This window comes from Humulus lupulus, chromosome 5 (assembly GCF_963169125.1).
Source record: "Humulus lupulus chromosome 5, drHumLupu1.1, whole genome shotgun sequence".
In the NCBI taxonomy this organism is placed as follows: Eukaryota; Viridiplantae; Streptophyta; class Magnoliopsida; order Rosales; family Cannabaceae; genus Humulus; species Humulus lupulus.
In genome coordinates, this window is record NC_084797.1 from 201186550 (window position 1) to 201258638 (window position 72089).

At 37.6% G+C, this 72089-nt stretch overlaps 3 protein-coding genes across 5 annotated transcripts; 2 read left to right on the forward strand and 1 right to left on the reverse strand.

Moving 5' to 3' along the window:
- The first annotated feature begins 6101 nt into the window (after positions 1 to 6101).
- On the forward strand, positions 6102 to 9859 carry LOC133778053 (uncharacterized). Its single transcript, XM_062217874.1, has 5 exons — positions 6102 to 6780; positions 7109 to 7207; positions 7992 to 8036; positions 8756 to 8893; positions 9340 to 9859. The coding sequence occupies exons 1-5, from the start codon at positions 6376 to 6378 to the stop codon at positions 9700 to 9702; spliced, it is 1050 nt and encodes a 349-aa protein (XP_062073858.1). The 5' UTR covers positions 6102 to 6375; the 3' UTR covers positions 9703 to 9859.
- A 6744-nt stretch (positions 9860 to 16603) lies between these two features.
- On the reverse strand, positions 16604 to 17693 carry LOC133779852 (uncharacterized). Its single transcript, XM_062219754.1, has 2 exons — positions 17187 to 17693; positions 16604 to 17071 (listed from the first exon to the last, which is right to left on the reverse strand). Exons 1-2 carry the CDS (start codon positions 17691 to 17693, stop codon positions 16604 to 16606), a joined length of 975 nt encoding a protein of 324 aa, XP_062075738.1.
- A 3618-nt stretch (positions 17694 to 21311) lies between these two features.
- Positions 21312 to 26371, forward strand: LOC133778054 (DNA repair endonuclease UVH1). Of its 3 annotated transcripts, none has more exons than XM_062217877.1 (9): positions 21312 to 22260; positions 22578 to 22804; positions 22913 to 23001; positions 23182 to 23343; positions 23868 to 24674; positions 24958 to 25068; positions 25147 to 25341; positions 25493 to 25716; positions 25983 to 26371. In XM_062217877.1, exons 1-9 carry the CDS (start codon positions 21401 to 21403, stop codon positions 26191 to 26193), a joined length of 2886 nt encoding a protein of 961 aa, XP_062073861.1. In that variant the 5' UTR covers positions 21312 to 21400; the 3' UTR covers positions 26194 to 26371. The 3 variants fall into 3 exon arrangements, with proteins under 3 accessions (XP_062073861.1, XP_062073859.1, XP_062073860.1); XM_062217875.1 differs by having other exon boundaries at positions 21313 to 22260; positions 25147 to 25407; XM_062217876.1 differs by having other exon boundaries at positions 21313 to 22260; positions 22916 to 23001; positions 25147 to 25407.
- The last annotated feature ends 45718 nt before the right edge of the window (positions 26372 to 72089 follow it).

Below are 72089 nucleotides of genomic sequence, written 5' to 3' on the forward strand. Positions count from 1 at the left end.
TAATTATGTGTGTTATGCTTGAGGCCACAATATTGTGGAGATTTATTTGAGATGTGTGGTCCAAGGCAGTCCTAGGGAGCGGGTTAACGGAATAGTCACAACGGGGTCAAATACTCAGCTCGGGGTGGACCTAGGGGTATTTTGGGAACGCAGCGTGTGTTCGGGATTTATCGGGTGACGAGCAGATATTTAGTGGTTATTTGGGTATACCAGGATTAATTGGGGATTCATAGGACTATTCAAGGAATTAGCGGGAACGTGGCTAATGACCATTTTGCCCTTGGGGCGTTAAAGAACAAGAGTTGGCCTAGGGGTACTTTGGTCATTTTGGTATTAATGGATAAACTTGGATAGACTATCAGGAAGTAACCATAACACAAAACTCATACACCCTCCCCTCTCCCACGTTCTCTCTCTCTCTCTCTCTCTCTCTCTCTCTCTCTCTCTCTCTCTCTCTCTCTCTCTCTCTCTCTCTCTCTCTCTCTCATTCTGCCATCATGAGCCTTGGGGAAGCACTTGAAGTTTTGGGACTTAGCTTGGGAATCCATGAGTATTTGAGGGTGGGAAATTGGGGAAAACAAGCTAGGAGAAAGTCTGAGGCAGCTGAGGGTTGAATTCTCGGATTGAGGTAAGGGATCTACTTTGATTCTTGGTAGCTTTCTATTGTAATTTTGGGGTTTTTCTTGAGGTATAAACCTTAAGTCTGATTTTGGGTTTTGGTGAGATTAAGGGGTGGTTTTGGGGATGATTAAGATGCCTATGTTGTGTTGATAGAAGTCTTAGGCGTAATTCTGGGTTTGGATACAGATTAGAGTGAATTTTAGTGGTTTTGGCTCGAGAAAACGCAGGGAAATTCTAGGTTCTGGAGCTCAAGTCGTGACCATGTTCTTCAGGCGTCGCAGCCCGCATGAACCTAGAAGGCCTTTGGGGTCTCTGAAACCATCCAGGTGCCGCGACGCAGATTGAGGCGCATCGCGACCCATAGCTCTCTGACTTTAGGAGGGTCATGACTCAAATGGAAAATAGTGGCCAATTAGGGGTTTTGGGCTCGGGAACTCAAACTTAGAGGCTGGGGAAGGATCCTACTACCCGGTTTAGTAAAATTCGAGGTCCCGGAGGCTAATATTTTATCCTGGAGGTTTTTAATCGATTTATATTGTGATGATTAATTATTATTGCGTTGTGACTAGGTTTTACCGCTAAGGCTCGGGATTAGGGATTGTGCTCGAGATCGCCTGGTATTGTCAGCTCAAGACTCAGGTAAGAAAAAAAATTTTGCCCGTAGAGCAGGGCATGGCTCAATTATCTGTGTTTAATGTTATGTATGAATGTTTATGACTGATCGGCGAAGGCCAGGATCGGCAAAGGCGGGGAACGACAATAAGCATGTGTAATACAAGCTGCCATGGCATGGCCATCCAGGATGTTGTACTCACCCGTTCGGTGAAGACCGTGAACCTAGTGCCTGGTAAAGCACCTTGATTGGCATAGTCTGTTGTACCTGTTTAAAGTTATGCATATACTGGAATGAATTGTTATATGCTATGTGTGTGGAGTTTTCTTGTTGGGCCTTAGCTCATGGGTGCTAAATGGTGTAGGTAAGGGCAAGGGAAATGCCAAACAAGTATGAGTTGGAGGGCATGGAGCGGCGCATACATGTTTGGCCTATCTGGCCGCCACGACTGAGGTTGTTTTAGGGAACGCGTTATAAACGTTCAATTTTTTTGTCGCCTAGGTCGACTATACATTAACTTTTGGGTTGTAAACACTTTTTAAACAATATTTTGGGATCCCAATGTAACACTTTTATGATTTAAATGAATGTCCAACTTTTTCTATTAAAATTTCTTTAAACGAGTCTTCACTTTGATTTAATCACACTTTTTGATCTAACACCTCGATTAACGAGCTAATGGCACATTTTATAATCACATGGTAATGACTCTAAGGTAGTAGGGCGTTACAATTATGAATAAATAGTAAAATTTTCCTTTGGCTATTGTCGAGCCTAGCTCTCTGTTATGGGTATTTTGAGTTAAGTTTGAATATATGTTCTGTATTAAAATGATAAGTTCAAGTAAGGCCAAAGCTTACTTTTGTCTATATAAACACACATATATGAATGTCAGGAGACTAAAAGCATAGTAGACAAAAGAAGGGTCTTAATTCTAAACCTGTTAAGGCCAAAGTCTATCGAAAAAGAAAAGCATAACTAGTTTAAAGTAAGTGTTCAAGCTAAGTTAAACTCAAAGAGTGTTGTTATTTGGCACCTTAAGGTGTCTAACACCATATGAGGTGGCACCCTATGGTTGATTAGCGATACCCTATAATATTTATTAAATTCAAATATGTGAGATCATATATTGGATTGTACCAATATCAGTATGTTATCTCGTTGTGGTGTTGAGCACCAGTAGTCCCTCTTATCAATTCTCAAACTCAAATGACCCAACATTGAATATCATAAATAAAGTTCAAGCATATTTCAGTCATGTTCTTTGTTCTAGTCCCAATGCACAAACCTACATGTATACATATATATAGGAGAATTCTTCTATAGGAGCTTCACTTTAAACCCTACCGGTGAGACTCTTCACTGTTCTTGACTCGTGAATAGTTTTCGGCACGATTTTTTTGTATGACCGTGTATATTGTAGTTGTTTAGAGCATCCTGCAAATTTTCAGAAAATTCTGAAAAGTTTACAGTACCGAAAACTAGGTCCAAACATGTTGTTTTCCACGCACATAAAAAAAATTAGTCACACGTGCAACAAAATGTTCAAACCTAGTTTTCGGTACTGTAAACTATTCAAAATTTTCTAAAAATCGTGTCGATGCTCTAAATAGCTACAATATACACGGTCATAAAAATAAATCGCGCCGAAAACTATTCACTTTATATATATATGACAATTCTCCTATAGGGGCTTCACTTTAAGCCCTACCGGTGGGGCTCTCAGTGTTCTTGACCTTTGAACAATTTTCGACACGATTTCTTTTTATGACCGTGTATATTGTAGCTATTAAAAGCATCCTACAAATTTTCAGAAAATTCTGAATAGTTTACAGTACTGAAAACTAGATTTTAACATGTTGTTTTCTACGTCCATAAAAAAATTAGTCACGCGTGCAACATGTTTGAACTTAGTTTTCGGTACTGTAAACTATTGCAAATTTTCTGAAAATTTGCAGAATATTCTAAGTAGCTACAATATACATGGTCATAAAAAAAATCGCGTCAAAAACTGTTCACGGGTCGAGAACATTGAGAGCCCCACCAGTAGAGCTTAAAATGAAGACCATATAGGAGAATTCTCCTATATATATTAATCATATAACAAAAGAAAAAGCCATGAAGGCTTTGTGCAAATATTAAAAAAAATATCATGTTCATATTCAATGAAAGCCCAAGTCCGAAAGATCAAGGAGAATTAATCTTGCTCTCACTCTCTTTTTCTCTCTCGCATAAAAATAAAATGGATGAGACAAAGATTTTGGATATTCTAAAGTTACGTATAAAATCTTTGACAAATTTGCTTTAACATTACACAAACAATTTAGATAAGATATTTATAAAACTTTGCTTTAAAAAAATTCTCAAAATCAATTTATTGAAAGAAAATTGGAATGTAAAACAATAAAAAAATTATTCCAATTAAAGTCAAGTGTGACAAAATATAAAAATAACTAAAATACAAGTCATCATATCTTTGTCAAAAAAAATATTTCTTTCAAATATTATTAGATTCAATTTCAAATTATAAGATTTAAATTACTTTCACAAAAACACAAAATCTAAAGTAAATTTGAATTTTATTTCACAATTCTTATCAAAATAGAATTGTAAGTCCAATATCTCCAAACTTATTCAAGTAAGGTTAAAATTGAGTTTCAATTCAAAACAAACTCAAAATCTCCAAAGAATACAAATTTACAAAAAATATTATAAACTATGTTCTACTTGATTCCTCTAAAGGATATGTGGGCAACTTAATTGCTAAGTTTAGGTACAGTCACAAGCTCCCCAAGTTTCTCAATGTGGTCATTCACCTCAAATTTCCCAAATAAGGTCATTCACCTCAAAAATTGCAAGTGAGGTCATTCACCTCAAATCCCTACCTTAAATGGTGAGAATTTCCAAGTGAGTTAATTATTCACAAAATTCTCAAAGATACAAAAATTCATGAGCTACGCTCGACTTGATTCCTCCAAATGATTCGCAGGCAACCTAATTTCTAAGGTTAGGTACATTTACAAGCTCCCAGGTTTCTCAATGAGTTCATTCACCTCAAACCCCCACCTCAAATGGTAGGAATTTCCAAGTGAGTTAATTCTTTACAAAATTTTCAAAGATACAAAAATCTATGAATTGCATTTGACTTGATTCATTTGAAGGATATGTAGGCAACTTAGCTGCTAAAGCTAAGTGAAGTAACAAATACCACAAATTCTCAAAGTTCTCAAATATCAAACACAATTCTCAAAATTCTATAAAAGGTCATTCACCTCGAAATTTTTCCTAACTTCCAAAACATCAAATAATTTCATAATATGGTCATCTACCGTAATTTCGTAAATTTCTAAAATTACTATGGATTCCTAAATGGTCATTCATCGGAATTCTTCCACTCATTTTCTAAAATATCACATCCAGAACTACAAGTGGCTTGATCCCTTAACCAGAGTATGTAGGCAGCTTAGTCAACCAAATCTACTGAGTTCAGCCACAATTCCAAATTCACACAAATATTTCCAAAAATTAGAGAAATATTTAATCTAATCATAATTGGAATTAAAAGGTTTTCCTTTAAATAAAATGATTGTAATTAAGAGATTATTCTTATAATCTTGGATAGGTCGAGGAAAATTATGTTTTGCATTAATTTAATATTTAAATTTTAAAATTTTTGCCTAACATTCTCTAAGTTAGGATCCACCTCATCTAGGCTCATACATTAACACTAACATGTAATAAAAATAAGTAAATAAAATGATGCATTTTCGTTTGACTTCTTTTAATTTTTCAAACGTGAATCAAATTTACTTGTCAATTTTTTTTCCTTAATCAAAGTCTTTATGTTAATTTGAGGTTGTTTTAAGAATAATGGTAATGTTTGGCCAAAAAGTAGGCAGTATTTTGAAAATATTGAGATAAAATTGAACATAGCAATAGACCATCTCCAATGCAAGATGTAAATATTATGCTAATTTTAGCACAAAAAATGAGTTAATGTTAAATTTGGCTAAATATTTGCAATTGTGCTCCAATGCACAAGATACAAATTAACACACAAAAAAATTAATAATTCATTTAATATTTATTAAGAACATACAAAAATTAATATTTATTATCCAAATTATGTACCTCAAAAAATTTATCATTAAAAAAGATAAATAAAAAATAATATAGGGTTGGTCATTAATTGTCAACTACTCAGTTATAATAAGGGAAAATTACATAAAATACTAATTTTTGCTAAAAAATTACATTTTCACGGTCAAATATTTTTTTTTCAATTTTACAATTTTAAGAAATTTTTTACATTTTTACGGTTTTGTCTCTTTTTTTTTAGGTTTTTTTTGTGTTTTCACGTTGTTTTTAGTTTTTTTTTTTTTATGTTTAGTTGGTCTAGTTAGTTGTTTTCAAGTTTTTTCGTAGTTGTTTTTTCTAAAAACCGTATTTTCGTAATTATGAAACTTTGAAAATCGTATTTTTAAAAACTTAGTGCGTATTTTTGAAGAAAAAAAATAAGAACCGTAATTTTTTTTTTTAAAATGTGTATTTAAGAAAAAATATCTTATAATAATTAGTAGCAATATGTAAATAAAAAAATAACATTTATTGATGTGTCGAATTTAACTCATTTTATTTATATTTTGTGCCATTTGATACATTTTTTTAAGAATACTATTAGAGTTTTACTTTTTATAAGAAGTATTAAATATGACATAACCAAATTTTTTACACTCCATTAAATGCTTAGCAATAAATAAATTGGCATACAACTAGTTTACTACAACATTTGGCATGACAATATGGGGTTGCGTACGACGTCGTTTGACAATGTACAAGCTTTGAGACATTGTCGTGTCGTGGGAGACCGTTGAAAGTGAAACACATCTGCGAAAGATATCATTGATTGGACTTCGTTCAAGTCTCCCTCAGCTGGCTGCTCTGCTACCCTCTTCTTCTCTTTCGTCGGAATCTATAAAAACACTCTGCTTTGCTCTACTTTCTCTGTTTTATTTCTTCTCAGTCAACGCCCACCAAAACAACAAAAATGTCCAAAAGTGTCTGATTTCTTCCTCCTCAAAATCTGAAACCAGAACAAAATCCACTTCTGGGTATTGCTCATCTCCCTCAAATTCATCAAAATGCCTCGAAGAAACACGGACCCAGAAGCCACCAATGGCTCCATTTTTGCCCTCCTATGTTCGGCTCTGATCTCCTGCGTTCTGGTCTACGGTTTCTTATCCGTGGTCCTCAGACCCAGCGACTTTTACACCACCTCGTCAACACTTGAATTGGTTCAAGGGGATGCCGGTGGCAGCGGTGCGGATGGAGATTCGAGGGATGAGAATGGAGAGTGTTGTAGGGGAGTCGAGAATCTGGAGCTCTGGGGAGCTGCGGTTAAGTGGGGATCCGAGTTTAAGTTCAACACTTCTGACGAGTGTTGTAAGGCTTGTAAAGCCATGTGTACTGGCAATGATGGCCCTTGTTTATGTGACACTTGGGTCTTCTGCGGGAATCAGAAGACTTGTGGCTCCAAATTTGGTGAGGTGGGTTGAGTTGAGTTCAGTTTCGAAGCCTTTGTATACATGGTCAACGGTTAAATTTTTCTTCTGTGATTTTGGTCTTTCTTGCTTTAAATGGTTAAAATAGGCCAAATTATTGAAACTTTCTGAGTTAAGTATTGTGGGGTTTCGTTTATATTGGCGTTAGCTATAAGCTAATTTGTGTTACTTTATAGAAATTAAAAAAAAAAAAAGATTTATTCTTTATGCTGTCTGCGTTTGATGCACAAACTGTGAAAGCTTTTCCCTTTTTCTAAGGCTATTTTATTAGCACGTGATTTTGAGTTTCTCTGGATTCACTTTGTGAATGTAGTGCTGGTTAAAGAAGCAGAAGGACACCTATGTTCCAGATCGGCAAGAAGCAGGTCATTCAGTTAGTTGGACGTCTGGAATCATCTTTGGAAAAGGAGAGGTATATAATTATATATATATATATATGTATATATATTTATAAATCTACTGAACATTGTGTTATTGAACTAGCATTTATTGTTCTATTCTTGCACTTATTGGAAAATGTTGTAATTGTCTGATGTAAGTTTGGTGGTTAGTATTGATTTTATTGCTGAGTAGATCTGCATTCCATGAACATAACTGTCAATAGTTAACTAGTCCGTGAACAGTTCTCAATCATGCAAAGGCTGTTTTCCTCTTTGCTTTTAGGCTACAAGACATGTTTGGTTATAGTTATAGGTGGGAGTTTCATTTGTAACTGTTGTGTTCAAATTAAAAAGTAACCAAAATAATAGGCCACCATGGTTTAATTAAATAGCTGCTGAGTAAGTTCCCCGGCCGTGGAATGGCTCACTGTGAAGTTATTCCCCTCATTTGGAAGACTAATCAAGCTTGGTTTGGGTTCTAGGATCATTGTAAGTAACAAAGTGTAGCTTCAGCTAACCAAAGAATCTAGTGCAGATAATGAATAAACTTCTATTACTTGGAAATAGGATTGGATTTTATCAAACATTGTAGCTTTCGGAATATAGTTGTTAGAGTTCGCACAGTTATTTTGATTTGATTGAGAAGAAGAGACCCTAGAATTCTTTTCTTAATACAAGCCCTTGTTAAAATTGGAAGTTATTGTTGTAATCTTTATTTATTTTACTTTATTTGTGTATTTTGTTATCTTCACTCTATTGTTGTTGAATTTCTAGCAATTCACCAGGTTGTTTCATACATGCCTTTCCTGTTTTCAGGGAATTGTTGGGATGAAAACAAAACATGGAGTTCTCCATATAAAGGTAACTATTAGTGCACTTAGTAGCTAGACAAAAATATCATATATAACCAGATGGAATTTATTTTTCATGATGACTTGGCTTCATTTCTGTGTCTTCATAAATTTTTCACTGCTTTTAATATTTTCTTTTTAATGGTAAAGGATTTAGAGCCAATTTCAAGAAAACATGTGGATCGGCAAAAAATCCAGTTGCAATGAACAGTAGAGTTCATGATTTTAATATGCTGATTAGAGTAAACCAACTACCAATATAATGTAAAGGAGTCTTTTTCTAATTTTATTAAATCGTAAGGTGCATATGAAAACAAATAGTAAGCCCATTTGGGTGAAAAGCTATTGAAATGAACATGCTTAGGAGGCTAAAGCAAATAATTAATATAGAATGACACTAGGTTCTGGAGTAAATCCTGATCATAGTCAGAAATTTAGCACATTACTATCGATAAATGATTGCGTTTGAAATTCAGTTCAATTCCTATATTTTGTTCTTTGTTGCAAATGCTGATATCAACTGTCATTAATCACTTATTCTAGGGTGTTAGATTTTTGTTAATCACTTATTTTTCATATTTTCGGAGTATGCAACTCAATTTCTATTTACTTTTGTCCTCTTCAATCAAGTAAAATGTCAAAATACTTGTTCAAAATTCAAGTCGTTGACTTGGTGTTAATTCAGTTCCTAACAGTTTCCATTCATCTGACGATACTCATTTGATGCAGCTTTTCCCAGATTGCGCCCCTCATTCTGTAGCCTACATTCTGGAGCTCTTGAAATTGCGGCATTGCGCAGGTTGTGAATTCTATCGCGCAGAAAGCAGAGGCGAATCTTGGGATTCAGAAGGAAACCACATAGACAAGGTTAGACTTGAAATTTGTTTACTTTGCCAAAAGTTGATGTAAGGACTGCCATGGATTTTTCAACCTGCGCTGTACAATCTTGTGCTGTAGTCTTGTATCCTCTAAGGTCTATTTCTGATCTGTTGTTTGGATATGTGGTCGGTTGCAACTTATGATCTCACATCGGCTGCCAATTGTGTAATTTGATGATTCAGAAAACAAATATGTGAAAAGAAGTAAAACATAACAAAGAGATCAATAAAAGTCTATTTATTTGATTTGCATTTTCACCTAAGCATCATACAAGAACTATGTTATAGACCCTTTGTTGCCTTTGAACTTTCTTTCAAATAATATGAAGTTTCAACAGACTGGGCTATGTGTTAGCTGTTAATCTATGTTCATGTTCTACTCATTTTAGTTTTGTTTGTTTTTGCATTTGATCATTCTCTTTTCAATTATCATAGGCTCCACATGGTCCCCCATTTGCACTGATCCAAGGAACACTGGAAGCCATGGGAACTCCATTCAAGAAGATCCCAACGGAAATTTGTCCAACCATTAAACGGGGTTCGGTAGCCTGGATCAGTTCTGGCCCAGAATTCTTTATTAGCCTTGCAAACCACCAAGAATGGAAGAAAACATACACTGTTTTTGGTTCTGTTCTTCCTGAGGACATGAAAATCGCAGAGAAAATCGCTCTCCTCCCCGCTGTACCAGATGTTTGGAACAATATCAATGTCTCCGTCTTGGAACAGCCTGTACCGTTGTTGTTGCAAAGGATCGAGAGGAGCCATGGAGATCTTACCACAAGTGTAGAATCAGATTGAGAAGTTCATATTTTTTTTTTCTGACATCTTTATATAAGTTTGATCTTTTCCTTTAAAAGAAAAAAAAAGGAAGAGAAATATTTTATATACATTTGAGCTATATTGGATTCAATATTTACTTCTTTCTTGGAGCAATAACACACGATCTTTTGGTCTATTTGTCTGATGTGTAGTAGTATTATAGAATCAAGATTGTGGAGGTCCATTTTTCATGTTTCAAATTATCTTAACTAATAATAGAAGAGTAGCACATCATTTTAAAATAAATAAATAAAATTAGAAACTAATTTAGAGTTATAAATTGAGATACTAAAATTAAATTGAAAATCTTTATACACAACCATGATCTATCTATACATAATTTTAAAACATTGTGGTTTTAAGTATAATAGTAGTGTTATTTTGTTTTTTGTTTTTTGTTTTTTTTAATCGGTAAGGTTTTTTTTTTTGACAAATTATTTTGGTAAGTTATTATTTATTTATTTTTTAATGGAGAAAGTTATTTTAAATAGAGGAATTTACATGAAATATGGGAAAATTCAATAAAATTTGATATATATGGCTTTTTTTTTTGTGCATTTTTTATGGTTTTTTTTGTTGTTTAACTTTTTGATGGGTTTTGTTTTTCCATATTTATCAAATAAATTATTTTGTATCCCATATTTTTTTGTATAAGTTTATTTATTCTATCTGGAAATTTTTGTGAGGGAATTTCAGTCTTTTTAAGTATTATTTTTTTTTTTATTATTTTGGGAAACAATTTTTGTAAGAAAATCATAATTCAATAGTTGTTTCTTATGCATTCATGTGAATTTTTGTGAGGGCTTTTCAGTCATTTTAAGTATTATTATTATTATTTTTCTTTTTTTTTGGAAAATAATTTTTGTAAGAAAATCAATTCTCAATATTTTTATCTTATGCATGCAGGTACTCGAGTACCTATATTTTCTATTGTTTTTTTATCTTCATTATCACGTTTTCTTCATTTTATCAGTATATTTTATTCAACAATTGTTGTTTTGATATTTGTTCTTAGTTTTCTTTCTGTTTTAGGGTTTTTTTGAGTTTATCGTTGTGGATTTTGTGCCTTCTGTGTGTGTCTTCGTCTCGGTGAGTACCTGGTTTCAGGTGTGTATTTACAGTTTGCTTCAGTATCACGTTTTTTGTATATCGTTTAGTTCGAATTTTTTCTTTCCTTCAGCATTTGATTTTTTGTGTTGATTTCTTCTTTTTGTTCTTTTTTTAGGATTTTATAAGTTTCTCGTTGTGGATTTGTGCCTCTTTGTGGTGTTTTCGTCTCGGTGAGTACCCGGTTTCAGGGTTTATTTTTTTATTTTTTTAATGTATATTTATTGTTAATTTTGCTTTGTATTATCTATTTTCTGCCGTGGGTGGTTGTTTTTTAATCTGTGTTAATGGTGGTTTTTATTTTTTGTGCACGATTTTATCGTTAGTTTTTAGTGGGGGTTTTGTCAGTTTTTTATCAGTTTTTTTTTTTGGGAAGTTTATGGGTAGTTATTTGTAATTTGTGCTCTGTATATATATATATATATATATATGTATATCTGTTATTCTTTTTCACTTGTGTTGTTTGTTTTTTTATGCAGTGCATTGTATATTTTAAATTTCAAAGTTGTGTCATGGATCACTCTGGTGAAGTTGGTGGTATTTCTGGTTTTGAGAAGAAAATTTCTGGTATAGTAGAGGATGAATCGAAGAATGTAGGGGATGATGTTGGCGAGATTCTTCCTCGAAGGAGTAACGTTACACATTTGAAGTCTGTTGCAAGGAAGAAGAGTAAATCCCATTTCACTGTTGCAAGGAAGAAAAGTAAATCCCCTTCCACTATTAAACAAACGAAGGATTCGTGTGCATCTGGTAGTAAGGATGCTGGAGATGATTCTCATGAGACTAAACATGTTGTGGTATGTGTTTATTTTTTTAAGTATAATAATCAAAAATTGTTCATCTGTTTATGTTACTGTTATTGTGTTTCACATTCGGTGGATTGTGTTTGTTTTATTTTTTTATGGTTGTGTATCTGGTTTCTTGTAGATTTGTAGTTAATTTGCATAATGTTCATTTTTGTTTGTGTTTGTTTTATTTTTATTGTTGTGTTTTTTTTGTTGTTAAACTGTTTTGTTTTCTTTGTACCTGATTACATGTGTAACTGGTTACTTGCAGATAACAGTGAAAGATTTTGCTTAATGAGTTTGTAACTGGTTACCTTAGTGAATGAATTTATATATATATATATATATTTCAACCATACAAAGTTAAATACATATAACTGGTTTTATAAATGTAAAGTACTTATTAATTTTTCATGTTTATATTTTTTGAAACTGGTTACATGTTTAATTGTTTTGTTTTTTTCTTCTGCAGGCTCATTTAAAGATAAATCCCTCCAAGAGGTTTGGTAGTAAGGTTCAACATTTTAATGACAAGAGTGTCATTAATGACTTGAAATCTAAGTTGACCAAAAGTCAGAAATCATTGTTTAAGAAGACGCCATTTGGGCACTTTTTAGAAGTATGTGATATTCATTTCCAAACTCAACTTGCCCAGATTGTGTTGTTGAGAGAGGTGTCTCATGAGAGGGAGGAAGAGGAAATGTGGTTTAAGCTTGGTCGTAGAGTTTGTAGGTTTTCTGTTGAAGAGTTTGCTCTAGTTACGGGTCTTAAATGTGATGGTGATTTTGATTTAAGTCGTTTTCAAAAAAAGAAAGTTTTGTTTAAAAAAAAAATATTTGGTCGCTTTGTTGGTAAGGTGTCAAAGTCTGAATTACGAAATGCTTTTATTAGTAAGGATTTAGTTGATGATGATGATGTTGTCAAATTGGGTATAGTTCATATCTTAGTTAACTATTTGTACGGCTATACTAGTGAGAAGTTGGTTGATGATTTCTTTTTTGAGATGGTTGATCGAGATATTTATGAATTAGCAAATATTAGTTTTGGGAAGTTGGTATGGGATAGGAGTTTTCATTATTTGAAAATTGCTTTGAAGGGTAGAAATAAAATCTTTGATGGAGTTTTCGTTGATGGGAAGGTTGGCCTTCACCCTTACAAACTTCTTGGTTTTCTGATTGCTTTTCTTGTTTGGATATATGAATGTATATCTGAGTTGAGTCTTGAGTTTTGTCAACAGGTTGGGAAAAAATATCCATGTTTGTTGAATTGGAAGAGTAATGATAATGCCTTCTATTCAAACTTGGTGGCAAAGATTTTCAACAATCAAAAGGTATAATATTTTTGTTTTGTAACTGGTTACTTGCTAAATTTGTTTTATTCATTTTAGGATTTTTGTTTGTGTACCTGGTTTCAGTTGATGGTAACCAGTTTCTTGTTTTTTTATATATATATTTTTAATTTATTCAGTTGACTATCTTGAATGTCTATCCATCTTCTGAGGAGAGGAAGAAACCGGCAGTGAAGAAGTTTAAGTTTGAGCCTTTATACTTGCCGAAGGTGTGTGCTGAAGATGGAGATAGTAGTTCGGGTACCCAGGTACTGGTTAGTTTTGTTGTTTGTTTTAGTTAAAAAAAATATATTATTTTGTTTTGAAATTTATAGGTTTCTTTTTATGTTTATTTTTTGCTGTTTTGTAAATTATTTCATTATGTTTTTCCAGGTTGATAGTGAAAAGTTGAGACTGATTTGTGAATCAATCTCATCAATAAAAGCAAGCCAATAATCTATTATTAGTGATACTGCAGTTATGAGATCTGAGTTCATGGGGAAACTCAGTGATTTGTCTGCAATGATTACAAAAATTGTTGCAAAAAATTCTGAAAAAGTTGCAAGTTCTAGTGATGAAAGTGCTGGTTGTAATGAAGGGGAAAAGCCAGCTGATTTTGATAATGTTTCCTGTCCTATTTCTGATGATTCTAAGGTAACTTGTTTGTTTTTATGCTTTATTGTTTTTTTTAACCATTTTTTGTTGTAACCAGATTGTTTTTTTTTTTTTTTTTGTCTAGGATTGTGGGATGGATTCAGGTGAAGATTTTGATGGTAGTAAGGTAACTGGTTTATGTTTCTTAATAGTATGTTGTGTTTTTGTTAGTTTATTAGTGTAACCAGTTACTGTTGTAACCAGTTTCATTATTTATTTTAGGGTGTCGGGAAGGATTTAAATGAAAATTTTGATGCTGTTTATTCTAGGTTGGAGTTGTCAAATGTTGTGGGTGGAGAAAAGGTTTTGAAATTTATTTTTGTTTTATTTTTTGTATTATTTCATTTAAAATTGAATTTGTTGTAATTGATTTTATTGTTCTTCATCATAGGATTTTTCAAAGAAGCCTGAGTTCAGTTTAGTTGGTTTAAGTTTTGAAGAAGTATATGTGGATCCAGAGATTTTGAATGTTATTGATAAAACTGTTAAGTATGCAGAAGGAGAAAAGAGATTTAGTGGGAGTAAGGATGATTGGAAAGTTGTGATGGTTGGTGATGTTGATGAAGTTCCTGTTGCTATTGAAAAGAGGGAGCCTAAACCTAGTACTCATGTCAAATCTCCTTTTGTTACGGAGTTTGGTTCTTCTGAAGTAAAATAAACTGTAAAGAGGAAGGGAGAGGAAGTGGTGATTGTTAGGGATTGCTTCCATTTGAATATGAAATTGGACAGAATGTTTCAAAGAATGAATGCCTGGATTATATTTCTTGGATTGAGGATAAAATGATTTTTAAAAATAAGTATGTTTTTTTATATTTTGTTTAATATTATTATTCTTGATATTTAATTGTTTGTTAATATATATATATTTTTTGTTTTGAAGGAAGAATAAATCTTCTGATGTCAATAACATTATCAATCCACCGATGGATTATTCTTTTGTTAAAATTTCTGAGAAGATGTGGTTTTACAAGCTTCAAACTTGTGGGGAGGACCTTATGGACACTGTAAGTAACCAGGTTCTTGGTATAATATTTATTAATTAGTATTTGTTTGTTTAGATGTTTTGTTATTTTTGTTGATCATGGTTAAGAGAAGTAACTAGGTTCCTTTAGTATTGTGTGTAAACTGTTTTTATTATTTATGGGTAGTAATCAGGTTCTTGTAGTATTGTGTGTAACTTGTTTTTATTATTATATATTGGCTAGTAACCAGGTTCTTAACTTTTGTATGTTTATTTATTTTTTGTAGCATATCAATGTATGTTTTTATTACCTGAGGAAGAAGATTAAGTTGATTGATGGTTTGAACAAGAGGGTTACAACTACAGACTCTTGGTTTGATGCAATTATCAAGAGTTTGTATGATAACTTTGTGGCAGCCAAATGTGATTCAAGCAGCATTCGTTTTGATAACCTCATTTCAGATTACATTATTGGTGAATATTTGTTTTGTAACACTCCTTGGGTGGATGTGGATCATGTTCTTTTTCCTGTGCATGTCAAGGTTCAGTTGCATTGGGTTTTTATTCACTTTTCCATTAAGAGTAGGATGTTAACTGTCTACAACTCTTTGATGGGGAAGAAGAATGAGAGTATTGCTTTGTCATATGTAAAGGCTTATTCTGTTGTTTTACCATATTTTCTAGACTTTCTTGATTTTTATTGTTCTAGGAAAGATTTGGACTTGAATGTTGGTCCATATTCTACTGGGAAGAAGGATCCAATTGATTTTAACTTTGCCAAAGACTTGCCGTTTCAAGAGGATAAGTAAGTAACTGGTTTTTGTATATTATTGTTTATTTTTCTATTTTGTTTGTTTTAAATAATTTCATTTGTTGTTTTTTGTTTTTTTTTTTTGCAGTGATTGTGGAGTATTTGTTATCAAGTATACTGATTTGTTTATCCATGGGAAGATTGATGACATCCCAAAGAACATGGCTGCCAAAATTGCTACCTATCGTGATTATCTTGCCATTAACTTGTATAGTCATGCAAAACAGATTGGTGGGTACAAAACAGAAGATGATGCTCCATCAAAGAAATCAAAGAGGAGGAGGAATTATAAGTAGAGATTTTGTAGTTTTTTTTTAGTTGTATTAATGACCATGTCTTTTTTTTTTCTTTATTTAATAGTGAAATTGTGGTTTGTAACTAAATACTGTTTTAGTACTGTACTTATCTATGGTTTTTTTTTTTTTGTCAATGTAAATAATTGGTTTCACCTTCTGGCTTAATATAAAGTTTTTTTTAATGTATTTTATTTTAATGTGTATGTTTTTTTTTTCAATAGAGTTGGTGATTTTTTTTTAAAGTTTGAAGATATTGTTATGTACATGTTTTTTTTCATATAGGTTTCAATTATTATTGTATGAAGATGGTGTAACCGGTTACTTCTGTTTTAGATAGTAAAAGTTATATGTTTCGGGTAATTGGTTATTGTTTCTTTAGTTTTTATTTCTATTTTTTTAATTATTTTTTGATATATTTATGTTTTTTTTTTTTTGTGAAAGATTTGTGATTATATAACTAGGTTTTTTAAGTCGTTGGTTACATTAATATAGTCGTTTGTTAAATTTACTTATAATAACTGCCTTTTTTTTTCTATTTTATGTGTTGTAACCAGGTACTTGAATCTTCAGATTTTGAATATCTTGTGTTGGAACCAGGAAGTTGAGTATCAAGTTTATAATATTTATGTTTTTTTTTTTTTAAATTTGTGATTATATAATTATGTTTTTAAATCGTTGGTTTCATTTATATATAGTCGTTTGTTAAATTTACTTATAGTATCTGTTTTTTTTCTTCTATATTATGTATTGTAACCAGGAACTTGAGTCTTCAGATTTTGAATATCTTGTGTTTGGAACCATGAAGTTGAGTATCAAGTTTATAAAATGTAAAATGCTTCAAAAGTTTGTACTTTTATTGAAGTAGAAAACATTATGATATACAATTTTATTACATCAATTGAAATTATTGAAATTGTAGTATATCTATTCTTTAGAGAATTATTTGTCTATTTTCTTTGACTTTGTTGGATTTCGCTGCTTTGGGATTGGTTCATTCCTGCATGTTTTTCTATTATGTCCTGGCTGCACGCATCTTCCACATTTTATCTGCACCTTTGGTTCTCCTCTAGATCTGATTCTTTTCCTTCTAGGGCGACCTGGTGGTTTTCTTGATTTTGGTGGTAGGACAATTTTCTTTAAAGTCTCTGGCAGTGTCCATTCGCTTTCATTTGACAATGGATGAACAGTTGACTCATATGTTGCTTTCATAGTTGTAGTTTTGTAGTAATCAGCAACATAATCATATGTTTTCAGCCGTGTTTTGGCGAATACTGCTATTGCATGTGCACATGGTATTTCATCTTGTTGGAACCTTTTGCATTCACATGTTTTCTCCATTAGGTTGACCAAAAAATTTCCTTTCTGTTCAACCACAACTTGGTACAGTATAGTGTTTATTGGGAAGACCTGTTTATTTTAGTAGAGGAATACATGTTAGAAACTGGATACTGTGATATTTTTTAGTAACTGGTTACTAAAAGTTTTGGTAAATAATATTCAGTGCTCAATATATGTCAGGTACCTGAAATTTAATGGCACGAATAAAGTTTTCTCTAAGCACAGTTTCAGTATCTGTTGTTACTTGTGTGAATGTTCCATTTGCTTCGTTACCATTTTTCCATACCCATTTTTGAACTAAACTTCGAAGGTCTTCCATCATTGTAGTGATTGGCAGCGTTCTTGCAGCTTTCAATGCAGCATTTATTGATTCGGCTATATTTGATGTCATCATTGTATATCTTCTTGTTGGAGCATGGCATCTAGACCAAGTTGAATATCCAATTTTTTGTAAATATGGTCTTATGCGTGTTTCAATCTTGTCTATTTCATGCATGTAGTGCTCAAATGATTGTACCCTGTATGCCTTTGCTGCTTTGACAACGTTTAGGTTTAGGTCCTCCCCATGGACACCGAAATTGACTTTGATGTTGTTTAACAGGTGGAATATGCATGCTCCATGAAAAGCTTTTGGGTATACATCGTCTATAGCATTTTCTATACTTTTGTGCTTGTCTGAAATGATTGTCATACCTTTTTGCAAAATCACAATGGAGTAACTGGTTATTCTGTCTGTACGCCCTGATTTTCCCACGGGCTGATTAGCAGGCCGAGCTTCGGACTAATCATAGTTAGTCCATAAACATCCCCCAGACCGGAGCTCCTGTCTTGAGGTCGTACCCCCCTTAGCTCGAGGAATCCTCAAGGACTCGCCAAGACTCGCCAGGACTGGAGCGAGGAATCGGAAGGCCGAAGGTCGGGTCAAATGCGCAGCTCGTGGTACGAGCTAGATATGGAGGCTATGACCTCTTGTAAAGTCAACACACGCAAGATAAACGTGCATATATCTGACATCACGTGTCCGATATCTCCCTGACTTCTTGGACACGCAGCAGGAACGTGCGTGTTCAAACACCCACGGCTGGATTGGGTCGTGCGGCCCATTATCTCCTTACCTATCGATTTGACCACACTTATGTGTCAGGTTTAGGAATTAATCATGAATGTCACAGAGTTGATAAGACAAATAAGAAGGTCACGGGATGACCTCCTTACCAACTTCCAGGTGCCTTCTCCTATAAATATGGAGACCCTGGGAGTTGATAAGGGTTGGAAAAATAATCCCTTATAAGAAATACTTTGTAACCAAATACTGAGTATAGATCAATAATATTGACTAGTGGAGTAGAAGGATTTTAACCTTTAAACCACTTAAAAACCGTGTCTTGAGTCACCACGTTCGCCCCCAAAGATCGTACATCTATTTCGGTTCACGTTTAGCACTAATCATTTTCTCTCATTCTCTTAATTACCTGTTGGCGAAGAACCGCGTCAACACTGTCCTAATTGAGTAACTGGTTTCATTAATTTATATGACTGTTATTTTTTTTACACTGTTTTTACTATTTTATTGCTGTTATTAAACTGATAATTTTATGTGTTTAGTTTGTTTCAATAAGAATATAAAAAAGAAAACAGTACCTTCTCTTTCTCCATATGTCTCCTTTAGCTTTGTGAAAAATCATAACCATGATGAATCATTTTCAGAGTCTCTTATTCCAAAGGCTAATGGAAATATGTTGTTGTTAGCATCCATTGTTGAAGCAGTGAATAAAGTTCCCCCAAATGATGTCTTCAAGTAAGTTCCATCTATCACAATGACTGGCCTACAGTGTTTCCATCCTTTGATGGAATTTACAAATGCTAGGTACATATATTTGAAGTGATCTTTATTGTCTGTAACCAGGTGCGTTATTGTACCTGGGTTCGAGACTTTTAGCATGTGAAGGTAGATGGGAAGTTTTTGGTATGAATCATCTTGGTTTCCCCTTGCCAATTCTAAAGCTTTTTCTCTTGCTCTCCAGGCTTTTTGGTACCCCATTGAAACACCATAATCATCAAGCATGTCGTTGATTATGTCATGTGGTGTGTGTAATCTCTTTATTGACATGTATTTTGATTTTATTAGTTCCCCAATGACATTGCAATTAGTCTACTTGTGGTCTTCCATAATGATATCCAAGGAGCAGGTGTGAGTTTTTACATACTTTCTGATTTTAAATGTTTCTGTTTTCCTGAACTTTGAAGCTCTAAGTAACCAGTTACAATTGTCATCCACACAGGTTACCAGGTACTCTCTTGGTTCAGATCTTTTTGTCTTGAATTGGATGTTGTGGATCATAGCATAATAACATAGAGCAGATTTTAAGAGCTTTTTGTCCTTATAAATCTGGCCTTCTTCAACTTTGAAAATTTTATGATCAGTTATAATTTATGTTTCTTCTTCTCTTTTTCTTTTGTTTTCTTCTATTCTCTCTATGATAAATTATGCTACATCATCAGCTATGTCTGTAATATTTGGGAAGGTTTGTACCTGGTTATTTCTCGTGTAGGTTGCTTCGTCATATTGTAATTTTGTAGCTGATTGCTCGTTGTTTAGTTGAAGAACTAGCTTTTCTAAATCTGCGTTCTGTTTTTGTGTTTCTTCTTCATATGTATTGTGTTGAACAGTTTCAGCTATTGTTTGATCAACACTGGTGATGCATAGTGGTAGCTCAGTTACTTCATTTTGCTTCTTTTTCAGCTCAATGTAGAATAGGACTGAATTGTCAGTGAGTAATTTCATTGGTGGCATACCTGGTGATAACTGGTAACTCAGCTCAATATTTTGAATATTGCATTTTATCTCAGTTTTCACTAAATGAACCAAATTGTTTAGAGAACAATTTGTTGGTATTATCAGTCCGGTCATGGTGTAGTCATCATACTGATATCTATCTGTCCATTTTCCTCCAAAATGAATCAATGTCATTATGGACTCCATATCTGCAATATAGCACAACATAATTTTTAGTGTTGTTTAAAATGTATCTGGTTGTGTTAGTGAATGAATATTATCATATGTTGAAATTATTTAAGTAACCGGTTTCTTTTAGTGAATCGAGAACTATTTTCCAGGTTCTATAATTATTTATGTTGCATTATGTTCTGTTTTTGTGTGTGTAACTGGTTACTTTAGTGAATGTGTTGTCTTTTTTTTTTTTTTGATTTTTCAAATATGCAAAGTTAAAATTATATTATGTAACTGGTTTCATAAACGTAAATCATTTTCTATTTTTCCATTTTTCATGATAAAATATTATGCAGAATGTTATTATTATTATTTTTCGTATGTAATTGGTTACTGTATTTATTTTGTTGTTTTTTTTATATTATTATGTAGTATTTGAATTATGTAAATGTTGAATTTTTTTGTGATATAACTGGTTTCATGTGTGTAATTAAAAAAGTTTTGAAACAAGTAGTTTGAGTCAAGAATTTTCTCAGGAAGTAATTTGCAGATTCTTTGTGTAAATACTTTGCATGTCGTATATTTGAAAAAAGATTTGCTTACCTATTTGAGAAATCAGAGAAGTTGATGGACTTCTGATTTTGCTGATGTGAACGAAGGTAAAAGCAGGTGATGTAATCAGAGAAGAAGATCTAATTATTGGAAAAGAATCCAAAACCAGTTTCAGCTGCCGGAGAATAAGATCAATTGATCTGAAATTGAATTGAATGTTTAATTCGATGACTGGAGAAAGATGGAGAGAAACTGTGTGAAGATGATGTTACTGTCGGAATATTTACCAAGAGGAGACCAAGATGAGAGTAGCAGCCACCAATTCTTGATCGGATTTTGATCAAAAACAATGGAGAATATGAAGTTGTGATCGGAAAAAATGGTCGACGAATTGTAGTAGGCGGAAAATATTTTTCTTGATTGGCAGTGGGCGAAATCTTTTTCTTGATCGAAAAATATGGGAATCTGGTTTGTTAGTTTATGGGAATTCCATATTTATATTTTTGTATTAAGTGTGTATTACTATATTTGGCTTAATTATTTTTTTGTCCAATTTAAAGTTTAGTTAACATTTCCATATTTATGTTAAGTTCTCCTTTAAATACCACCAATTATACTTGTAACAAGATTATCATTTTATATCAAATTTCTTGAATTTCTTATATTATGAATTTGTACGTACATGCATTCTTATTAATCTTCAGTAGCCAATGAAAATATAAAAATAAAATTTTAGGAACTTTTACCTAAAATAAATATAGTTAGAAAATGACTATAACCTTCCCCCAAAACAAAAAAATCTGTCAGAAAGTGGTACCAAAGTTTTCAGTTTTCAGTCTCGTGTTTATAAAAGACTTCCCTCCCTCCCTCAAATTCTCAAACTCCAAAACGTAGAAATGGTACAATTCCATGAACAAATAATCTCAGAGCTGATCGAAGAACCTCCCAATGGCAGCGGCCTCGTTATCCTCTCTTCCGGCCTCTCTCTACCAAAGCTCATCTCCTCCCTCCTCCTCCTTCACTCCCCATCTCAGGGCTCCCTCCTCCTCCTCTCTCCCACCTCCGCCGCCCTCAAATCCCAAATCCTCCACCACCACAACCCCCATAACCGAATCTCCGAAATCTCTGCCGAACTCCCCGCTCACCAACGCTTCTCTCTCTACTCCTCCGGCTCCATCTTCTTCATCACGCCTCGAATTCTCATTGTCGACCTCCTCAACTCCAAAATCCCCACCTCTGCCATCGCCGGGCTGGTTATCCTCACCGCTCATTCTCTCTCCGAGACCTCCACCGAGGCCTTCATCGTCAGAATCTTCCGGTCCCTGAACCGCGATGCCTACGTTAGGGCCTTTTCCGATAAGCCTCACTCGATGGTTTCTGGGTTCTCTAAGGCCGAGAGGATCATGAAGTGTTTGTGTATTAGGAAGTTGCACCTTTGGCCTCGGTTCCATGTTTATGTGTCTCAGGAGTTGGAGAAGGAGGCTCCCGAAGTGGTGGATATTAGGGTTCCAATGGCTAAATACATGGTGGCGATTCAGAAGGCGATTTTGGAGGTCATGGATGGGTGCTTGAAGGAGATGAAGAAGACGAATAAGGTTGATGTTGAGGATCTGACGGTCGAGAATGGTTTGTTTAAGTCGTTTGATGAGATTGTGAGGAGGCAGCTGGACCCCATTTGGCACACTTTGGGGAAGAAGACCAAGCAGCTCGTCTCCGACTTGAAGACACTGAGAAAACTTTTGGACTATCTTGTTAGGTATATATACGTACATATATATATGTATACATAATTATTTGAACTGATGCAGTAATTTTTCAGACGAAAACTAGCTTCTTTACAATGCCAATTTTAATTTAATAATGGGATTTTGTGATTAAGCTTGACTTGTTATTGGGATAGGTACTTAGTTTGTCTTTTAGTTAACTGCAAGGGAAGTTATATATAACAGACACATATACATGTGAAACTTATATCCCGTTAGATTTTTGTTAGCTGAGAATAGTTACTTTGCAATGTAAATTTTGATATTATAATGGGTTTTGATGATTTATTTTGATTTTTTATTGGGGTAGGTATGATGCAGTGACTTATTTGAAGTATTTGGATACACTTCGAGTTTCAGAGAGTTATAGGTCGGTCTGGATGTTTGCAGAGTCAAGCTACAAGATATTTGAGTTGGCAAAGAAAAGAGTTTATCGTTTTGTGGCATCTGATGGTTCAAAATTAAGCAGTCCAAGTAAGAGTTCAACCAGTAAAAAGAGAAAATTGAAGGGGGGCGCTGATGATAATGAAAATAAAAGTATGAGATGACTAAGGAACTTTCTTCTTATCATTAATGAATATTTTCTCCTCGTTGTTATATTGTTACTTATCTGAATAGCTATTTCCTATTCACATTCCTGTGTAGAAGTTGGTGGCTCTTCATCAATGAACACGAATGTTTCAATTGTTTTAGACGAAGTTTTGGAGGAAGCACCGAAGTGGAAGGTGTTACGTGTGAGTGAGTGAGTTTCTGTTTCTATGCGGTCCATTAGATTCCTTAATCATTTTATAGCTATACTGTTCCGGTCAATTTGATTATGAGCTTAAAGCTTTGTAATTAAATATATTTTACTCATTATTTGTTTGATATCATGGAATAGATTTTTCTAAATCAATATTCTTTGATTTATTAAGGAGGTCCTTGAAGAGATAGAAGAGGAAAGACAAGAGCAAGCTTTGTCCAGTGAAGAACTTGTTAGGGACGAAGAGGTTGATAGTGGCATTGTTCTGGTGGCATGCAAAGATGAGCGCTCATGCTTACAACTTGAACAATGCATCACCAATGGTCCAAGAAAGGTTTTCTTTTTCTCAAGTTTGTACATCAGTTCGGTTCACTTTGTTGCATAAAGTATTGGAAAAGAATCTTGTATGATGATAAGTCTGACGATTCTGGTCATGCACTGATATTTCCACAATGCTTGTTCAAATGCATGATCAATTTATTATTATGAATGGTGTAAAACTTTAAATTTAGCTAAAAATACATGCAATTTTTTTTTTCATCTAGAACTCTATTTACCTTTGAAATCTTTGATCTTGATTCACTTTATTTTGGTGTCGAATTGATTAGTCTCTAGACTAGAGCATGTATTGCAACATGGGAATCATTGGTTACTCATAATTTCAAGCATATTTGTGCAAGTGGTACTTTATTTTTTAGGGCTAGACAGGGTGTATTACTAATTGGGTAAAGGAGGTTTTGGAGTCCCTTTTCATCTATTTTTTCTACTTCTTTTTGCAACTGATCACAAATACTCTTACACGACAAGCTAACTACTTATCATATAAAAAAAATTATAATTTGCTTATTTCTTGTGAAGGTCATGCAACAAGAATGGGAGAACTACTTGCTGAACAAAGTACAGCTGCGTGACTTGCAAACACGCTTTAAAAAGAAACCAAAGGAACCCAAAGGTTTTGGGATTCTTGATGGAGTTATGCCTGTAGCACCTGCACAAAATGCAGAACCTAGCGGTATAAACAAGCAGGAACATGGTGCACTAGTGGCGGCAGCATCAGAAATAAAAAACCGACTTAAAAATGATAATGTTGGAGTTGATCCTCAGCCTGAAGCTAGTGGCCAAGGAGGTGGAAGAGGAAAGCAAAAAGTAAGGAGCAAAAAAGAAATCCCAAACAATTGTAAGAGCCATGGTAATAAAGATAATAAGAGTAGTAAGAAGGCATTAGATGGATCTAGTTCAGAAAATGAAGGCCAAACTGATGAAGTTGATCCAGCAGCTGCAGGTGGTTTTTCAGAAGCCATATGTCATGTTGCATCCACAGACAAAGGGGTTCTGTGCAGACATGTTCAAGCGCCTGAAGCTACAGCTTCTGGAAATGCTAATAAACCAATACCTCCAGCATACTTTTATGCCCTAGAAAGTGGTCAACCTATACTTGACATTTTGAACCCTTCTGTTATTATTGTTTATCATCCAGATATGACCTTTGTCAGGGAGATTGAAGTCCACAAGGCTGAAAATCCATCTAAGAAGTTGAAAGTTTATTTTCTATTCTATGAAGATTCGACAGAAGTGCAAAAATTTGAGGCTAGCATACGTAGGGAGAATGGAGCATTTGAATCATTGATTAGACAGAAATCATTGATGATGATCCCAGTCGATCAGGTTTGGTTTTTTTTTTTTACCCCATCATATGGTTTTCTTTTTGGTATTCATTGTATGAGATATAGACACACCATTACAATTGTGTTCCCTTGAATTTTAGAACCTTAATTATCTAAAAGTTTAGCCCTGGTCTTCTCATTATCTCCTTTCAACTTTCCTTGGTGTCTACTTTATCTTCTGGTTTTTGTTTATTTAATTCTCGGTGAAAAGTTTCATTTATATAGCCTTCTGTAATTAAGGATCAGTGCCTGTATTTATGGGTATCAACTGGATTCTTTATCAGGATGCGCATTACCTGGGATTGAATTCTTCTGTAGAGGCACAAGGTACATCTTCCCAAAATTCCATAACCAGAAAGGCAGGGGGGAGAAAGGAAGCTGATAAAGAAATGCAGGTGAATGATTGCATCCTCTTCTGCAATATGTTTGTCTCTTGTCATACACTTATGTTTAATAATTTGGTTTATTTTCAGGTCATAGTGGACATGAGGGAATTCATGAGTAGCCTTCCAAATGTTCTTCATCAAAAAGGCATGCGAATAATTCCAGTGACCTTGGAAGTTGGGGATTATATTCTTTCACCATTTATATGTGTGGAGAGAAAGAGTATCCAAGATCTTTTCATGAGCTTCACATCAGGCCGCCTGTACAACCAGGTGGAAATGATGGTTCGTTTTTATAAGATACCTGTCCTCCTTATTGAGTTTTCACAGGATAAAAGCTTTTCATTTCAGGTAATGTAGATGAGATATATAGAATGGGGATAGGAGTTGAAAACTCAACTGTTTTGAATTTTGATGTATTTAATCAATATTGCAGTCTGCAAATGATATTGGAGATGATGTCACACCAACCAATGTTATATCAAAGCTGTCATTGCTAGTTCTACACTTCCCTCGCCTACGCATAATCTGGTCCCGCAGCATGCATGCTACTGCTGAGATATTTGCTGCACTCAAGGCAAATCAGGACGAACCTGATGAGGCGAAAGCAATGAGAGTTGGGGTACCCTCAGAAGAGGGCATTATTGACAATGATGTGAGGTAATTGACATGGATTATGTTTGTGTATTACTGCTTTGAGCTCGTACCCCAAACCTCTGAATGGCACAGGGGCAGTTATCTGGGGGAAGCTAGGTTTTGTAGAACTTGTGATCCTTATAGTCCCCTTAAAGATATTCCTTTCTGGTATTAGATGCATTGCAAACCTCTGGTTCCTGAGGGAAATGATATTTGTTATTCATTTACATTTAAGATGAGAAAAAAAAATGCCAAGTTTGATGTTTTACTATTTGGTTATCATATTACAGAGCTGAAAATTACAATACATTTGCTATGGAGTTTTTGAGACGACTACCAGGTGTGAGTGATTCAAACTACAGGGCCATTATGGATGGTTGCAAGAGCTTGGCAGAACTCGCACTCCTTCCGGTAGAGGGGTTAGCTGAACTAATGGGTGGTCATAAAGCTGCTCGGACGCTTAGAGAGTTCCTTGACGCCAAATATCCAACATTGCTGTGAAATTTCATTCTTTCCAATCTCCATTCAAATTTCAGCTTCTTGGTTTAAAGTTTAAACCTCAGTAGTCCTAGGAGAAAAAGAAGATTAGGTTACTAGATTTAAGTTGTAGAAAAAATGTCCCTTTCCAATTTCATATAACATACTTTTATTTTTCAATCAACCCAACCCATTGATGTCATTGTTTTAATCTCTCAAACTATATTATTTACATTGTCACTTTATTGATTTTTTTGCTTGGAATATTTACTGGTGAATTGCATGTCTGATAATTAAAAATAGGACACTGGTGGAATTTGCTTTATCCAACATTAAAACTTGTTTGTCATTTTTTAACAACGGGTGTTTATTTAATGATTTCTAAAAATAATTTTTTAGTTTTATTTTTTAAAACAAAATCTTAAATAAAAAATTAATAAATATATTTACAATAGAAAAGTTTGTAATAAATAATTAGATAAAGTAATGTGAAAGAAAAAGTTATGAAAAATAAGGAGAAATTTTGAAGAAAAAAAAATTAAGAAGAGATAAATTGATATAAGGAAAAAAAAAAATGAAAGAACTATACTAAGATAAAAAAAAAAAAAAATATAGGAAGTAATGAGAAAAAAAATAAATTAATGAAAAATAAAGTAATGTGAGTTAAAAATAATTAAAAGGTTATGAGAGAAAAAAAGTGATAAAAATGATTTGAGAATAACTAAAAACAATTTTTTTTGTTGTTCTCAAAATTATTATTTAGCAAATAAAATAATCGTCCATTTAAATATTTATATAATGTAGTGAGTTGGTTAAATTTTAATACCGCTTGAAGAGCTTATTTTGTGATGACATTTGTTACATAATATAGAAATCTTCACATATATGAAAGTCCATTTTCCTGGAGACCAAGATGCCACTCTTTGCTTGCTTAAATTTAAAATTTATATTTAAATATTTTTTTTTGTTTACTTTTTTTGTGTTTTTATAGTATATTATTATTTTTTGGGGAAAATACCAGTTTGACGCTAATGTTTTTTTCGAATACGCGATCAGCTCCTATGTTTATAAAATGCGTCAAAACAGTACTCTAGACCCGATTTTGGTCAAAATATTTTTAAATATAATATTTCATTCTCATCTCCTCAGCCACATTTTCCACTACTGTGAACCCATTTCATCTCCAATAACCCAAGAATTAATCTTATAATTGAAAATATTTTAACAAAAATCGAATCTAGGGTATTGTTGACCAGCGTTTTGGTCAACGGCACTGAGTCAATTTATACGATGGAATAAGAATTAAACAAACTGAAATCACGTAAACGACACAGAATTTTATAGTAGTTCAGCCCAAGAGTTGGTAATGACCTACATCCACTTGCACTTTATTAATCAAAGAGGTCTCAAACTCAAGATAAAACAGAAACAAGGTTCAACTGAGTTTCTTAAGCTGAGAGAAGAATACAATTCGAAGTGTTTTGTATGTAAAGTACGTACAAAAGAAATCTCTAGCCTTTTCTCTTGTAGTTTTCACTTAGGGTTAATGATTAAATGAACTCTATATTAATAGAGAGTCTCAATGGGCTATGGGCTCTTACAAACGAATCTAGGCCCTACACGTGTAAGTGTGGGATCAGTACATTCAGTTACAAATTCAAATAACACGAGAATAATACAATTTAAATATCAGTTACATAAATATCTTGGGATATTTGCTAGTATCTCGTGAAATCTGGATCTTCGGGTAAAAGTGACTTGCTCATCAAGCAAGTCTTGTACTTCGAGCAAGTTACTTGAACTTTGCTAAATAAGCTTTTATATTCCAATGTAACCCTCTCAAGCAGCTACTCCTTCACGACCAGCTCTCTGAATTTAATGTATTGTAATGCCATGTGTCTCTTTCTTAGATGCCTGTCATCAAGTCAAAATTGGGTTAAACATTTGTTCCCCAAGTTTATCCTAGGGCGACCAACATTGGATAAACTTTCATTCTTTGACCAGGTAAGTATCTATTCACCTTCTGAATATTACTTTACAGCTCATATCTTTGCTTTTACAGGCAATGTCACGCCTCCTTGAATATACAATTGACGGCTTTTGGGTTTCCTAAGCGTCTGACACGCTTTCTTACTCTGCCATCATTGTACCTTTTCAGCGAAAAACGAGGCACCTTTGCACCAACCCACACGCATGACATCACATCACCCCATAAACTCATGATGAACTTTCCAAGATGACGTCATCTGCTCGCACCCGAGTCGTTGCCTATAAATAAGTCTCCCATAACATTTCACTCTTTACACTTTCAAACTTTCCATGCTTGCTTTTTCTATGAAATCCTCTCAAACCAGTGACCTTGCTCTTTATTTCCTCTTCCAAAAATCATATTTTTCTTTAAGTCCTCCAACCAAATCTTCGTAACTGCATTTTTTGTATTTGCATGACTATTTGTTACTTGTCGCATAGTTTCCATGCATTTTTTGAATATTTTGTATCTATGTGTTCTTGATGTTCTTGATTTTTACGTAAAAACTTGGCTATTTTTTGCAAAAGTCATTGATTTTCTAGGAAAATGTTTGTTTGGAGAGTAGGAAAATGATTTTAGGGCTCGGGTTACCCTTGATCGTGTTGTTGGCTTCGAGAGGATTTTTTGAAAACTCAAAGAAGTACTGTTTGCTTTTCTAAAAAGTTTTGGTGAGAAAAAAATTCGTGAAAAACTTTTTAACTGCCTTTTAGATCCACTTTAGCTTCTGCTCGAGTGTAGAATCATGTTTCTCGAACAGCTCACACTTAGTTAGGCACATACATAGGCTGGTCAAATAACTCATCTCCCCTTTACTTTTCACCAAATATATGCACGTGATCACTGGGGGAGTGATTATTCTGTTGACACAGACTTGCTACCAACACTGGTCGATGAAGTGGAATGGAGCGACCAGATATTGACCTCAATCGTGATATTCCGGAACCATGTGATGAATTATAACAAAATGAAAATCATAATGAATGTTGGAAGAAATTTCCTTTCATCTGGAAATATTCCAATTATTTGGAAGGAATTTCCTTATTCTTTGTCTAGTAGTTTGCTTGATCCTAGCCATATCTAGAGAAAAAAATGAAAATCATAATAAATCTAGTGGGCACTCTCATTATGATTTTCATTTTGTTTCAAATCAGGAATATTCCTGGATGACTAAGGAATTAGAACAAGGAATAAGGAAATTCCTTCCAAATAATTGGACTTTTATTGTACATCCTGACTCTGTTGATCCACTCCCGCTTGGAATTTTGACCATTGGGAGGGAAACGAGCAGGTCTTCGTTTGTTGAATAGGTCATAACTGTTGCTTTTTATTCTCCAGGTATGACTAGGATCAAGCAAACTACTAGATAAAGATCGGTTGTGGATCCCCAGGTTGCAAGGTACGCGACCAATGGGCAAAATGCTGAGCAGCCCATACAACAATAATAACTCGAGCAACTAGAAATACAACAGCCCGAGCAACAACAACAACCACAAGGGAAACCGCAGGCATGACCACAAGATGTGCCTTATGATGACATTGAATTTGACGACGAGCATAAAACCGATGTCATAAGACTCATCGCGAAAAGAAAAGCCCGCTCGAGGAGGCAGGTTAAGATGTGGCTCCGATCAGCACCCTCTCGAGCCAAGTACTTGGGGAGTACCCCCAAAGATATGGTTTTAGAGGGGTAGATTTAGTTCTTTCTCGACCCGACTAGCGGGCGCACAGTCTTGGTAATGCGTATAGTGTCTGGTCGAGGTATAATATTCAGGCAGGCGCCACTCTCCCCCTCCATCCTTATTTTAGGAGCCTCGTAAATTACTTCAACAACACTCATTTCCAAATAACACCAAACAAAAACTTAATGCTTTCAGCATTTTTTATCCTTTATCGCATTCAAGGATGGGTCACTCCTAATCCTCATGAGGTCCATTACTTATTCAACTTGAAGTTGAACTCAGGCCACAAGGGTATTGGGTTCTTCTACTTCTGTCACCATGACAAGACCAGGAAATTCCTAATTGAGCCCACGTTTAGGAGCAACGTGGGCAGTTATAATAAGGAGTATTTTCTGACAACTTTCTTGGTCGCAGACAATCGAGCTTTTCAGCAAGCAAGTAATTATTTAGGCTGCTAAGTCATTTCCTTCGTTTTTCTTTCCTTGGCCTCATTCTTTTTGTTGCGCTTTAGGGCCATGGGATAGACCCATTCCTACTGTGGACATGGGCAGGCGAGCAGTGGTCTTAGGCGGGCTTCCCTTTGAAGAAAAGAACTGTAGACTGCTCGTAATCAACGAGAACCTTAGGAGAGTCAGTTTGCTTGATACCCACTACGCTGATGAAAAAGGTGTTGCTGGTGGAGGAACTGCTGAGAAAGTAGTTGGCGAGGAACTGGGGCATTCCGACCAGCCCCCGGCGGTCCTTGTTCCATAGAGAAGGACACCAATATGGATCAGTATAAGGGAGCAAGGTGATGCTCCTCGCCCTTGAGCCCTAACACCTCCCGTTGACAAGGGAAAAGGCAAGAAGGTACTGGAAAAGGAAGACGAGCCCACGTCCTCTGACGACGAGGAGGGGATTCCATGTAATATATATGTTGTGTATGTATGTTGCTTTGAAAAATCTTCTATATCATATAATATTTTGCATAAGTATACTGCTCGTTTATATACTTTCGCAATCTAATACACTTGCATTTTTTTACTACAGCCATGTCTGATTCAATGATGTTTAATATCTATGCTTCCCCTCCAGCCCCAACCAAAGGGGGTAGTAAAATAAAGATGGTTATGGGGGTCGGTTCAAGCAAAGAGCCGACAATAAAGTAGCAGAGGAGTAATCCTCCTGTTCGCAAATTTCCCGCTGCTTCCCCGGCGGAACCACCCAGCCAACCGGAAACCACTCCTCATACTACCCTTCCTGAGCAAGCCACTCCTTCCCCTGCTCAGGAGTCTTCATCGGTCCACCAGGCCACTCCTTCCTCTGCTCGTGAAATGGATCCACTTTCTGACTAAAAGGAGCGAGTAAATGAAAAGTTGAAGGCAATTACTCACTCCATCTCCTCTTGAGTCCAAACCCTTGTTCAACACCCGACAAGTGTTGATGCTGCCTTCAAGCATCAAAACTCATCGGTCGACTCCGGTCTTGGACGTGCATTATCCGAGATCCTTTCGGTAAGTTGCTCTTTATATGTTTCTCAATTTTTCTTCCAAGTATTCTGCTTGTTTACTTCTTTTTAGGTGGTTATTCTCATCTTGCTTTATTTATTTAGGGTGTTATAACTCTCACCAACACCCGCACCAAGGTAGTTAAACTTGAGATGCCTTGAGGAAATCACAGGACATCGCGAAACACTTCAAATACTGCCACACTCTCCAATTCCAAGCTGCTCGAGACTTGCAGAAGGATCTCGACAATAAGAATACCGAGATTGATAATAAGGGAAAAGTAATCAAGGTGCTCGAGTAGTCGGGGGCAAAGCTCAAGCACTAGCTGGAGGAGCTTGAGGAGAAGAGGTGCAGTCTCGATGCTCGTGTTAAAGAGCTCGAGGAATAGCAGGTCAAGTCGACGGAGGAGATGAGCCAGCCCAAAGAGAAGAGTTAGAGAAGAAGAAACTTCTCGAGGAAGAGCTTTAGCGCGAAAAGGAGTCACATTCCTCAAACTTAACCAAGTTAGAAGTGCTTCTTCCTTTTTTGGAAGAACAATAAGGAAGCCAATTTTGATTACATCCCTGCCCATCTTCGTAATAAAGAAATCGCAAAAAGGAGGAGCTTGAGGCTTCTGTTGAAGAAATCCCTGCAACCCTTGAAGTTGAGCAGGAGGAGCCCGAGGAGGAAGATGCCGGGGCTAAAGAGTCTTGAGGAGGGCATCTTCTTGTTGTTTTTTTAAGGTCTGTGGTGCAAAGACAATGGTTGGCTGAGTAGCTTTTAATCTCGGATAATATGTGTAAATATTTTTACTCTTGCTTTATACATATTATATATTTCTTGTATGATTTTAACTTGATATAACAATTTGCTTTGCTATATATGATTTTAACTCTATTGCTCGTTTCAAACATTTAGAGCATCTTGGTTTTTTATGTCCTTACTGAACGAAGCACAATACTTTATAAATTATTGAAAATTTCCTAAGTATTACTCAGTTGTATTATTTTAACTTATTTACTTATGTGCAATCATGTATACCTTATATGCCCCCCAAATGATCGAGGAGGTGAGTCCTTTGTTACTTGCCAAATAACCAGACTTGATTGAGCTAATACAACTGCTCGAATATCGTATCATATAGTAGTATACTTGTAATTTTGCTTAAGAATCACACATGTTAAGTAATACTTGTTTAATAACAAAATTGCAAAAATGAGTATGTCGAGCACACTCCCTTGTTTATACCTCGTAATAAAATGGACAAAACATGTCTATTGAGTTTAGAAATTCTACGAGCAATGCATGTTTTTGAAGAAAAAACATAAATAAGTGAATTGAACTAGGTTATTGGTCATTAATTAAGGGCAAAATGTGCCTAATAACCACATAACTAAAAAAAATTGTTTGGGTAATAATTGGTTGTAAAAAAAGTGGGCAATACGTGCCTTACAACCAAAAATCAACAATTTGGCAATAATCGTGCCTTTACCATTAAAAGGGATCTAGAATAATGTTGGTCGGAGTAAGTAGGCAAAGCGTGCCTTTCAACTAGTATTCATTGATAATATTTCTGCAAGTGTTCACCATTCCAGTATCTTACAATTAGTTCACCATTCAGTCAAGTAAGTTTGTATGTTCCTAGTTGCAATACTTCTACTATCTGATATGGTCCTTCCCAATTGGGTCCCAAAACTCCTGCTGCATGATCCTTGGTGTTTTGGAACATTTTTTGCAATACTAGATCTCTCGGGCAAATTTTCTATTCTTGACTCGAGAGTTGAAGTATTTGGCTAACTTTGGCTGGTAAGCAGCCACTTACAATTGTGATTTTTCTCTTTGTTATTCAATCATGTCGAGGCTTTCAGCCAATAATTGGTGGTTTTGATCTTGGTCATACGTACTCCTCCGATGCGATTGAGGGGGCGAGGGGGGGTGTTAACTCAATTGGTATCATTGCTTTATATCCATAAGCTAAGGAAAATGGAGTATGTCATGTTGAGGTTCGAGCAGTAGTTCAATATGACCACAATACTTCTGGCAAAATATCCAACCAAATGCATTTGGCTTGTTTGAGACATTTTTCATTGTGTCCTTTAAGGTTTTGTTGACAACTTCTACTTGTTTGTTTGCTTGGGGATGCGCAACTGCAGAAAAGCTCTTCGTGATACCATGCCTTACACAAAATTTTGTGAATGTGTCGCTATCAAACTGAGTGTCATTATCTGAGACAGTCTTTTTCGGTAGCCCGTATTTGCATATGATATTTTTTATCACAAAATTGAGCACCTTCTTGGAAGTAATTGTAGCAAGTGGTTCTACTTCAGTCCACTTTGTAAAGTAATCCACTACGACCACCACAAATTTCACTCCACCCTTTCTTGTTGGGAGTTACCCGATCAAATCAATGCCCCATACTGCGAAGGGCCATGGCCTCTTCATTTGTTTAAGTCCATTAGGAGCTGCTCGAGGGATTTTGGAGAATCTCTGACACTTATCACATTTTTGGACGTACTCCATGGAATCTTCATTCATCGTGGGCAGCATAGTGAGGTCATTTCTAACATACGTTGCTGAGATTAAAGATAGTTATTGAGATTATTACTTTAATTACAAGATAGATATATTTACGTTACTCCTTGAAGAAAAACATAAGTTAACACTATAATTAAAAAATATTTTACAAAGGAATATCCTTAAATACAGTAACAAAAAAAATTACTAAAGTATGATTATAACGGGTGAAAATAAAACTCAAGAGAACTAAATAAATGTAAAAAATAAAGAGTATGGAGATCAAAAGTGTTGCTAAGGAGGATATATGATAATACTCTTCATTCGAAAAATGATAAAAAAAAGTGAGATAAACTCATTAAATTATCTAAAACCTACTAACTTTGCCAAAACAGAACAATAGTAATGTAGTCACAATCAATACAATGATAAAAAAAAATAGATGTTATATATGTTCTACTAAAAACCTCATTAAATAAAAGTAATTATGACTACAATATGGTGAGAAATTAAAGCTTAATTATTAAGATCTTAATAATATTATTTAAAAAATGGTAAATACCATTTTGGACCCTGAGTTGTGCAAAAGTTACCGATCGAAACCTTTGTTTTGTTAAATGACAATTCAGACCTTACGTTTTGCAAAATGGAACAAAAAAATACCCTGGACCAAATTTTAGTCAAATAATTTTTCAATCTAACAAAAAAGCCCTCTGATTTTATAACTTAATAATTTTTTAATTATTTATAAATATTTAAAAATTATAATAAACTAATTTTAAATATTAAAAATAAAAAAATAAATTGAAATAATGTAATATTTAATTTTGAAATGAAGAAAAATCAAAATCAAAATCAAACAAAAAAATTGAAACTTAATCTCTACCTTAAACAGAATTAGTTAGTCTAAAATCTCACATAAAATTAAAAAAAAAAAAAAAGCTTATCTCTATAATTATTTAGTTCATCCATGAAACTCAGATTCGGACTAAATAATCAAAGCAAAACATGTTATGAGTTCATCCATGAAACCTAGATTCAAATTCCAAACCCATAATCAAAAAAACAAAATTCAAACTCTTCTCTAAACTTTTATTCAAATCTGTACACATACAATTAACACAAAAATCATAAAATAAAAAGAAAAGGCAGAATTAAAGATAACATAACAGTATCATCCCTGCAAAGAAACCCAACAATATCGAACCCAGTTCAAAATCATTCTTCCCAAATAAACCTTGCTTAAGATCTGGATTCGTGACCCAGCTAGATCAACCACACCAAATCGCTTGCTCGCCCACACCAGAGCCATCTTTGAGTTGTTGTGGGTCGTCGATTTGCAACCCCCGTTGCCAGGAACTTCACCCATAGCCATCGATGATGACTTAGGCGTTGATCTCCTTCTGATGGCTCCTTTGCTATAGGGTTCGACTTCAGCGTCGATATCCTTCCATCAGTCCATGTCGCACCCAAGCTCGGTGACTCTGCACCCCTTCGACAACACTTGAAGAAGACAAAGCATAACGGGAGATGAAGCACCCTCCACGTACGACATCTCCTCCCTTAACAAATCTGAAGCAGGAGTGAAGCTGTAACGACCCAAATTTCCTAATAAGGCACAAGGCCTTGATTAGGGGGTCAGGATGGCAAATCTTGGAATTATATGATTATGTGATATTTATGTGTATCATTATGTGAATATGTGAGTTATATTATAATATGACTAGATATGCATGTTTAGGTGTATTAAATATGCATGTGGGTCCATTTCTGTTTAATTGGGCAATTTTCATATTTTGGCCCGTTTCGGGTATATTTGGCATATATGTGGTATGTGTGTGGTGCTTCATTATTATTTGGTTATGCTAGGGTTACTCAGCACGAGACGATCCTAGGAGGCAAGCTAGTGGGAAAGTCACAACGGGATTCATACTTGACTCAGAGTGAGTCAAGGGGTATTTAGTACATTACCGGGATATTGGGTAATGAGAATGATTATTTGATGATAAATTGGGAGTTAGTGAGACTATGGGGAAATTCTGGGAATTTTGACTATTTTACCCCCGGGGGCATTTTCGGGACCCCGAGCATTAGGATTTTCTTGAGGTTACTTAAGCTTGAAGTAACTTGTCAGAATAATAAAAGAATATTCAGAACATTCTCTCTCCCTCCCGTTCCCTTTTCGACACCCGAACACATTTTCGAAGGAAACTCGAGTTTTAGGACTCAGATTCAAGCGAGGATCGAGACATAGCGATTCTAGGGAAGATTAGAAGCTTTTTAGCCGAAGGATTTAGTGAGAAATGACATATCAAAGGTAATTATAGCTTTGAATTCCTGAGTTTATTCTATGTTCTTGGTGTTCTTGACATTTACAAACTCAAGAATTGGATTATGAGTTCCTATGGGGATTTTGGGTATTTGTTGTTGTTTTAATGTTGCTAAGCTATTGGGTGAACTATTTGGGGGGATTAAAATGTTGATTTGAGGGGTTAGGGACCCGTTGGGGTCAGATTTGGAGCTTTGAAGCTCAAAGAACACGAGTTGAGGAACCCAGAAATCTGGTATCAGCGCTGTAGCGCTAGGTTGGTAGCGCTACAGCGCTATGTTGTTTATTTGGGGGATGCAGTTCTGTCTATAGCACTGTAGCGCCCATAGGTAGCGCTACACAGTCTTCAGAACTTGGTTTTTTGGTACTATTTGGGGTTTTGACCCGAGAGCTCAGGGGATGATTTCATCACCTTGTTTGGTGGGATTGGAGGTCCCGAGAGCGCGGGATTGGTCCCGGAATTGGGTTTTGGAACTCGAACTCATTGAAACACCGTTTATGGTTGTGACTAGGTTATCGCTAGGGGCTTGGAAACATGATCGTGCTCGATGGTCGTTCATTGGTAACCTGTGCTTGGACCAAAGGTAAGAAAACTTCACCCAGTATGTGATACATGAGATGCATATGATACATGTGGTTATGGCATGCCGTGAATGTTGAATATGGAATTAATCAGAGTTTGAGTCTCTATAATTATGCATGATTATGATTATGCTTGAGGTTATCAATTAAGCATGCTGAATGCCTTATATCTGGATGTTTGAATGTGCATGGTTATGATTATGTTGGTAATTGTTGATGAGGCATGTTGAGTGCTCTATATATGGACATTGATTGCATAGTAAATGCATAGCAGCCTTGCTTATCTGTGTATGGTACTGCCTTATTAGTCAGCAACGACAATGGTGTCAGTATTGATTGTGAAGCTGGGAATTATTAGTCAAGTTCGGCAGTGGTACTGGGCACTGATAGTATGGTATTGGCTTATGAGTCAAGAGCGGTATTAGTGTGTTTAACACAAGCCAAAAAGATTAGATCTAATCGACATAAGCATTATCAACATAAGCATGATATGCTTGACCGACCTTAAGTTCGATGAAAACAAAAGCGCTTGTCTAGTCTAAATGCTAGTTACATAGAGCCAGGGCTATAAGCTCAGGTGACTGATACGTCACATGGATAGAAGGGCATGGGACCTCAGAGATAGACTTATCAGTCATCTATACAGAGATAGACTTATCAGTCATCTACACGGAGATAGACTTATCAGTCATCTAAACAACGATAGACTTATCAATCATCTACACAGAGATAGACTTAATAGCCATCTACTCAGAGACAGACTTACTAGTCATCTATACAGAGATAGACTTATCATTCATCTAAACAGAGATAGACTTATTAGTCATCTATACGGAGATAGACTTATCAGTCATATAAACAGCGATAGACTTATCAGTCATCTACACAGAGATAGACTTAATAGTCATCTACTCAGAGACATATTTATTAGTCATCTATACAGAGATAGACTTATCAGTCATCTAACAAAAGATAGACTTATCAGTCACCTATACGGAGATAGACTTATTAGTCATCTACTCAGAGTATGACTTATTAGTCATCTATTCAGAGAGATACTTATTAGTCGTCTACCTTAGAGAGACTTATTAGTCGTCTACCTCAGAGAGACTTATTAGTCATCTATCTCAGAGCGAGAGACTTATTAGTCATCTACTCAGAGCACAGGACTCCACAAACATTTATTTGTACATGCTTGCATGCACGAGTAAGGTTATTACTGCTAAGCATGCCTATTGTGATTTGGTGACATATTATTACTTGTTCACGAGCATATTGAGTTTTCGTGCTGAGCTTCGGCTCACGGGTGCTATGTGGTGTAGGTAAAGGCAAAAGAAAGCTGGACCATCCTTGAGTTTGAGAGCTTAGGTGACTATGTGTACATATGTTGCTGCTCGACCGTCACGACCAAGGGTTTAAAAGAGGAACTAGGGATAAACCCTATTTTTCCGTTTAGGTTGGCTGGTTGTAAATATTTTATTGTAATTAACCTTTAAAATATATTTTTGGGATCCCAATGTATACAATACACGTTTTAGTGAAACGTTGTATCTTTGACCAAAATTTTTAACCCTAAACCGTTAATCACATTTAGTTACACGATTATGGCCAAATGGCTCAGTTAGCGAGTTTAACACTGTTTAAAATGCACAACGTAGCGGACCCTGGATAGTAGGGCATTGCAGAAGCCCATGCCTCTCGATCTTTGTCCGCAACAAGAACTGGTGCAAGAGAAGAAGAAAATCGCAGGGTTGGGCGCCAAGCTTTCTTTCTGTTTTCCAGATCTAGGATTGGGTTGCAAAAAGGAGGCATCAAGAATGAGGAAGCAAGAAAAGAACGAAGAAGAATAACTAGAAAAGAAAAAAAAAAGTTTTTAGGAAGATTAGGTTTTAGTTTAAAATTATTTTTTAGTTTATTAGTTTTTATTTTATTTTATAAAAAGAACGATTTAGTTCTTTTTTATATATAAAAAATTTAATATCTTGTTTTATGAATTTGAATTAAGTAATACATATTTTTAATATTTCAAATTAATTTAATATAATTTTTAAATATTTATTAATATTTAAAAAATCAGTAAGTTATAAAATATGAGGGCATTTTGGTCATATTGAAAAAATATTTGACCAAAATCAGGTCGAGGGTACTTTTCTGTTCCATTTTGCAAAACGTAGGGTTCGAATTGTCATTTAATATATTGACGCCGTTTTTCGTCAACTTAATTATGAAGAGCACTAAACAATATTTCAAGAAAAAATAGATGAACACAAGAGTTTTTTACGTGGTTCAGCAGTTAAAATCTGCCTACTCCACGAGTAAGTATTATTGATCTTGATACTCTCTCAAAGCTTTTTCAAAAAGAAATTTGGTAGAGTATTCTCAGCACAATTTGTGTGCGTTTCTACAAATGAAATTCTCCAAGTTATTTATAGGCCTGGTTGACAGAATATATTCTCATTCTTTCAGGAAGTTACAATCAATTATTCAAATTTCAAATAAATGCTAATAAATACATTAATTACATAATATCACATGATAATTGGGATTTGATATTTGATAACAACAAATCCCTTAGGAATAGGGATTTCGTAATCGTTGTCATGTGTAAAACACGTTCCTGAGCTCGATCGTAAGGTGGACGCGCTTTCAAGATTGAACAAGACTTCGAGCTCATTATTCCAGTTAGCCTCCTCCTCACCTAGTGGTTTCATCGAACTCAATCTTCGGAGACCAATGCCTTCAAGCCTGCAATTAAGGCTCGAATAATACCCACATGCTTCAGAGAAGATTCTTGCTTTCAAGCTTGAAACTTATGCTCGAACCTTTCAACTTGTGCTTGATCGCCAATAACAACAGATCAGGAATCATGTCAATTTATGCAAGTGTTCAGCCAATGCTTGTTATTTTCAAGCTTACGCTTTTTGAACCTACATTTCGAGGCTCATTTATTTATTCTCAAAATTTGGGTGTATTTTGCCCCCTCAAAAGTGTTGGTTCAAATCCTATGAGAAAGAAACTTTTGAACTCCACTTTCAAAAAATGTGCCCACCTACCTCACTCGAGTGCGGACATGTGTCATTAGGGGATTGCATACCGAGTGTACTCGAGTACCTCCCTATTCTGCACATGTCCTTTCCTATGACCTTTTTGCCGTTAGTTTCTATAATTAAATGTGATCTTTCAGATCCTCTTTTAACCCAAGTCAAGGGCCCCGATCATTTCGACCCTTGACATCCCCACTAGAGCTGTAAATACGGGTCGGGCTTTTGAGCATGACACGAAACCGGCACGAGCACGACACGGCACGAAAAAATATGGGCTTGGGCCAGGCACGACACGAAAAAATATGGGCTTGGGCCAGGCACGGCACGACACGGGCTTAGCATGGCACGGCACGACAAGCCCGAAGGCACGACACGAAAGCACGAACAAACTAGCCCGAAAGCACGACACGATAAAAAACCCGATATTTTGACATTAATAATCATAATAAATTTTTATTTGTCAATAATTAATAAATTAAAATGATAATATATGTCTTATTTTTCTCAATGTTTATATTTTTATAATTATATTAATTTATTTTAAGATTTGTTAGTTAAATTTTTAGCATTTATTAGTAGGTATTAAAATTCTAATAATTATCTTTGATATAATTTTGTGTAAAATATTGTTAAAAAGTATATAAAAATATCTAAAATTATAATTTAAATAAAGAAATGCATTTGGTTTGGTTGTAAGTCCATTGATGGTTAAAGAGGAGGTGGAGGGTTCAATTCTCCATCTTCACATTTTTTAGCAAAAAAAAAGTGGGCCCAAATTTGGGCCCGAATATAGAAAGTGGGCCTAAAAGTGGGCCCGAATATAGAAAGTGGGCCGGCCCGACTTAGGCCTGACACGGCACGAGCACGACACGACATGGGCCGGGCCCATGGGCCGTGCTGGGCCTACTATTTCAAAAATGGGCCGGCCCGGCTCGGCCCGAATTTATCGGAGGCACGAAAATGTGGGCCGGGCCGGGCCGGCCCACATTTACAGCTCTAATCCCCACTGGGGTATATATATATGTGCCTTCTTCTCCATCCTCACCACTTTCGTGTTGGCTTTCAGAAACCTACGCACCAGAGAAAACCATAGCAATTTTTTTTTCTTTGCACGTTCTCTAAACCCAAAAAAAAAACAATCTCTCAACCTTCGGCTCAGTAGGATAATTTATGCTACCACTTCTTCAAACAATGATATCATTTTTCCCAAGATCGTCTTCGTGTAAGTTTCTGATCCCTATTCACATATATATATATATATTTTACGTGTTTCTTTTGTATGTAAAGAAAAATTCTCTAGTTTCCACTAGATTTTCTAAGGCCTCTTTTGCATTAGGTAAATTTTTGGTTTAGACAGATTCGAAGTGATTATAAACATGAATTTAGGCCAAAAATGTTGGTAAAATTAGAGGAAAATGGAGTCTTTTATGTTATGGGGTATTCAGGTCACATGTTTTGTGTAGCTTAAGAAATAGGGTTTTGGATTAGGGTTTTAATGCACATATCCCGAAAATATCACCTTTTCGGGTAACTGCCCACTGTTTCCCTAGAAATTCGGGATTCTTTTAAACTGGTAATAACCGCCCCACTTTTGCGTGGGTGCACTTTCGATGCCCCAAACTTTACAATAGTTTGGGATGGTCATTCGAGTCAACCTCGCCTTTTCGAGCCTGCAGGCTCGATAAGGCAAACTCGTTATCTAGAGCTTGCAAATTCGAGTTATCAAGATAAACTTTTCCACTCTTTGAAATTATGGGCTCTCACCTTTTTCTTTCTTGTTAGATGTCGCAGTCTTCAGAGAATCGGTGGGGGCCTGAGCCTGCCATTCCTTATTACCCACCATCTCCTCGTCCTGAGTCTCCATTCACCCGAAACCAACAACTTATCCAGGAGCACAAGGAAGAGCTCGAATGAGAGGACATTCGAGCCCACCTTAGATGCCAGATTGAAGAGGTCGAAGAAGGAAAAAGGAAATGACTTTAGTTTGCTGCATATTCAGATCCTGACCTCGAGATCTGGCCAGTCCCTTTAGATCCCAACTGCAAGGTCACTATAGCCTTTCCTCCGAGCGAGCTTTCATTCACCCTCATGGAGAATATTTTGAAATAATCAACCACCTCCCAAGCCCTTTCAATCTCCACCTCGAAGGAGGATTTTTTCGAGGCTGAGCACTACCGGAGCTCAGTTACTTCCATTGGCCACATCTCTGAGCAGCTGGCCTTCCATGGTTTAAAGCTATCTGGCAAACTGATGTATCGGCTTGCAACTTCCAATGAAAGGAGTTGCTACACTCCGGGCGATGGCAATCCCGACAGAAAGGTTAAGCTCGCCACCTGGAGTCGCGAGCACATAAGGGCTGGGGCCTTACTACCCCTAAGGGATTATTTTAAGAGTTTTATAGATTATGCTGGCATCGCCCATTTTCAGCTCCAAACCAACTCTTTTAGAGTCTTGTCAGCCCTGAGGTCACTGTACCACGAGATGAAGTGGGACGGGACTTCGGCACATGAGATTTTATATCTCCTCTGTCTCAAGAGCAACCTCTCTCGAGCCCATGGAGGAGATGAGTTTTACTATCTATCAAGCTATCCAAAGGAGAATCGGTTGTTCGAAGATATCCCAAACCATCCTCAAAATTTCAAAACCATCTTCTTCTGGACAGATGGGCTCGCTCCTTCCCAATTCCATTCCTTCCGACACATCCGTGAGTATCTCGCCATGCTCATTCTCTTTTCCTTTAATTTGTTAAGCTCGAAGTGTTCATTCAACTCTTTGCATGCAACCAACTATCATCGACCTACTTCGACCAAGGGTATGAAGGAACACAGGGAGACAATCCTTCGATTCCCTTACGGTCGAAGATCCCTCTCCTATTTGTTGGGAATTGTGCCCTGAAAGCATATGTAGTAGACATTGTTTTATGAAATAAATAAATGAATTGAATTTGTTATGCATATATTTTATGGACTATATTATTCTGTGATAATATTATGTAAATATCAGAAAAAATCCTAAGTTCATATATGTGATTTCAAACACGTATTGGTACGGGAGGATTGTGTTTGAGATAAATGAACTTGAATAGTTCGCAGTAAAATAAAGTTATGGAATCTTTAGATTAATTACTGCAAGTACGATCCACTAGTATTATGAATACATGTGATCTAGATCTGGATCACTAGTGTGGTAGGACACTTTAGTGGAGGTGCTTTATATATTAGAGAATATATAGAACTGGACCAGATATGTTTATTAATACTCAGTTAAATACCGTTTCGAAGTATTAATTAAATATATCAACTAATGATCATATACAAAATGGATCTTAATCCTGAAGTTACTATGAACTCTTGTTTATGTTATATGTGTTCTTTGATTCACTCGTTAGGGTCTGTCAGAATGATAAGGCTAGAAACTTTTGTTTTGGGAACTCATTAATGTAGATGGCTGGGGACATAGTATACAGATATGGAATCTATGCCTTCTCACAAGAGATTGAATAATGGTTCTCTTATGGGTTGATTTTTGGGACTGAAAGGTTATTGAGCTCAAATTCATAATTTAGTTATGAATTAACCTTCACTAGTAAAGTCAATGGTACTTAAGGAAACAAGAGATAATTAAAAGGGTAAAGCGGTAATTTTATTTTCGATTAATTATGAACCATTATTAGATGGTCAATTTGTATGCAATGATTATATCAATGGACCCTTTATAATTATAAAGTACTCAGTAAATGAAATGTCTATAATTATAAGAGTGCAGTCTCATATTTATAGTGGAATAATCATGAGATTAATAAATTAAGATTATTTAATTAAAGAGTTTAATTAATAATCTCAAATTTATTGGAGTTTGGAATTATAGGTTCATAGGTCCCCACGGCGGTTCTATCAACACTATTCAAGGTAAGAGTTGATATGAAGAGAAAAATAGTTTAAAGACATATTTAAGAAGAAATTTGTTCTTTAGGCCAAATATGCAATTATATGATAATGGTGATTAATTAATTAATTAATTACAAATTAGTTGTAGTTAACAAAATTAATTAATATTTAATTATTGTATAATTTTTGAAATTATATTAAATAATTAAATTAATTTCGAAATTTAATTAAATAATTAGTTAATTATAATTTTCGAAATTATAATGAATTAAATATTTATTTTTGAAAATATTGGATTTAATTAATTGGTAGAATTAATTAAATATCTTTATTTGAGTGAGAGATAATAATATGATAAGTTCAAATTGGATTTGAATTTAAAAGATTAATATTTATTCAAATAATTAATTATATTTGATAATTAGTTAAAAAATATAATTAATTTAAATTTGAATTCAAATATGAATTAGTTATCAGGTTGTTAGGACAAAGTAGTTTGAATAAATAATTAAATAAAAATTGAAAAAAAACCAACATCCCTAAAAATAGGGATGCTACACATGCGCATGGAGTCCATGGATTGTGTGTGGCGTGTAGGGCTATTTTTCAGGGATAAGATTTTTATTTTTATTTAATTAATTAATTAATTAATGGATAATTAAAAAAAATAGTTTTTGGATTTTTTCATTAATAAAATAATTAATTAATTAAAAAGTAAATTGTAAGTTGGTTACAAATTTATTTTTTAAATTTGAATATTTTCTTTTAAGTATGACTAATCATAAAATATTTAGATATCTGAGACAACTCAGAAGATTCACTCTGTGATAAATAAAACGATAGTTTTCTCTTCCTGAAAAATAAAGAACCAACTCTCAGGTCTATTCTCTTGATCTCATGTGTTAAGTACATCAAGTAGAATCACAAATAAACTATCCTCCATTCTCTAAGTGCCCACGCACTTCTTGAGGTGTAGAGAACACTTTGGAAGATCTTGGTATGAATACCTGGGAGCAGCTTAGATATGAAGATCGTTCTTAATACGAAAAGATAGCAAGGACACTTGATAGGCTTCAAGAGGTATGATTTCTATTCTTAACTTGCTTATGATTAATGTATGTATATTAATGGATCTGCTAGTTTAAATATGTTACAAATTTTTTGTTGTTGTTGGTTTTTATTGATCAAATCAGAGATTATACGCAGCGGAACAACAATCAAATTGTTAATTTAATCCCACAAGATTTCTAGATCTACTTCTTCACATGCATATGTATATTGAATCAAAAACATGAATAAAAAAAAATACCTCAGGTCCTTCCTTGCTGCTATCTTTTTGTATGGCAAAATCCTTGAGATCTCACACCAAGATCTTCCAAAATGTTCTCAGCACACAAAGAACAAGTGTGGGCTCGCTATACAAAATAATAGGCAAAATCTATTTATCAGATGTTCTCAACACATGAGATCTGATAAAATTTGGACCTAGGTTTTGTGAAGAACAGTGACTTTTGTTTGTATCACTTTTCTCTTTCTCTAAGGGAGATTTCAAGATATTTTTCTATTCCTGAAAAGTTACGTTCTGAAAAATTGATATCCTATATTTAATATATCTAATATATTAAAAATAAAATATTAGTTATTTTAAACAATTTAAAAATAACTAATCAGTTATCAGATTTTGTTTAAATAATAATATTTTAATCATATTACAATATCTCATTATTTATTTAATATTTAAATAACTAAAATTGTGGAATTAAGAAACTGCTCAGAGTCTCTTATGCATGTAGCACAGTGACTGTGCACTGTACTACACGTGTACCACATGCCAGGGATGGCATGTGATTTTTCCCAATTTTTATTATTATTTAAATACCAAAAATCCCAAAAATAAATTAATTCAAAATTAATTATAATTTGTTAAATCAAATAATTAATTAATTACACATAATTATACAATAATTATGTTTGATGCATAAAAATATATTTTACTTATCAAATAAGTCTTTTTTGCCCATTTTTGTATTTACCTTTTGTCAGTGTTTGTTTGAGCCATTTCAGGAACCATGGACCTATAACATTAAGCTCCAATAAATTGAAACTAAATAATTAAATTCTTTAATTATAATAGTTAATTTATTAATTATGATATTTCTCCACTATAAATTCAGAATTGCACTCTTTATGTTATAGATATACTTTTACAGAAATCTTATCTTAAGTCGTCCATTGATATAACCATCTTACAATAGTTCAACCCTCTAATTAATTAGTTCATAAATTAGAATGGAAGAATTACCATTTTACCTTTCTAATTTACTTCTTAGTCCTTAAGTACCATTAATTCACTAGTGAATAATTAATCTATATTCTAATTATAGATTTGAGCTCAAAATCATTCAGTTCCAGAATTAACCCTTAAGGGAACTAATATATGATCCGTTAGGAAAGATTAGATTCCGTATTGTTGATACATGTTCCCAGCCATCCATGATATTAAATCTCCAAAACAAAAGTCATTAGCCTCATTCTTTGAAGAGACCTTAACGAATGAATCAAATGATTTAATAAACATGAACAGGAGTTCATGAACACTCAGGATTTAGGTTGATCTATAAATGATCATCAGTTATGATATGAATTACAAGTCTTTATTGTTAAATGGTTTTTGGATAAAGACTTTAATTCATATCTGTCCATGTCATATATAATCATATTATATCAAGCACATTTACCGAGATGTCTTACCACATCAATAATCCAAATCTAGATTATTTGTATCATTATGATACTCAGCAAATCGTACTTACAACTTCAATTAAAGAATTCCATAACTTTAATTTGTTGTTGTTGACTATTTTTATTCATTCATGTGATCTTAATTCTCTCGTACTAATACAAGATCACATCCTCAATAATGAATATGGAATTTTTCTGATATTTACAAAATTATTCAAACAATAATTTAACAATCTAAATATAACAATAATAATAAACCATTGTATTTATTTATTCACAGAAAAAACAAATGTCTTTTACATGCTTTTAGGACACACTTCTAACAGTTGTACACTAGGCCAACCACACCACCATTCCGCTGCGTATTAGGAAACTCGTTCCTAACACTATTTTCTTCACGAGGACAAGCTCCGGGCTTGTGGTCTCTTGGTTGAAGGCGAGTCCACAGACGACTCGGGGATTCGCAAATATGTGAGTGGGAAGACATCCCAATCCCCACTGCCAAACATCCCACTAGGAGGAGGCCTTCGGGCTCGCATGCCCGTGCCACCACTCCCCGCCTACCTGAGCAACTAGGCTCGGGCAATGAGGCCCATGATGAGGCTTCGACGAGCTCGGCGGATGGAGGTAAAGTAGTGCTGGATCCATCCATGTAGTCTCCCACTCTCCTTAGATTCGAGCCTGATGTAATGTTTCTTTTCAAGGACCCCAGGAATAACTTCCTGGCATGGTCGAGGGTAGACCTTAGAGTTCATAGGTTTGATAGTTGGCTAGGAAAGTACCAGACCATGTATAGTCTAAACGAAGTCTGGGATGGGGTAGCTATGCAATATGGGACCAACATCTATAGGGATCTAACGAGACTATCCCCCATCTATAGAGAGGGAACCCCCTTAGTGTCATCAGATGAGAGGGGGATTTCTTGGTCCCCGAGCTCAAGCTCGATAGAATCTACTAGTTAGGTTTCTTTTCGCTTGAAGTCTCATTACTTAGGGTAACCTTAAACGAATGCTGATATTCTATCTTTTCTTTTCTCAGGTGATATGGATTTGAATCTGGACAACCTTCTCAATAAGCACGTTTCCTCGAGCGAAAACAAACGCCAACAGACATCTCAGAAGGGAGTTCGCCCCTCCAAACTCACCAAGAAAGCTGAGGCGGTCCCTCCGACATCGAGACCATCTGATCTGGGCCAGGTTACCAAGCTCCCATCCAAGACCGCTTTCTTTCGATCTCGACCTATGTGCCCGAATTTGTGGTCGACAATGCTTTCGAAACCCCTGGGGTCAACCTTGGTTCTGATACTTTGACCCGCGTGGGTCAAGGCTTTAGCAATCTTGGGGCTCCCTAGTGGGAATTTCTGACCTCCTGCCAGGATGCCAACACTCTTTTCGACAAGAGTGGTGAATTGTTTTCTTCGGTTAATTACGTTCTGACAAGTTCCTTGCTTTTGCGCCAACTTTGAATTTGTGCTTTTGACATTGGTTTTTTATTGCAGGCCTTCATATCCTTTGTTCAGCATAATTTTGTGCTGAATTATGAGGTCACAACGAGCAAGGCGCTTGCCCATGAGGCCCGAGATGCCCAACTTAGGGTTGAAGACGACCTTAAGAAGGCTCGACTGGAACTTGAAGCAAAGGATGCAGAGATCAAGAGGATCCTAGAGCTTGAGACCAAGCTACAAGCTAGGGACTCAGAGATCAAAAGGATTCAGGAGCTTAACGCCAAACTAGAAGAGGAAAAGAAGATGATCTTTGAGTTCTTCGAGAGTAAGAAGGTTCGTCTTCTTGAGAAGTTTAAGACCAAAAAAGATCACGTCGTAGACATGGCGTGTATCGGATTTGGGCTAATAATCCTGACCTCGATACCAGCTTCCTTTCTAACTGGGAGACCAAATTTGTTGCTAAGTGGTAGGCTCGACTCGAGGAGGAAGACGCCAGGCTCGATGCTGAAGAGGCAGCGGAGGCTTCCGAGCAAGCCAGGACTGTGGCTGATGAGATGACTAATCCTTAAAGTTCAAGTCATGGGCTGCGACCCATTTTTGTTTCCTACTATAATTATATTTCTACATATATAATTTCTTTTCTTTATGCCCTTGAGGCAAAAACAATTACAACTCATGGATGGTTTATATTTCAATGGTAGTTTTTATTTTTATGCTTATGTTCCTTGCTCGAAAAATTTACCCATATTGTCTACCTGTGATGTTTTTTACTTTATCACGTGCTTATATTTCTTGCTCGAAACATTTATGCATATTGTGCATAAAGTGCTATATTTGTTTATCTATACAAATATTTGTTGGGCTTAAGCTCGAATTGCGATGTATTCATACATAGTTCATGCGACTGCCTTTTTTCGACTTCGTTATTGTCAATGTCGAATATTATTTTTACCACATATTTTTATTAAAGAGTATTTAGTGGCGTGTAACCTCGTTAGTCTAGTTATATTTTGTTCTTCCATAGTAACTTTTCCTCATCCTCAAGTATGATCTCGAGGTTGCGAGGTTAAAACTTATTTGCAAAAATTTCCAACCCTTGTCTCGACTTATGGTTTTGTTGGTTTATCTAGATTCAAACTTTTGATTGTGTCGATTAGGCTTTGCTGGTTTGTTCTAGACTTGTTTAGTTTGTGTTTGGTTATTAATCCATACATTGTTATTGTTTACTTCATGTTAGGTCAACAATCCATACATTGCTATTAGAGTTTATTTTTATTGATGTTATGTTTTTTCGAGCTCATGGTATGATTGTATACCACTTATGCCCCCTTAATATCCTATGATTGTGTTATTAGGTTATTGAATTTTGAGGGCTTGCAAAAAATTATAACATTAAAAATACAAAATATGAATGAAATTCAGTGCTTTATTGATGAAAAGCAAAATTAAAATACAAGTTGGGTTAAAATGAATAAACATCGTTCCTTTATTACTGATAATAAGGTCGTAGATGTTCACCATTCCAAGCTTGTGAGACCAAACCTCCATTCAAGCTCGCTAGTTTATAAACTTCAAGTCAAATGATGGACTCGATTTGGTAAGGTCCTTCCCAGTTAGACCCAAGCACCCCAGCAGATGGGTCTCGTGTGGCCAGAAACACACGTCTGAGTACCAACTCTCCCAATCCAAATTTCTTGTCTTGGACCCTTTTGTTGAAATATCTCGTAGCCCTCCACTGGTATGCAACATTTCTTAGTGGGGCTTCATCTCATCTTTCTTCAATTAGGTCTAGACTCTCTTCGAGCTGGGATTGGTTCGAGGTTTGGTCGTATGCCTCACACCTTATTGTTGGGATTTTGACCTCAATAGGCAACATGGCCTCGCAACCATAAGCCAGGGAGAAAGGGATATGTCATTTTGAGGTTCTTGCTGTCGTTCTGTATGCCGATAGGACCTGTGGTAGTTCCTCTAGCCATTTTCCCTTAACTTCTTCTAGCATTTTCTTCATAGAACTCTTTAAGGTTTTATTTGCTGCTTAGACCTGGGCATTTTCCGATGGATGGGCCACATAAGAAAAGCTTTTAATTATTCCATTATTTTTGCAGAAAATGTATGAACAAGTCGCTGTCAAATTGGGTCCCGTTATCTGATACGATCTTCCTGGGCATCCCGTACCTATAGATTATATTCTTCACCACGGAATCCATAACTTTTTTCGAGGTGATGGTAGCTAGAGGTTCAACTTCGGTCCACTTTGTGAAATAGTCAACAACGACTACCGCATATTTTACTCCTCATTTCCCAGTCGGAAAGGAACCTATGAGGTCGATTCCCCACACCACGAATGGCCACGGGGAACTCATCATGGTGAGCTTAGTGGGTGGGGCTCGCTGCATTGAACCGAACCGTTGACATTTGTCACACTGCTTAACATATTCGAACGAGTCTGCTTTAACTGTAGGCCATAAGTATCCTTGCCTAACCACCTTTTTCGACAGACTATGCCCCCCAGTGTGGTCTCCACAAAATCCTTCATGGATTTCTTCTAAAATCTTCCTTGCCTCGGGCGAAGTTACTCACCTAAGTAGTGGCATGGAATACCCTCTTCTGTACAACCTTCCTTCCAAGATGGTGCATCTTGGTATTTTGTACATAAGTTTCCTAGCCTCATTTTGGTATGATGGGAGACTTCTGGTTTCGAGGTAGTCAATTATGGGGGTCATTTAGGTAAATTGTGAGTCAATCATGCTGACATCTTCTTCTTCGGGCTCGGTTATACTTGGGACTGGTAAGAATTTGACCAGCACCACATTAAGCGTGTCAGCTTCTTTGGTCGTGGCGAGCCTCGCCAGGGCTTCCACATTTGAGTTTTTGTCTCGCGGAACTTGTTCTATGGCGTAGAATTCAAACTCCCCGAATGTCGCCTTAAATTTCTCCAGATAAGCTGCCATTTTAATGCCACGAGCCTGATATTCACCTAGGACCTGGTTAACGACTAATTGTGAATCACTATAGTAGTGGATGGCCTTTGCCTTGCGCTTGGAGGCTATCCAGAGACCTGCTAATAGTGCTTCGTACTCAGCCTCATTATTCAACGCTTCAAAGCCAAACTATAACGTTGAATGAAAGCAATTTCCAGTCAAGGTGATCAAAATGACTCATGTCCCCGACCTATTCTCGTTAGAAAATCCATCGACGTAAAGTCTCCACAGCTCGCGAGTTGGGGTTATGACTTCCTCGTTGGTGATTCTCGTACATTCGACAATGAAATCTGCTAAGGCCTACCCTTTGATCGTCGTTCTTGGATGATAGGTGATCTCAAACTGTCTAAGTTCGACAGCCCATTTTAACAATCTCCCAGAGGCCTCATGCTTGGATAATACTTGTCTTAACAGCTAATCTGTTAATACATGTGTTAACCGAGATTTTCGGTAACTATATTAATAAATATTATTTAAGGGTAATAGTAATGATAGTAGAAGATTAACACGGGATTTTTACGTGGTTGGGGCGTTAACGAGCCTTAGTCCGCGAGTCTATAGTATTAGAGCTAGAAAAACCTTTTACAATGGAGTTTCTCTCTGTATTTTGACAGAGTAACTGTATCTTAGTTGAAGAGAGATCCTTTTTACAGTGTTTTGTAGCCTGTACTTATAGGCTTATGGGAACACTGGGTTTAGGCCGGGTACGACCCGGGCCCATCAGAGATACGGATATTCTTGGCCTTTCTAGTGGAAGCCCAATACAAAAGATACAACATACATGAATTCCAGACCAGCTAAGGCCCAATAAGTTGACTCAAGAGCTATATATTGCCCGACAAAACGGTGCTTTTGGTCTGGACACTTCGAGTTACGAGGCAGATTCAGGAGACAAGACCAGTCAGAGTACTTGGCAGCGCAGACCTGAAACAACGGCGTGCAATCCCGAGGTGGCCTTTTCTGCAGGTGAAAAGTGGGGACAACGCCCATGCGGAGTGGGGTGGCTTCAGGGTCCTGGATGCTTGACCCCTCCAACTGGGGATGAGGTGATTCGAGTTCGTTTACCTTTGTCTCTCTTCATTTACCACAGGCCCGGACCGTACCAGGGTCCGGGACCAGGACGCGTATGTCGTGGGGGGTTCGAATGATTTGCACATCACGCGGACGACCATCCCGGAGGACGGACCCGGAGGGCCATGCCGGACCCCTCAAATGGGCCCAGAAATGCACCCCCGGCCCATACCCCTCCTCTCAGACATTTCCGTACCAAGAGGCCTTGGGCCGGGCCCGCATGCTTACACAGCCCCTGACAATGGGCCTGGACGAAGGTCCCGAGTCCATGCAGGAAATGGGGATAACATTTACCCCCCAAGCCTTTGCCTAGGCCTGCCAGGAGGAGGGTTGCATCATTCCCAGGACGCTCGCATGGTTGCCTCCCCAGTTCCTGCCCGGGATCGCGGGTCCGTGACAGCGGGTCGTGGTACTGGCCGTATGTTTGGCCCGGACCGTTTACCAATATCTGGGGACGTTTACCTTTGTCCCGCTTCGTGGCAAGGATACATGTGTCACCAGGTGATTGCTGCACAGGTCTTGAAAGGTCGCCTAGCCCTCCCAAGGGTCGCTAGGCCTAGGCTAGCGTGTCAGCGCACCTCACGAAGCGTCCCATCCGCACGGGGGTCCATCATTAATGTCCCTGGGATGAGGTGGACCGTAGGATGGGGCGACCTTTGGCATTCGCCCCTTCTGGGCTGTTAGATCTGAGATGGCGAGGATCCAACTTGAAAGGACTCATAAATGTCCCTGTGCGACTCCTGACCGTCCGATGAAGAGACACATGTCCGTTGGATCGGAGGCCAGGACTTGGGGCCATTATAAATACCCCACGAAAGCCAATTTGGCACTTTTACACCTTCGAACCAGTTTAAGAACCGATAAGCTTTGCTCGAGCCTTGCATGTCCGACATCGCCGACGGCATATATCACCATATGTTGACTCTGCGCCGCCGCCTGTTCCCCAAAACCCCAATTTCTGCCCTTCTACCTGAAGACGCGTCTCGGGTCTGTCCTGTCGACGAACTGCTAAACCGGCTACACCATTTCAAGAACGAGGTTCTGCCGTCCTTACAGTCGGACAACCACCATCTTCTACGGCCGACAACTCACAGTAAGTCCTCCTGAATCTCTTGACGACTTTGTGAACTTATGATGTTCTTTTAATGTGTGCATTTAGGCTTTATATTTAGGAGTTGTTAGGAAGGCCGCCTGGTTCGGGTTGCTCTGTATCCAGATGCTTCCCGGACAGAGGGGGGGTCTTAGTAGTTTCCTTCTTTCCCGATCAGGGTCCCGTGGCTCTTCGGAGTCCTGGACCTGATCCGAAGGGGCTCCAAGCAGTCCTTAGGAGACCCCCCGTACCTTGACCGACTTTCTTGGGTTAAGGTACTGACTGCTTGACTTTCTTTCTTTGTTCCCAGATCGTCAGCTATGGCAACGGGCGTTACGCTCCATTATGAAGATGAGGTCAATAGGGCCCCTGTCGTCGTTTCTGGATCCCAGACGCCCAAGGGCAACAGGTGGGAAATGGACGTGATGCCCAACCTGTTCCGGAATTACCGGATGATGCTGCTCCTAGAGCAGCGTTTGGGCATCGAATCAACTCCTGGACTCTTTCACAACCGCATGGCCAGGATCGAGGAGCGGGCGCATATGTCTGTGGAAGGATTCGGGGCCTGGAGTGCCGGTCACATCAGCGCGGAGGCTACGCTCCCGCTTCACGACTATTTCGTGCGGTTCTTGACGTACGTGGGAATTGCGTCGTTCCAGCTTCTGCCTCAAGCGTACCGGCTACTTGCTGGATGGCAGGTGTTTTGCATCGCGAAGGAGGTCGCGGAGCCCACCCCTGTGGAGATCCTGTACTTCTACAAGCTGGAGCCGCAGGTCAACGTCAAGGACAAGACCCTGGACGGCTTTTACAGACTGAAGCCGCAGAGTGGCTACCCCGCTCCCACCAGCTCCTGGAGGCATCCCCCGGACGTCAGGCATTGCTGGTTCCTGACGTCCGGGTTCCTCGTGGACAAGAACCCCACACTGCTGCTGGACTTCCAGCGAGTGGGTAAGTATTTTCCTGGTCCTCTCTTTTATTCCTTATCCTTTTTAGACGTCTCTTATCATATCTTCCGGGTGGCAGGGCCTTTCGCTCAAACTCCCCTTACCGAGTTCATCATGGAAAGGAGGAGGTTTTATTTCGAGTTGAGCGCAGAGGATCTGGACGTGGGTGGCTACGTCACGAACGACAATCTCCGACTGGTCGGGATGCTCGCGGCCACCCAAACCATTGTTATCCCGAACCTTCGGGGCATCCCTTGCGAGAAGAACGTCGACGTCCGGGAGCAGTTGGCCCTGGACCACATTGCTAGTGTGGAAAGAGTGGCGCGAGCCGACGCGGCCCGGCGCAAGAAGGTCCAGGCCCCGACAGAGGCGGCCACCTCAGAGGAGCTGGAGGAGCTCTTCGAAGATGCCCTACCAAACATTGGGACTCCCGGGGCTAGCGTATCGGGGCGAGGTAACTCCCCTTTAATCTTAACTTATGCTCCCCGAGTCGGGGACTTAGCTAGGGATAGGCTAGTACTCCTGGGCCACGCGTTTAGGGTCGATGGGGAGATGAGACCTTCAATTCCCCATCCCCGTAGGCTCGGAGGTCCTCATGTTCTTATCCGGGTTCCTCCAGTACGAGGGTTTCCTGAACCCGGACGATATAGGGGATCGGGTCCATTCATTTGCTTTAGAGGAATTGAGTCACGCCAGGGGCATAGATGAGGGTTCGTCCCGGGTCATTTCTAACTTTGATTTGCGTGTTTTTATCTGTTTGGTTTATCGTCATAACTCCCTTTTCTGTACTTTTGCAGGGGATTCCGATATGTCAACCCCTACCAGCGAAATGAGGCGGTTCCTCAAGGACAGGGCGGCCAAGAAGGCGGCCAGGAAGAAAAACGAGGTGATGGGCCCGGAGCCCAACCTTACCAAGGAACTGTCTGGGGCGGAGCTCTGTCCTAGTGAAAGAGTCCTGGCCGCGGTCCCCCTCCAGGCCGTGGAGCCTGCTGCAATCTCCGCCTCCGCCCAGTCCCCCATGATTGACTTGGAGGCGGACGCGACGGTCAGCCGGAGCTCGGGGAAGAGGGGCCCAGATGCTGGCGCCGTAGAGGGCAACACCGGGAAGAGGCCCCGGATGAGGCGAGCTGGCTCGGCTGAAGAGTCACATGGTGAGAGTCGGCTGGCCACGAAGGAAATCCCTGCACTGCCCGTTTGCCTGGGGCCTGGCAACCGCGGAGAAGCTCTTCACTATACCGTGCCTTTCGCAAAAATCCGTGAAGTGGGCGCTGTCGAACTGCTTCCCGTTGTCGGACACGATTTTGTAGGGGAGGCCATACCGACACACTATGTTATTGATGACGAAATCTAAGGCCTTTTTGGAAGTGATTGTGTTCATGGGCTCCGCCTCAACCCACTTCGTGTAATAGTCCACGGCTACGATGGCATACTTTACCCCTCCTTTCCCGGTCGGGAGAGATCCGACGAGATCGATCCCCCACACTGCGAAGGGCCAGGGGCTATTCATCAAGGTTATCTCTGTCGGGGGGGCCTGTGGGACCTTCGCGTACCTCTGGCACTGTTCGCACTTGCGGGCGTAGTCAATACAATCTTTCTTCATGGTTGCCCAGAAGTACCCTTGGCGCAGGATCTTCTTGGATAGGCTGGGCCCGACAGTGTGATCTCCGCAAAAACCTTCGTGCACTTCATGCAGGATGGCGCTCAGCTCAGTCCCGGACACACACCTGAGGTAAGGCATGGATAAACCCCGACGATAGAGTTTTCCATCCATCATGACATATCGGTGGACTTGGTACTGGAGTTTCCTTGCTGCGGCCTGGTCGTTTGGAACTTCCCCGGCAGACAGGTAGCAGATGAGCGGTCCCATCCAGGAAGTGGAGTGATCGACGGTGTGGACCGTGGGGGCCCTGATACTTGGGACGGGGAGATGGTTGACGGGGACTAGTACGGCTAGCTCTGCCTCGACGTCGGTGGCCAGTTTCGCTAGTGTATCTGCGAAGACATTTTGCTCCCGGGGGATCTGGCAGATGGAATGTGTTGTGAATGCCTGTAGCATTTCCCTCGTTTGAGTTACGTAGGCCTCCATTCTCTCTCCTTTAGTCTGATATTCCCCTGAGATTTGTCTGACAACTAGCTGGGAATCGCTGTAGATTTCCAGGTTCGCTGCCCCTACCTCCCGGGCCAAACGCAGCCTGGCTAGGACAGCTTCATGCTCCGCTTCGTTATTTGACGCCTTGAACTGGAAACGGAGGGCATTTTGTAACTGGTGCCCATGCGGTGATACCAAGATGATCTCAGCCCCGGCCCCGTTCTCATTCGAGGCTCCGTCCACGAAGACTTTCCATACGGGCGCCGCGGGGGCTTCAGGAATATTGTCTTCCGGAGGCACCCCGGAACACTCAACGAAGAAATCGGCCAGGGCCTGTCCCTTGATGGACACCCTAGGGACGTAGGATATATCGAACTGGCTCCGCTCCATGGCCCACTTCAGGAGTCTTCTCGATGACTCGGGCTTCTGTAACACCTGCTGCAGGGGATGGTTGGTTAGGACCTTTATGGCGTGGGCCTGAAAGTAAGGTCGAAGCTTTCAGGATGCCATCAGCAGGCAGAAAGTCAGCTTTTCGATCAATGGGTACCAAGACTCAGCGTCCAGCAATCGCTTGCTTACATAGTATACCAGGAGCTGTGCCCTTTCTTCTAGGGGTGCACACGGGTCGGATTTTCGGGTTTCGGGTTCATCGGGTTCGAGTTTTGCGGGTTTCGGGTTACGAAAAATGGTACCGAAACCTATCCGAAATTTTCGGATTTTTCGGGTTCGGGTTCAGTCGGGTTCGGGTTCGATGGGCCATTTCTGATTTTGGGCCGAAAAGCCCAGATTTGCAAAAATGCCAATTTTTTTTTTAAAATTGCCATTTTTTTTTCAAAAATACCATTTTTTTTCTTTCAAAAATATCATTTCTTGGCAGTTTCAGTAGTACTATGTGCGAATATTATCTTATCTCATAGGCACACCCCACGAAAAAAAAAGATTTTTTTTAAATAAATAAATTTTAACTAAAAAAAGTTCTTAGAAAGAAAATAGATCTTTTTGATGATTTTTTTTAACAAGCCAATCCATTAGTTTTTAACATATAATTCAATTTGACCCATAAAATATATAAAAAAATATTTTAAAAAAATTAGTTGACAGATCTTTGCTCCTTTTGCGACACAAACTTAAACTTCAATTGAGCTTAGCTGAAGAAGCTACTAATAAACACAAGTCAACCTCTAAAACCCAATTGGGGTTTTTTAAGTCTTCCTTTCCCACTATTTTTAAAGAGCATCATTATTGGTTTATTAGAAAAATTTGTACGATATGATATAATGATAGCTTAGTTCATCTAGAAGAAATGGTGGCCTTTTATTTTATTATTATTTGTTCTACTAATTTTCATAAAATACCACAAAGCATCCAATTTAATTTATCAGATAATCCAACAAACAAACAAAAAGCTATACTTTAGAAAATCAAATGGAAGCTTCGTACAACCTTATGCTAGCTCAAACAAACTCATAATAACAAAAACGTAATTATAAACATAACAACATTATAACCAAATGAAATGTGTTATATATCAAACTTTGCTATATAGATTTATTTATATATATATATAAAAGCCACTACACAGCTAACTCATATCAAACCTAACAAAAACCACATTCTTCCCCCCAAAAAAAACTATCTTCTTTTTTCGTAAGTCTACAAAGCATGATCATATCAAACATACTATTACTACAACATGTCAACCCACCCCACCACCCCTAATAATACAATTTCTTCTTTTTTTGCAAGTAGTCTCTACTCTCTACAAGCATGATCATCATCAAAGAAAGAAGAAAAAACAAAGAACTGAACTAAAAATAATCTAATCCAATACAAAAGAACACACTAATCCTAACTAGAACTTTGACCAATAAAAGAAGAAGAAGTAGAAGAAAAAACTGCAACCATAAATAAACAACGATAAAATCCATAAACTTAAGTACATAACTAGTTAACCACAAAACCAAAATAAAGTCCATAAGTCATCTACAACCATAAACATTAAATTAAGTCTATAAAAGTTCAAAATACATGACCAGCAAAAGTCCATGCCCTTTCCTTCTTTCCTTTCCTTCATTCCTTTCAAAATTCAAATAAGAAAAATTAGTAAAGAAAAGAAATCAAGGATAATAAATAACATAAAGGTCAGTAGGCATGAATAAATTCTTACAAGCAATTGCAATTCTTTTAATTTGTAGATTGTTGTGCAGCAGATGAGGCTAAAGACTGAAAATTGACGGAGGATGAAGCTGGCCCAGGCCCAGCACTTGTAGGATCATTGGTCATCTCTACAAATATTTTTAATATAAAAGATAAATATTAGATTATAAAAAAACATTCACACACTTAAAATAAATATTAAAATGTATTAAACTACCTGACTCAAGATACTCTGATGTTTGAAGCGCTTCTTCTTCTTCCATATATTCTCGAGTTATGATGGGTTGATGTGATCCGCTCCACCAGTTATTGAGACAAATTAATGCTTCGACCATCCTTGGGCTTAGTGAGCTTCTAAAAGGATCTAAAATTCGACCTCCTATAGAAAATGCCGCCTCAGAAGCAACGGTGGTAACTGGTATAGCTAACACATCACGAGCCATGAGTGACAAGATCTTGTACTTGCACCCACTACTAGCCCACCATCCCAAAACATCAAAATTCTCAGTTGGTCGCTCAGGTTCCTCTTCCAAATATTTATCGACCTCATTTTTTGTCACTCCATCATCCTTCTCCAATCTTCGTGCCACAAACTCATCATGCAAATTTCGTGACTTCTTGTTGGCACTAGGTCGACCACTAACAGGCATGACAAATGTGGATGAAGAACTAACAATAGAGGTTGATTGTAGCTGAGTCATAGATGCCGATAGATGAAGACTTGATGCTGTCTCATTATATTGATCAAACATTGTCCACATTGTCTTCTCTACCTTTTTCACCATCTCTTTGCACGTCATCTCATCATAAGTAGCACTAAAGCAATGACTGAGATAGTCAAGCTTGTATCTTGGGTCAAGGACCAAGGCAATTAGAAGTGTCTCATTGCAATTATCAAGTTTTCCCCAATACTTGTCATACTTTAGTTTCATGCTAATTGCCATTGTCCTCAATAACTCATTATCATCATCGTCAGCTATTAAGTCACACAGTTCTTGTTGCATATTGGAGATCTCAATGAAGTACTTATTAGCAGTAACATAAGTAGACCCACTAAACTTTAATGTTACTTTGTAAAAAGTCTCCAAAAACCTCAAAAACACTGAAGCATTTTCCCAATCATCAACAGTGGGGGGGCCCCTCCTTTGGTATTCCATTTTTGTCAACCTCATCAAAATAATTCATATAATTAGCATCTCTTTTCATCCTGTCAAATGCCTTCCGAAATTTCAGTGCACAATTGAGCATTAGATATGTGGAGTTCCATCTTGTTGGGACATGTAAACACAAAAGTCCTTTACATTCAATCTTTTCCTGTATGACACGCTCCTTAAAAAATTTTAGCCTAGCAGGAGAAGACCTAACGAACCTCACAGCATTTCTAATTGCTGCAATTGACCCATGTTTTTCCTTCAACCCTTCAGTGACAATTAGATTCACAATATGAGCGCAACACCTCATATGTAAAAACTTTCCATCCAAAATTAGGCCTCGCTCTTTCTCCTTGAATTGTTGCCTCAAGTATCTAATGGCAACATCATTAGACGAAGCATTGTCTACCGTAATGGTAAACAACTTAGAGATGCCCCAATCTAAAAGACATAAGTCGATCTCATGGCCAATGGTTTCCCCTTTGTGATCTACCACTTGGCAAAAATTGATAATTCTTTTCTGATACTCCCAAGAATTATCAATCCAATGAGCAGTGATGACCATGTAATTCAAATTTTGAATGGAAGTCCAAGTATCGGTAGTAATCGATATCCTCTCACGACTCAAAATATTTTTCAATGTTGCCTTCTCCTCCTTATATAACTTCAATACATCTCTAGCAACAGTCATTCGAGAAGGGATCTCAAACCGAGGTTGGAGTGTTTTGACAAATCTTTTGAACCCTTCACCCTCGACATGTCTAAATGGCAACTCATCCAACACAATATATTGTGTGAGGGCTACCCTACAAGCTTCTTTGTTATAAGCTATCGCTACTAAGTTTGTCTCCCCCTCTTTCCCTCCCTTTACATTCTGAAAGCTTAAAGTCTTTTGTCTCTCTCTCTGCTCATCAATCTTATACGGACTTAGGTCGCATACTTTCTTAAAATGGTTCCACAAATGACTGGTCCCATGTTTTCTACTGTCACACAAGAAGTCAGACCCACAATAATTACATATGCACTTGGGGGGAGGAGACTCTTCATTAGGATCTGTCGAGGGTGGAGGAGGATCTTCCTTAGTAAAATGATCCCAAATAGATGACCCTTTTCCCTTTGTTTTCCCGGTACTACTAGCACTAGGGATGGGGGGAGGTCTAACCCTCTTTCTACTAGCTCTAGTTTTTCTACCCTGATCAGTAGGAGGAGTAGGGTTTTCAGTTTGAGTGAGAGGTGGTTGATCTTGAGCATCTATTGGGGGAAGAGTTTCATCTACCTCATCAATATCCATTACCTAACAAATCAATAGAAATTCAAGTAATTGTTATTGCTAGACAAAAGAAGATACTATAAACACAAAACACACACTGATATACACAAAAAAAATATACTTTGACCATCACAACAAGAGAGTGTGTGACAAATGTAACAAGGCTCGTGATGCAAAACCATGAAACTGCTTCCCAACAATGAGTTTTTCCATCACAGAGCCAAAAACATGTAAAGCACAGAGACCTAATTTTGTAAACCTCCGGACATTAAGTAAACATCCTATAAGCCCTCAAAGATTATAGTTATAAATTTCAGAAAAATTGAAAATTCATTAAAAACCAATCACATCTTCAAGGTTGAAATACCATCACTTCAAACACCACCAACAGCAAATATAGAACATCATCATCAAAACCACCGCCCCAACAGCAAAATAATAATAATAATACAAAAAACAGCAACAGCAGCAGCAGCATTAAAGACTGTGTTTTGATGATGACAATATGTACTGAAGACGGTGGGAGCAGTGGGAGTGGGAGCAGAGAGAGATGGAGGCTTAAATGAAATCAAGGCATAAATCAATACAAAACATTTTCATCATCGGGCATTAGTCAAAACAACTTAACAGATAATATATTAGTTTGTAGAAAAAACTATTCAAACAGATTAATTGCCTGATTAATAATTGAATAGAGCAAAATACTAATTGACATCAAATAAATTCAGCCCATTAAAACAAATAAATTAATAGATTAGATAAATAGATTAAAACAAATAACCGAAACTGCCTAAGCCTATCCTAACATATATATATATTATATATACATATATATATACTAAATGTATTATGTACTGTGCTTACCGGACCGAGGCGAGGCAAGGCGAGGCGTGTTGCGCCGCTGGTGGTGGCCGGTGGTGCCGCCGCGTGAGAGCTGAGGGAGGCTCCGGGCTCGTCTCGAAGGGTTGGGTGGGTCGGCGGCAGGCAAGGTAGTGGTTGGCCTTCTCTCCTCCTTGCTGTTGCTGCCGTGCGAATCGTGAACCAAGAGGGAGGCTCAGTTCAGGCTGCCGTGGGAGGGAGTGGCCCGTGCTTGATGTTGATGATGATGGTGCTGCTCTGCTGAAGCTTGAACCAAAGGAGGACAACGAGGGAGGCTGGGGGGCTGGGTTGCCGCTTGACTGAAACGAAGGAGAAGATGAAGAACAAAAAAAAAATGGGGTCGGGTAAATTTTTTAGGGTTAAATTCAATTGTTATTCAGTTCAGATTTTGATTATATTTTTTTTTATTTTTTATTTTTTTTTTAAAATTCAGTCGGGTTTCGGGTTACACCCAAACCCGACAGTACATATATTGCAAACCCGAATCCGACCCGATTTTTTCGGGTTCGGGTCGGGTTAAACCCGATTTTGTCGGTTTTTTCGAAAAAACGGATTCTCCGGGTTCGGGTTGGGCGGGTTTTGCGGGTTAAATGTGCACCCCTACTTTCTTCCTCTCGTACTAACGCGGCGCTGATCGCGTGCTCAGTCACGACCAGGTATAGATATAGGGGCACCCCTTCTACCGGTTTTGCCAGGATTGGGGCTTGGGCCAAGTGCTCTTTCAGCTTATGAAAGGCCTCTTCGCATTAGGGTGACCATTCGAAACGCTGGCTTCCCCGAAGGACGTTGAAGAACGGGACGCACTTGTCCGTGGCTTTGGAAACGAAGCGGCTATTCGCCCCGTCAGGCTTTGTCATCCTTGTGCTTCCGGGGAGAGGCCATGTCAATCAGTGCCTTGATCTTATCTGGATTGGCTTCTATTCCCCGAAAACTCACTATGAAGCCCAGGATTGGCCATATGACTTCCTGCTAGCTGAGATGCCCTATGTCCTCGGGGAGCCTCACTGTAATGTCCCAAATTTCCTAATAAGGATTAGGGCCTTGATTAGGGGACCAAGATGGCAAATTATAGAATTATGTGATTATATGATAGTTATGTGTATTATCATGTGATTATGTGAATAATATTATAATATGACTTGATATGCATGTGTTAGGTGTATTAAATATGCATGTGGGCTCATTTCTGTTTAATTGGGAAATTTTCATAATTTGGCTCGTTATGGGTATATTTGGCATATATGTGGTATGTGTATGGTGCTACATTGTTATATGGTTATGCTTGGGTTACTCTGCACAAGACGATCCTAGGGAGCAAGCTAGTGGGAAAGTCACAACAAGACCCATACTTGACTCGGAGTGAGTCAAGGAGTATATTGGGCATTTAACACATTACCGAGATATTGGGTAATGGGAATGATTATTTGATGATATATTGGGAGTTAGTGAGATCAGGAGAGAATTTTGGGAATTTTGACTATTTTACCCCGGGGGGCGTTTTTGGGACCCTGAGCATTAGGATTTGCTTGAGGTTACTTAAGCTCGAAGTAACCTGTCATAATTATAAAAGAACATTCAGAACGTTTCTCTCTCTCTCTCTCTCTCCCGTTCCCTTTTTGACACCGATCACATTTTCAAAGGAAACTTGAGTTTTAGGACTCAGATTCAGGCAAGGATCGAGGCATAGCGATTCTAGGGAAGATTAGAAGCTTATTAGCCGGAGGATTTAGTTGGGAAACGACTCAATCAGAGGTAATGCGAGTTTTAAGTTTTAAGTTTTCAAGTTTTGATTGAATTTTATGTTTTGATGAGTTTTTGGATGGTTTGAGATTTGGGTTTTGATGGTTTTGGATCATTGGGATGTTTGAGAACTTTGATTTTGGGGTTTGGATATGTTTGGATAGGTTTTTTGAGGATTTTAAATGGGAGAAAACGTGGGAAATGGTTGGGTTCGTGGTCAAGTTGCGACCTTGTTCCAGCAAGTCGCGACCTGGATGAACCCAGAACCAGGAGGGCTTTGCCTGGGGGCGTGCCGCGACTCTAGAGGACTAAGTCACGGCCCGCACCCTGAAGCCCAGGCAGAGGGCTCTCTGCCAGGGAAGCAAGTTGCAACCCTTAGGGCCAAGTCGTGACTCGCCTATGCATTTTTGGCCATATTTGGTTTTTAGTCATGGGAACTTAACTCTAAAGGCTCGGGATTGGTTCTACTAACCGATTTGGTAGGATTCGATGTCCCGGAGGCTAGGTTTTAATCTGGAAGTATTTATTTACTCATTTTTTTATGGGATTCTATATTATGGTTGTGACTAGGTTGTCGCTAGGGGTTTGGAAACATGATCGTGCTTGAGGGTCGTATAATGGTAACATGTGCTTGAACCAAAGGTAAGAAAACTGCACCTGGTATGTGATGCATGTGATACATGTGGTTATGACATGGCATGAATGTTGAATATGGAATTGATCAGAGCTTGAGTCTCTGTAATTGGCATGATTATGATTATGCTTGCAATTATTGATTAAGCTGTTGAATGCCTTATATCTGGATATTTTACATATGACATATGCCTGGTGCATTACCTCATTGAGAAAGCACTGACTTATTAGTTAAGAAACGACAATGGTGTTTAGTATTGGTCGTGAAGCTCTGACTTATCAGTCATGATCAACAATAGTACTGAGCGTTGATCATATGGAATTGACTTATGAGTCAAGAGCGACATTAGCGTATTCAACGCAGGCCAAAATGATTAGATTTAATCAACATGAGCATTAAATGCTTGACCAACCTATTGGTCGAAGAAAACTAAAGCGCTTGGCTAACCTAAGGCTAGTTACTCAGAGCCAGGGCTAAAAGGCTCAGGTGATTGGAACGTCACATGGCTTAGGGTGCAAGACCCCATAACGACTTAATAGTAATTATTAAGGGCACAGAACCACAGTCATTTACTTAGGGCACAGGTCCCCGATCATTTACTCAGGGCATAGGTCCCCAGTCATTTACTCAGGGCACAGGACCCCAATCATCTATTTAAGGCGCAGGATCCCAGAGAGACTTAATAGGTCAGGATCCCAAATTAACTTAATAAGTCATCTATTTAGGGCTCAGGACCCCAGAGAGACTGGATAGTCATCTATTCAGGGCGCGAGACACCAAATTGACTTGACAGTCATCTACTCAGAGCGCAGGAACCCATAATAAATTATTTGTACTTGCCTGCATGCATGAATATGGTTATTACTGTTAGGCATGCTTATTATGATTTGATGACATATCATTAGCTACTTATGAGCATGTGTTTGATTTTTATTGCTGAGCCTCGGCTCACGGGTGCTATGTGGTGCAGGTAAAGGTAAAAGAAAGCCGAACCATCCTTGAGTTTGAGAGCTTAGGTGACGATGTGTACATATCCGGCTGCTCGACCACCACGGCGAGGGTTTAAAGAGGAACTAAGGTTAAACCCTATTTTGTCGCCTAGGTCGGCTGGTTGTAAATCTTTTATTGTAATTAACCTTTAAAATGTATTTTGGGATCCCAATGTATACAGTAAACGTTTTAGTGAAACGTTGTATCTTCGACCAAAATTTTTAACCCTAAACCGTTAATCACACTTAGTTACACGATTATGGTCAAATGACTCGTTTAGCGAGTTTAGCACTGTTTAAAGTGCACAGCGTAACGGTCCTTGGGTAGTAGGGCGTTACACTCTCGCTCGCCCCCATGGCCGGGTTGAGCTCTGACTGCCACTCTAAGAAGGTCTCTGAAGTGCTTGCTCCTCTGTTCGGTTCCTATTGGGAGCCGGCTGGGGTGCCTCTCGAACCGGAGATGGGTGTCTTATTGGAGATGGAGGATGCCTCATAGGCGATGGCGGGAGCCTTCCATTGTTGGGTCTGGATAGGGGTGTACACGGTTTGGTTTGGTGCGGTTTAGAAGAATTTTGAAACCAAACCGCTCATGCAGTTTTTTCAAAATGAAAAACCAAACCAAACCATTAAAGTTAAAAAACCAAACCATAAATAAACGATTTGGTTTGGTTTTAACCATATAACCAAATTATTAAAATTTTAAACTTTTTTATTATAAAATAATTAACTAAATAATTGTATTTAAATAATAATAATTTTAGCTTTACTTTTAAGACCATAAAAGTCTACAACAAGCTTTTTTTCTTTGTTGTTGTAAGTGTAAGTATTTTGAATCATTTTATAGAAGTGAGAAAAAGAAATGTTTACTTTCTAAACAATGTGGGACTTTACATTTCTCTTTTTTTAGTTTTGGAAACTTGTGCATGTATTAAATACTACTAAAAACATATCTTAAACAATTAAATTGTTTGGCTTGGATGGTTTGGTAGATTTTATATTAACTTAAGTGTAGGGGTTCAAATCTTTAAACCATCATTTCTAAAAACTATATTTTTAGAAAAAATCACGGTTCGGTCCGGTTTAATTGGTTTTAAAAAATTAGAAACCATGACCAAACCATTAAAGTTGAGCGGTCCGGTTAAAACCGAACCATCGAAAACGGTTTCACCGATTACGGTTTTTGGCGGTTTGGTGCGGTGCGGTTTGGTTCCAAACCACGGTTTGCGGTTTATATGAACACCTTCAGGTCTGGAAGGTCCATAATTGGCTCGGACTGGCTCCAGGTTATTCCTAACAGGTTCAGGGTTAGTGTTCTGAGTTGTCGAGGGAGCTCGGTTATTAACCGTTCCCGCAGTTACACTCACCGTAGGATTACCAGCAGTAGTAGTTTGAGTATTCCTCCCAGGGCGATCATTGACGGTGTTTGCTTTGGGCCTTGGTTGGGTATGTTGGGCCCTTTGTTCAGCCATTCTGGCGGCCGTACTCCCGCGGGGACGCCTTCTGGTCCTTCGAGGAGGTGCCTGAGCCTCAACGGCCTGCCTGGCCAATTCTTCATTACGCCATGTGGCTTCAGCCAACTGTTGGTGCAGTTGGCAATTCTCCAGTTCTATAATGGGCACGCACCTCTCGAGATTATAATAGAGATCCTCATTGGGCCTGGGGGTTGGAGCAGATGGCCCCCTGGAGTCAGATGATGCGCTTCCTTTATTCGGGCCCTGATCTGTCATGGGTTGCTTCCCAGGGCTTCGCAGATGGTTCTCGGTCTGAAGAGTTTGTTCCTTAGGAATTTATGGCAATGGTCGTTCACCAGTTCCTAGATTGTTCGCGGCGGCCATTGATGCTATGCAGGAGGTTTCTGATTAAAAATACGAAGATTTGCTTAATGCTCTCAACGAAAGCACCAAATTGTTGACGCCGTTTTTCGTCAAGTTAATTATGAAGAACACTAAACAATATTTCAGAAAAAATAGATGAACACAAAAGCTTTTTACGTGGTTCAACAGTTAAAATTTGCCTAGTCCACGAGTTAGTATTATTTATCTTGATACTCTCTCAAAGCTTTTTCAGAAAGTAATTTGGCAGAGTATTCTCAGTACAATTTGTGTGTGTATCTACAAATGAAATTCTCCAGGCTATTTATAAGCCTAGTTGATAGAATATCTTCCCATTCTTTCGGGAGGTTACAATTAATTATTCAAATTTCAAATAAATGCTAATAAATACATCAATTACATAATATCCCATGATAATTGGGATTTGATGTCTGATAACAACAAAACCCTTAGGAATAGGGATTTCGTAATAGTTGTCATGTGTAAAATGCATTCCTAAGCTTGATCATAAGGTGGACGCGCTTTCGAGATTGAACAAGACTTCGAGCTCATTATTCCAGTCAGCCTCCTCCTCACCTAGTGGTTTCATCGAACTCAATCTTTGGAGATCAATGCCTTTGAGCCTGCAACTAAGGCTCGAATAATACCCACATGCTTCGGAGAAGATTCTTGCTTTCGAGCTTGAAACTTAAGCTCGAACCTTTCAACTTGTGCTCAATCGCCAATAACAATAGATCAGGAATCATGTCAATTTATGCAAGTGCTCAGCCAATGCTTGTTATTTTCGAGCTTACACTTTTCGAGGCTCATTTATTAATTCTCAAAATTTGGGTGTAACATAATAAAACAGAGGGTCCGATTGGTAACTTTTGCACAACACATGGTCCAAAATAGTATTTACCCTTTAAAAAGAAGGATCTTCAATTTCAAATGTTTGTAGTCTTAGTGAATAAAACCAAAACAACTCATAGGAATAAACACAAAATAGTAATAATAATAAACATGTATTAATATTTATAAATAGAAATATTTATTTTTCATTTAATTTATGACTATTTTATTGGGAAATGGTGCATTTTTTACAATCTAAAAAATAAGAAAAAGAAAAGAAACAAAGCTTAAAAAGAAATAAAGAAAATGACAAATTTGGGAGCCAAAATATAGAAGTTAGCATTTTTGTAATCCAAAACCCCAAAGAATTTAGCCCGAACACCCACCATGCCCGTACGCCCGAAAAGAGTAGTCCACTCCAGCTTTTGACACGTGTCACCAAAAGGACCACATGTTCATTAAGGAAAAATTACAGTTAGAAATAAAAAAGATAAAATACAAGTTTTGCCCTTGTGTTTTACCAGAATACTCAATCGGCCCTTGTGTTTTGTTAAATGAAAAATCGAACCCTGTGTTTTGTAAAATGGAACAAAATGATACCCTCAGACCAATTTTGGTCAAATAATTTTTCAATATGACTAAAATGCCCATACTTTTATACATTTGCTAATCATATAAAAATAAATGGTAAATATCATTTTGGACCCTGTGTTCAAAAGTAACCGATCAGATCCTGTGTTTTGTTAAATGACAAAACAGACCCTATGTTTTGCAAAATGGAACAAAATGATACCCTGAACCCAATTTTGGTCAAACAATTTTTCAATACGACTAAAATACCCTTAGGTTTCTGAATTAATGAATCTATTAAATAATTAAAAATAGATTTTAAAATAAAAAATGAAAAAAAATTAAAGAGTGGTACGGAAGCCTGCACCTCGCTTGTTTGATCAAGGATCTAGTAGCAGCAAGATTGATGAGAGGGAGGAAACTGGTGGTGTCGTCGCCACCAATGGATTGTCTCTGATAGCTGAAGCAGCGAAAGTGGGAGAGAAAGTGCAGATCGAAAGTTGTGTTGAAACAGAGAATCGCCCTAATTCGAACCAGGATCGTCGTTCGAATATGAATTGGGCTCAGGAGGTGGAAGACGAGTTGGAAACAGAAGCTATAGAGGATGTTGATCATGAGAAATTCCAGAACTCTGCTAAGAATCACTGGAAGTCCTTTGCGAAGGACAACATATTTGTTCGTGACCCACAGCTTACATACATGGAACCTATCATCAAAGATGGCATCAAGATAGCGCAAGTCGACCCTGAGGAGGTGAAGATACACACAGCAAACTGGAGTTTAGCAGTGATATGTATGGTACTAGGTGCGAACCCTCCAATGGCAGTTTTTGAGGGATATATTAAACGCATATGGGGCCATCTTGGTATTGCACAAATAGCTCGAATGACCATGGGGTTAGTGATGGTGAAGTTGAACGACGATGCTACAAGAGACTTAGTTTTGGAGACTGGTGTTCTTCAATTCGATCGGAAGCCAGTTATAGTTAGACCTTGGTCTACTGACCTAGATGCGTTGAAACTAATCCGATATGTTCCTCTGTGGATTAGGCTTCACGATCTAGGTCTTCAGTATTGGGGGAACAAGTGCCTAAGTGCCTTAGTTAGTACTGTTGGGAAACCTATTATGGTGGACCAACATACTAGAGATTGCACAAGGGTTCAATTCGCTCGGGTTTTGGTTGAAATGGATATCACAGACAATCCTCCAAGAACGATCCAATTCCTCAACGAAAATGGTCAATTGATGGAGCAGGGGATAGACTATGAATGGTTACCTGTGAAGTGTAAAAAATGCTCGGGCTATGGCCATATTATGGCCGATTGTAGGAAAGGGGATACTGTGGTTCGAGTAAAGAAGGCAGAGGACAAAGCACCAGTACCTAAACCAGAGGAGAAAAAACAGAAGCCAATTGACCCAGCTCCTGCTACATCTAAGGTCTAAACCCTCTGTATTAACTAAGAAAAGTGAGATATTGAATGCTGATGGCTGGAAAACTCCTAGAAAACCAGCAGGTCCAAAAATGAAAGAGCTTATTCCAGGGTCCTCTATGGATATCGAACCTGATATAGGTCAAAGATCTGTCAACACTTTTAGTGTGTTACAAGAAGTGGAAAGTTGGGAGGAACAGGTAGTTGAAAAAGGAGAGGCAAAGGGTCCTGATCTAATTGCTAATTAATCATGGACAGTTGCAACATAGGAAGTTGGAATGTAAGGGGAATGAATAATAAGGAGAAGCAAGACTCTATTTTGGAGTTTTACAATGTTAGTAAAATTGGTGTTTGTGGTTTGTCAGAAACAAAATTGAGAGGGAATAAAATTCAGGAGTTAATGGCCAATAAATTTGCTAACTGGGACTGTTATACCAGTTCCACTATAGAGGGTCGTTTATTGATATTGTGGAGGAGAAGTTTTGTGCGTGTTATAGTAATAGCATGTTGACGCCGTTTTTCGTCAACAGTGAAAGAAGAGCACGTAAACAATTACTAGTAATGACCAATTAAAAAATAACAACACAAAACACGATTTTTACGTGGTTCAGCAGTTAAATCTGCCTAGTCCACGAGTCTTTGTTATTAAACTCAAGATTATCTCTAAAAATTCTTTAAGCAAGAATTCTTCAGAGTTTTCTCTCAAGATTCAGAATTTTCGTCCTTTACAATGGTGCATGACCTCTCTATTTATAGAGAAGGATGCAGAATACTATCCCACATATTTTGGGTAGTTACTCTTTTTGTGTAGATAAAATAAATGGCTTTAAATGCCTATAATCAGATATAAAAGGAAACGTCCCCTGAAGACCAGGGGGCGTATAACTAACCAAATAATATCCCACGACTTTAGGGGATTTACAGTAATAAATGAAGATTACGTCTCTTATGGATAACACTTATAGATATTCACGGTTTTTATCATATATCTCCAAGGCCTTAGCCTCCCAGGTTTCTCGTCAGCTTTCGAGCTAATGACATCTCCCGAGGTCACACGGCTTTCGAGATCATATGTCGAGCTTGGGACCCCTGATCCGAGGTCATCCCTGAGGATAGATGCGTCTTCGGAGCTACCTTTCGAGATCGTGAACACTTCGAGGTCACCACGTTCGGGGTCGTATCGAGTCTTGCAGGCTCGATATTTAATCCTGGAGCATACTTCGAACTTTACGGGTTCATCCACTGCGAATCCAGCTTTCGAGGTCACATTTAACATGGCTCGAAATCTGGGTATAACATAGCAGAATCACCACAGCATGTTCATTGTGTGGTCAAAATGATTGGTCAAGCCAAAACATTTTGTTTAACTTTTGTTTATGGCTATAACACTATTGAAGATAGAAAAGGACTTTGGCAAAACCTGTTGCAGCTCAGGTTTCCTGTCAAACCTTGGGTAGTTCTTGGGGATTTTAATTATGTTTTCAACGTGGATGATAGGAATGGAGGGAATCCGGTGACTCATAATGAAATGGATGACTCAAATCTTTGGTTGGCTCAAGCTCATGTTGACAAGCTCCAAAGTAATGGTTCTTTTTTTACTTGGACCAACAATCAAGATGGAAACAAGCGAATCTATTCCAAGATAGATCATGTCTTTGTGAATGAAGAGTGGCATGATGACTTTCCAAACACTTCAACTTGATTTTGTTGGGAGGTCATTTCTGATCATTGTTCCTGTGTGATTTCAGCAAACACTACAGAAAAGATAGGGGTTAAGCCATTTCGGTATTTTAATTTCTGGGCGGAGCATCAGGAATTTCAGACCTTAGTGGAGCATAATTGGAAGATTCCATTGGCGCCTAGAGGGCTAAAAGGGGTTTACTTGAAGCTTATGAGGGTTAAACACTGTCTCAAGAAATTCAATCATGATAAGATTGGAGATATTGGGAAAACTTATCATACAGCTAGAGATAATTACATTGAGGCTAAACATCAGGCTGAAGCTAATCCGAGAGATGCAAGCTTCCAGCAGCAAGAAGCTAGAGCAGCTGAAATATTCAATTTTCAAGAGAAAATGTACCATAATTTTCTCAAACAAAGAAGCAAAATTACTTGGCTGCAAAAAGGGGATTCCAACACCTCTTATTTTCATGCTTGTTTGAAGAAGAGGAAGGTTGAAAATAGAATAACTACTTACACAACAGACCAAGGTATGATTGTTGATAAGTTCTCTGAAGTTGTGAAGCACTTTCTGAATCATTTCCATGGCTACATGGGAAGTAAAAGTAATGCCTCAGCCAGGTTAAAATTAAGTTGCATTGAGCAGGGACCGAAGCTAACACTTGAGCAACAATTGGGTTTGCTGAAACCATTCACCAACAAGGAAATAAGGAGAGCAATGTTCAGTATTCCAGATACAAAATCTCCGGGACCTGACGGATTTGGTTCAGGGTTCTTTAAAAAGATGTGGCCGGTTATAGGAGGAGAAATTTGTGATGCCATTGTCAGTTTCTTTAACATAGGTAACATGCCCTCTGAATTTCATA

Bases quoted from the DNA above. Each gene is read 5' to 3' on its own strand.
- LOC133778053 (XM_062217874.1), top strand. From the start codon at position 6,376: ATGCCTCGAAGAAACACGGACCCAGAAGCCACCAATGGCTCCATTTTT. The intron at 6,781-7,108 runs GTGGGTTGAGTT...TTGTGAATGTAG, and splicing joins GTGGCTCCAAATTTGGTGAG to TGCTGGTTAAAGAAGCAGAA. The intron at 8,894-9,339 runs GTTAGACTTGAA...CAATTATCATAG, and splicing joins AAGGAAACCACATAGACAAG to GCTCCACATGGTCCCCCATT.
- LOC133778054 (XM_062217875.1), top strand. From the start codon at position 21,401: ATGGTACAATTCCATGAACAAATAATCTCAGAGCTGATCGAAGAACCT. The intron at 22,261-22,577 runs GTATATATACGT...TTATTGGGGTAG, and splicing joins CTTTTGGACTATCTTGTTAG to GTATGATGCAGTGACTTATT. The intron at 24,675-24,957 runs GTTTGGTTTTTT...ATTCTTTATCAG, and splicing joins TGATGATCCCAGTCGATCAG to GATGCGCATTACCTGGGATT.
- LOC133779852 (XM_062219754.1), bottom strand. From the start codon at position 17,693: ATGACAATCATTTCAGACAAGCACAAAAGTATAGAAAATGCTATAGAC. The intron at 17,072-17,186 runs GTACCTGACATA...TAAAATAAACAG, and splicing joins TTCGTGCCATTAAATTTCAG to GTCTTCCCAATAAACACTAT.